Raw genomic sequence first — 61254 nt, forward strand, 5'->3', positions numbered from 1 at the left:
AATATTTGTATACCCATGTTCATGGCAGCATGATTCACGAGAGCTAAATCATGGAAGTAGCCTAAGAGTCCAACAATGGATGAATGAATAAACAAATGCGGCAATACACACAGTGGAATATCATTCAGCCTTTAAAAGGAAATCCTGACACCTGCTACACCATGGATGAACCTGGAGGACAAAATGCTAAGTGAAACAAGCCAGTTGCAAACAAATCCTGTACAATTCCACTTATGTGCGGTTCTTAGAGGACTCACAATCATAGAGACAGTAGATGGTGAGTGCTGGGGGCTGTGGGAGGAGAATGGGGAGTCAGTGTTTAATGAGGACCGAGTCTTAGTTTGGGATGATAAAAAAGTTCTGGAGATGGATACTGGGGATGGCTCACAACAATATGAATGTATTTAATATCACTGAACTGTACATTTTAAAATAGTCAAGATGGTAGATTTTTTATGTATTCTATCACAATAAAAAAATTAGGGGGAGGGAGGAACTAAGATGGCAGATTACTAAGGACCCTAGGCTTGCCTTGTCCCCCAAACACAGCTAAGTGTTTGATATTTGATAAATACCAAATCATTGTGAATACCCAAATCAATCAGAACTGACAAACAGGCTGCACTAGAGGGAGAGAAGAGGCCACATTATGGAAGGTGGGAGTTGTGGAGACGTGATCTGGGGGAGGAAAGGGGCACAGGTGCTGTGGATGGGAGGGAGTACTAGCCACGGAGAGAGAGGGGAGGGAGAAAGAGAAAGAGAGAGGGAGGGAGGGTTGCACAGGGAATCACATAAGGAAAACACTTCCCTAAAACCACTGACTGGGAAAATGAGAGGGGCTGATTTTTATGAGTTTTTACAGCCAGTGGGGCTCAAGGACCAGAGTTTTAGAGGTCTTTGGAATGGCTGGTGTGGAGCCCTGAGGGCACTGAAGTGCACCTGTTGAGGAGGGCACAATCTGAGGACCCCCTAGGATGCACAGGGAGAGCTGGTTCCCCCTTCCTGGAGTGCATCTAGGAGAGGTGGCATTGCCTCTCTGGGGACAAAAGAGCCAGCAGGTGCCACTACCCTCCCCTGCCCCTCAGCATAGATGCGGAAACCTGGACACTGGCTCTTTGCTGCACTTTACTCCAAAATCCATGCCCCTATGCTTTGGTGCAACTGCCCTCCTGGGACAAACCTGCATCAGTCCCAGCACAGCATGACCCTCCCCCAGATGACCAGTATGGGTCCCCAACATGCCCTATCCCTAAAGTTTGGAGTTTAAAATTCAGCTGGCCTCCCTGAGATACATCACAGATATACTGCACTGCCAGGTGGACAGACAGCCCAGACACAGATAGGGCAAAGGCAGGGATCTGAGAGATACTTAGGACACACGAGGGGAGACTGTTTGCTCTTCTGAGAGGGCTTCCCGGATAGCGGCAGGCATGAACTCCCCTCTACAGGAGAAGGGAGGGGGCTGGCACCATTTCTCTCCCCTACACCTCAGCATAAACTAACTTCAGTAAGCAGCACAGCACAATAGTAGAGGCCTAAACCGCTTGCACCAAGCCCCACCTCCCCGTGTTCTACTGGTGCTGCTTTTCTGGGCAAGTGTGCCTGAGAACCAGAGTAGTGGGCCCCTCCCCCAGAAAACCAGCACAACCACCACCACGACCACTACCACCACCACCCCACACCCCACACACCATGTGTACAGATCATAGAGTTCTGCAAAGCTTCAGCTCTAGTAGAAATAGCATTATGTCTCTTTTAACAAGCAGACCAGAGCACACCTAGTTAAAACTCACCACGTGCTAGCCAAGGTCTAAACACCCCCTATTGCAGACAAGGAAAAACTGCAAAAGACTCACCTGAGGGGACAAGCAGCCAAAACACAGCATCAGAGTGCACACAGCTTACACCAGACACACTTCCTGAAGTACCAGGCCCTGAACAGTATATGACCTCTTCTTTATCAAGCCATTACTCTCAGGAGCAGGAAACATAACAGGCCTTCCTAACACAGAGAAGAAGACAGAGACCTAGACAAACTGCCAAGATGGAGGAATTCATCCCAAAAGAAGGAACAAGAAAAGGTCACAGCCAGGATTCTAACAAAAAAAAGATATAAGTAATACGCCTGATCCAGAATTTAAAACAATAATCATAAGGATAATAGCTGTGCTTGAGAAAAGCATAGAAGACACCAAGGAGTCCCTTACTGCAAAGAAAAAGACCTAAAAACTAGTCAGGCTGAAACAAAAAAATGCTATAACCGAGATGAAAAACTGACTGGATGTAATGACCACAAGAATGGAAGAATAGAGGAATGAATAAGTGATACAGAAGATAAAATTACAGAAAATAATACAGCTGAAAAGAAGAGGGAAAGAAAAGTATTGGATCACAAAGGTAGACAGGGAATTCAGCGTTTTTATCATAGGAGTCCCAGAAGAAGAAGAGAGGGAAAAAGGGGCAGAAGGTTTATTTGAGGAAGTAATATCTGAAAACTTCTAATATGGGGAAGGAAACAGACATCTAACTCCAGGAGCCACAGAGATCTCCACTCCAAATCAACAAAAGCAGGCCAACACCAAAACATATTGTAGTTAAATTTGCAAAATATAAAGAAAATATCCTAATAGCAGCAAGACAAAAGAAGTCCTCAACTTAGAAGGGAAGACAAATAAGGTTAGCAGCAGACCTATCCACAAAAACTTGGCAGGCCAGAAGCAAGTGGCAGGATATATTCAATGTGCTGAATGGGAAAAATCTGCAGCTAAGAATACTTTATCCAGCACAGCTGTCTTTCAGAATAGAAGGGGAGATAAAGAGTTTCCTGGACAAAAACTAAAGGAACTTGTGACCACTAAGCCTGCCCTGCATAAAATATTAAAAGGGACTCTTTGAGTAGAAGGGAGAGACCAAAAGCAACAAAGACTAGAAAGAAACAGAGAAAATCTCCAGAAACAACAACAAAACAAGACATAAAATGGCACTATATTCGTATCTATCAATAATCATTCTGAATGTAAATGGACTAAATGTTCCAATCAAAAGCACAGGGTGTCAGAATGGATTAAAAAAAAAAAACAAGATGCATCTATATGTGGCTACAAGAGACTCATTTTAGACCTAAAGACACCTGCAGATTAAAAGTGAAGGGATGGGGGTGCCTCGGTGGCTCAGTTGTTTAAGCGTCTGCCTTCGGTTCGGGTCATGATCCCAGGGTCCTGAGGTTGAGCCCCACATTGAGAAGCCCCTGCTTCTCCCTCTCCCTTTGCCTGCTGCTCTCCCTGTTTGTGCTCTCCCTCTGTCAAATAAATAATATCTTTAAAAATAAAGGTAAAATAAAAAATAAAAGTGAAGAGATGGGGATCTATCATATTAACAAAAATCAAAAGAAAGCCAGAGAAGCAATACTTAGACAAACTAGATTTTATTTTTTTTAAGATTTTTTATTTATTTATTTGACAGAGAGAGAGAGAGACAGCCAGCGAGAGAGGGAACACAAGCAGGGGGAGTGGGAGAGGGAGAAGCAGGCTCCCAGCAGAGGAGCCTGATGCAGGGCCCAATCCCAGAACACCAAGATCACACCCTGAGCTGAAGGCAGACGCTTAACAACTGAGCCACCCAGGAGCCCCCAGACAAACTAGATTTTAAAACAAAGACTGTAACAAGAGATGAAGAAGGGGCATTACATCATAATTAAGGGGTCTAACCAACAAGAAGATCTAACATTGTAAATATTTATGCCAATTTGGGAACACCCAAATACATAATATATAAATCAATTAATAATAAACATAAAGAGGGGCGCCTGGGTGGCTCAGTCGGTTAAGGGTCTGACTGTTGGTTTTGGTTCAGGTCATGATCTCGGGGTCATGGGATCGAGCCCCGTGTCAGGCTCCATGCTTGGCACGGAGTCGGCTTGACCCTCTCCCCCCTCGCTCGCTCTAAAATAAATAAAATATTTTTTAAAAACCATAAAGAATCCCATTGATAATAATACAGTAATAGTAGGGGAGTTTAACACCTCACATACAGCAATGGACAGATCATCTAAGCAGAAAAATCAACAAGAAAACAATGGCTTTGAATGACACACTGGACCAGATTGTCTTAACAAATATATTAATAACATTCCATCCTAAAGCAGCAGAATACACATTCTTTTCAAGTACACATGGGACATTCTCCAGAACAGATCACATATTAGGTCACAAATCAAGCCTTAATAAGTACAAACACATTGAGATCATACCTTGCATATTTTCAAACCACAACATTATGAAACTTGAAGTCAACTACAAGGAAGAATTTGGAAAGACCACAAATACATGGATTAAAGAACATCCTACTAAAGAATGAATGGGTCAACCAGGAAATTAAAGAAGAAATTTTCAAAATACAGGAAACAAATGAAAATGAAAACATGTTGGTCCAAAACTTTTGGGATGCAGCAAAAGCAGTCATAAGGAGGAAGTATATAGCAATAGAGACCTACCTCAAGAAGTAAGAAAAGTCTCAAATACACAATCTAACCTTACACTAAAGGAGTTAGAAAAAGAACAGCAAATAAAGCCTAAAGCCAGCAGAAGAAGGGATATAATAAAGATTAGAACAGAAATAAATGATACAGAATAAACAAAAAAATCCAGAACTGATTAACAAAACTAAGAGATGATTCTTTCAAAGAATTAATAAGATTGATAAGCCCCTAACCAGACTTATGAAAAAAAAAAAAAAAAGAGAAAGAATCCAAATAGATGAAATCATGAGTGAAAGAGGAGAGATCACAAGTAACACCACAGAAATACAATTATAAAGGACTATTATGAAAAATTACATGCCAGCACACTGGTAAATCTGGATGAAATAGATAAATTGCTAGCAACATTTTCATTAAAAAAATGAAACAGGAAGAAATAGAAAGCATAAACAGACTGAAAGCCAGCAAAGATATTAAATCAGTAATCAAAAGTCTCCCAAAAAACAAAACTCCAGGGCCAGCTGGATTCCCAGGGGAATTCCACCTGACATTTAAAAAGTTAATACCTATTCTTCTCAAAGTACTAAAAAAAAAATAGAAATGGAAGGAAAACTTCCAAACTCATTCTACAAGGCCAGCATTACCTTGATTCTAAAACCAAAGACCCCACTAAAAAAGAGAACTATCGGCCAATATCCCTGATGAACATGGATGCAAAAATTCTCAGCAAAATAGTAACAAATCGAATCCAACAGTGCACTAAAAGAATCATTCACCACGATCAAGTGGGATTTGTTACTGAGCTGCAAGTGTAGTTCAACAGTCGCAAATCAATCAACATGATACACCACATGGATAAAAGAATTGTATGACCGTCAATAGATGAGGAAAAGGCATTTGACAAAGTACAGTATTCGTCACGATAAACACCCTCAACAAAGTAGGGATAGAAGGAACATAGCTCAACATCATAAAGGCCATCTACGAAAGACCCACAGCTAATATCATCCTCAATAGGGAAAAACTGAGAGCTTTTCCTCTACAGTCAGGAACAAGACAGGGATGTCCACTGTCACCACTGCTGTTCAACATAGTACTAGAAGTCCTAGCCTCAGCAATCAGACAACAAAAAGAAATAAAAGGCATCCAAATCGGCAAAGAAGTTGTCAAATTTTCACTCTTTGCAGACATAATACTCTATGTAGAAAACCCAAAAGACTCTACCAAAAAGTTGCTAGAACTAAAGCATTAATTCAACAAAGTTGCAGGATATAAAATCAATGTGCAGAAATCTGTTGCATTTCCATACACTAATAATGAAGCAACAGAAAGAGAAATCAAGGAATTGATCCTATTTGCAATTTCACCAAAAACAATAAGATACCTAGGAATAAACCTAACCAAAGAGGTAAAGGATCTGTACTCTGAAAGCTACAAAACACTTATGGAAGAAATTGAACAGCACACAAAGAAATGGAAAACCATTCCATGTTCATGGATTGGAAGAGCAAAAATTGCTAAAATGTCTACGCTACCCAAAGCAATCTACACGGTTAATGCAATCCCTATCAAAATACCACCAGCATTTTTCAGAGCTAGAACAAGCAATCCTAAAATTTGTATGGAACCAGAAAAGCAATTCTCTGAAAAAGAAGAGCAAAGCTGGAGGCATCACAGTTCTGGACCTCAGGCTGTATTACAAGACTGTAAGCATCAAGACAGTAAGGTACTGGCACCAAAACAGACACTGCATCAATGGAACAGAATAGAAAACCCAAAAATGGACCCACAACGATATGATCAACTAATCCTCAACAAAGCAGGAAAGAATATCCAATGGAAATCAGACAGTCTCTTCAACAAGTGGCACTGGGAAAACTGGACAGCTACAGGGAGAAGAATGGAACTATCTTACACCATACACAAAAATTAATTCAAAATGGATGAAAGACCTAATGTGAGACAGGAATCCATGAGAATCCTAGAGGAGAACACGGGCAGCAACCTCCTTGATGTTGGCCGTAGCAACTTCTTACTAGACATGTCTCTCAAGGCAAGGGACACAAAGGCAAAAATGAACCATTGGGACTTCATCAAGATAAAAGCTTCTGCACAGCAAAGGAAACAGTTAACAAAACTAAAAGGCAGCCTCCGGGATGGGAGAAGATATTTGCAAATGACATATCTGATAAAGGGTCAGTATTCAAAATCTATAAAGAATTTATCAAACTCAACACCCAAAAAAAACAAATAATCCAGTTAAGAAATGGGAGAAGACATAGACACTTTTCCAAAGAAGACATGTAGATTGCCAACAGACACATGAAAAGATGCTCCATACCAGTCATCATCAGGGAAATACAAATCAAAACCACAATGAGATGTCACCTCACACCTGTCAGACTGGCTAAAATCAACAACACAAGAAAATTGGCGAGGATGTGGAGAAAGGGGAGCCCTCCTACACTGTTGTTGGGAATGCAAACTGGTGCAGCCACCCTGGAAAACAGTATGGAGGTTCCTCAGGAAGTTAAAAATAGAGCTGTGCTACAATCCAGCAACTGCAGTATTAGGTATTTACCTCAAAGGATACAAAAGTGCAGATTCAAAGGGGCACCTGCACCCCAATGCTTATAGCAGCAATGTCCATAATAGCCAAACTGTGGAAAGAGCCCAGTTGTCCACCGACTGATGAATGGATAAAGAAGATGTGGTGTATATACAATGGAATATTACTCAGCCATCAAAAATGAAATCTTGCCATTTGCAATGACGTGGATGGAGCTAGAGGGTATTGTGCTATAGGACATAGGTCAGTCAGAGAAAGACAAATACTATACGATTTCACTTATATGGAAATAAGGAAACAAAACAGATGAACCTAGGGGAAAGGGGAAAAAGAGAGGCAAACCATAAAAAGACTCTTAATGATAGAAACAAGCCAAGGGTTGCTGGAGAGGAGGTGGGTGAGGGGGACGGGCTAAATGGGTGATGGGCATTTAGGAGGCACTTGTGGTGAGCACCGCGTGTTATACGTAAGTGATGGATCACTAAATTCTACTCCTGAAACTAATGTTACACTGTATGTCAACTGGAATTTAAATAAAAACTTGAAATGAAATTTAAAAAACACAAAGGAGTACGAATTCCAGCTGCCAGCACTCTAGAAATACACTTTGGGGATTCTCAACAGCTGTGTCCGTGGAGACTACTTTCTGACCTGCTTAGGGTGCCCATGGACAGCCGTTCCTTTGCACACACCCGTCCTGTTTCCCTATGGCCTCAGAACACTTTAGGACCAAGAACAAATGATTGTGGAGTCTGTTTGAACGGACCCCGACAGCTTTTTTACCCCAATTACGTTAATTCCTTGGCAATGTATCAGGCTGGTCCTCAGTTGCAAGAGACAAAAAAATGATTAGCTGATTGAGCAAGTTTGGAATGTTTCCAGTGGGAAAGGGGAGGGCAGTGAGGTCAGGGGGGCCAGCAAGAACTTGAATAATCGGAGGCGAACTTCAGTTCCCAGAGGAGGCGCACCGAGCGAACACACCGCCCCCTTCCAGCAGACAGAACCTTTGCACCACTTCTCTTCTAAGGCTGTAAAGAGCAAAGAGTTTGGCACCACTCGGCACAGCCTAGCTGGTTCCCAAGTGCACGCCAGCACCTACCTTGGGGGAGCGGCCGCCGCGCTGCAGGAAAGGGGCCGCCGCGCGCCCTCCCTCCGCCACGGAAGGGGAGGGGCTGGTGGTCCAAGGGTGCGGGTGGGGCCGCGCAGGTGCGCTTGCTCCGAACCTGAAAGCCGGCGGTTGCTCGCGTCCTCAGGCACGACGGAGTCCTGACTTTTGCACACTTCTGTAAGCAGCAGACCCTCCTCGGAGGACCTGAGCTGTCCGCAGGACAGAATCCACGCTTCGTGGACAGGGGAACGTTGCTCACGTCGGGACTGCAGCACGACTCTGCGGTCACATTTGCAACAGCTTTCCGCAACTTGTGATTCATCTGACTGCCCGGCTTGGAAAGGGTCTCTTTCTCCTTATCTTTCTGTGACTTTAATTCTCTTCTGTAGTGTTTTCTACCCCCTCCCCACGTTGCAAACACTGTGAGAGAGTATGAAAGCCAAACACAGGTTGACTCACTTGCCTTGTTTTCTTCCTCCCCCGAAATCATATCGATTTAAAGCAGCAGGCTCATTTTACGCCCGCTCCAGGTGCCATCTCAGCCCTCCCTCGCCCCCTCTCCAGCTGGCGGACAGGTGAGCTCCTGCAGCACACTCGGGTGCCTTCAGCTGCCTACCCATTCCTCCTCATTGAGGTCAGTGGTTATCACATAGTTACAACATTGTTTTTTTGAAGACCTGTCTTGGGGCACCTGGGTGGCTCGGTCGGTTAAACGTCAAAACGCTTGATTTCAGCTCAGGTCATGATCTCAGGGTCGGGAGATGGAGCCCCCAGTAGGGCTTGCTGGGCGTGGAGCCTGCTTAAGATTCTCTCTCTCCTGCTCTCTAAATAAGTAAAAGACTGTCTTCATTACGACTAGCTTATGCTAGGAAATAAGTCAATAGCTCCCATTTAGATCTGGCTCTACCATCACTGTCCCGTAGAACCTAAGAAAAGTCACAATGCTCGGGGCCAGTTTGCTCATTTATGAAGAGAAAAGCTTAATGTGCCACTTGCACAGGACTGACAAGAGACTCAGATGGGCACAAACTGCAGGTACTATACAAATGCAAAATATATCCTCTCAGGAACCATATTCTGTGGAAACACCCAAAAATATCACACCTATTTCTCATTGGAATTCTCAAAAACTCACCAATTTATACAGTGCGTGTAGTGTGAATGCTCTCCCTCCCACCCAGAAAGATAAGCTTAGGAAGATGGGTTTCCCACCCAGTCAGCAGGGGGACAGGTGTTCAATTGTAGCTCAGGTTATGATGCAGGTGCACGGGGAGGTGTGTCTACCTGGGCACTCACCTGCTCACTCTGCCATCATTACAGAAGTTGTCAGGAATGAAGGGATGGCCGCAGGGCGAGACTGGGATGGTTGTATGTGCCTGTCTGCAGCCGCACGAGTCACTGCTACGTACCCCCCACGCACAGAGCATGGCACTCTGCGTAGGATAAAGATGCTCTCAACACGTATGCTTTAAAATGAACACGTGTTGGAAAGCACCCCAGCCCGGGCTCCATGGTTCCTGTCAGGTCTTACAAATGGCAGTAACAGAGGAACAAGAAAAAAGAAGTTAACCAAATTGAACCAGTGGCCACCTCTATTAAGCAACTTCTATCAACTTAAACACATAGCATTCCATGTTCAAAGTTTTGCTCTTCAAATTATCAAGCTAATAACCAATGCTATTCTTTTTACAGTCATTACAAGCTTTTTAACAATTCTATGCATAAATTAAATGCACAAATTTAGTCAATCCTAAAGTAATGTTTATTAGAGACCAAAGCTTTAGACAGAAGTCTGGAAGCTCTTCCAAACAGAGGTGATGAGTTGGTGGGTATGTCAGATACAGTGTCTTTGGGTTGTATCTCAAACATTGCTGTGACTTAAGCACTAAGACTAGTCACATATTTAAATAACAAGCTATATGGAATTTAACTAAGCTATCTAAATATTCACATCCCAACTAAATTTGCAAGACAAGATTTTTTAAAAAGCTATTTGATCTATTTACCTTCTTTTCATTTCAGGCTATTAGCACCTGGCAAGGAATCAAATGTCAGAATTTGAATCTCGAGGGGGCTCCAAGGGATGGGTTGAGTCACTAGAACTCTTTTGGTCCAACATTAATGACTGATGTTCACAAATTTTAGAACCCTATAATACGTAATACAGTAATGAAGACTACATTCATCCAAGATTATGTAGTCAGAGTAACTTACTCTGTCTGGCCTCACCCTTTCAGATTTTGCATTCTGCACGTCTTGTAAACGAGTGTACCTCACCCTTACCCAACAGCGAAATGAGGCAGATACAGAAAAAGTGGAGGTGTGTCATATCTTCTGAAAGATTCACTGGGAAATCCATGAGGAACGTGTTCAACAGCTGAAACACTCCCTCATTTTATTGGGTCTCAAGCTGCCATCTTTCTCCTACCAGACACGTCACCTAAGTCAACATAAGCTCTGAGATGCAAACACATGTACACAGCATAGACTCAGGGAAATTTGGTCCAGAGACTTCATTTCTTTAGGAAGAAAGAGATGTGATATTACGCCTATAGTGAAATATTTATAAAATATGGTAATGTTGCTGATAATCTGAAGGGATGGCCAGAGTTTTAATGAGAAAACACCATTGGAAGGATATAACATTACCAAATTAAGGGTAGCAGCTTAATTTTTTTTAATAAATATTAAATTTTATTTTTTAAAACATATTTTATTTATTTATTTGAGAGACAAAGTGGAGGTGGGAGGGAGGAGCAGAGGGAGAGGGACAGACTCTGAGCTGAGCGTGGAGCCCGACTCAGGGCTTGATCTCGTGACCCTGAGTCAGACACGTAACCAACTGAGCTGCCCAGGCACCGCTAAATATTAAATTCTAAAGTAATCATTCTGACCCTCTCTTCCTCCACTGATTAGTGAGGGTGTGCAGGGAGGTGTAAGGAAAGAAATCTCTCGATTCTCACACTAATCCAAGTAGTTTGATTTATGCAATGCAACCCAATAACCTGGATTGAGGTAGACTTTATGTTAGAAAGCAAAAAGACTGTTAGGGGGTCACCTGGCTGATTCAAGGGGAGAGCATGTGACTCTTGATCTTGGGGTCGTGAATTTAAGCCCCATGTTGGGCATGGAGCCTACTTTAAAAACAGACTTATGGTTATGGAGAATATACCATGTTCCAGACTCTTTAAATCTGCCTGTCTAGTCTCATATATAAAAGAAACTGTGTATTTTTCTTAAAGATTTTACTTATTTGGGAGAGCGAGCGAGCACACACAAGCAGGGGGAGGATCGGGGGGGGGAGAATCTCAAGCAGACTGTGCACTGAACACAGAGCCGGATCTGGGGCTCAATCCCACGACACCGAGATCATGATCTGAGCTGAAATCAAGAGTTGGACACGCAATGGACTGAGCCCCCCAGGTGCCCCGTGTCTAGTCTTTTTGTGCAGCCACGGGCAACCCTGTGGAAAAGCAAGTTACAGACACCAACTAATTTATCCTTATGCAGCTCAGTGCAAGGAAGCAGCTTGCTAATTCACTGTTTAGGAAGTGACAAAGACCCATTCTCTATTTCCAGTGCATGGAAAATAAAATGTATCATTAGACTGAGACCATTTCTTATGAAACACAAAAGGAACCTCTGCCCCATCCATTTTGTAAATGGAAAGACCAGCATATGAGACAAGAATTCAGCATCCGTTCTCACATACAGTAAGGTTAAACAGTTCATTTTCAGAACTTCTTAAACATTGAGAAATTAGATAGGGGATATTGCTTAAACTACACTAAGTCCCTCAGACATTATAGTATTTTGATCCTGGAAAGATTATGTTTCATTTGGACAACAGTGTGCAGTTCTAAACGTATATTTAAGGATTTATTTCTAAGTGGGACTCAAAAAGATTAGAATTTATAAACATGGTAATGTCCCAAGATCATTAAACTTTTATTACTGAATAGGTCTCATGCTGAATTTACCAAGTTTTTCATTTTAGTTTTTAAAATACTGAATCAATACATCTAATATTTCAGTAGCAGTGAGTCTATTCTTAGTACCTCCAACTTTATCTCTAGTCATCAAATCCGTCAGCACAGAATGTTGTCCAGACACCAAAAACTGACCATGTCAACAGCCAGACAGCACATGGCTGGGAAACTGCAGGAGCGGGTGTTGACGTGTCTTGTGCTTACTGCTTACCTCCACGTCAGGACCTTATGGGGTGAAAACTGTCCCTACCATCATGTGCAAACAAAAACGAGGTCAACAGTGAACTAGACTGTGACCAGGAAACGGGCCCCTTGAGCCACTGTAGGAGCTGCGTCCAGTTCATACGAAGTTCTTGATTTTCTTTCCTTTTTAAAGATTGTATTTATTTGACAGAGAGAGAGAGTGAGCGCACAAGCAGGGGGAACAGCAGAGGGAGAAGCAGACTCCCCGCTGAGCAGGGAGCCCCACTCGAGGCCAGGATCATGACCGGAGCCAAAGGCAGACGCTTACCCCACTGAGCCGCCCAGGCGCCAAAGTTCCTTCATGATTTTCTAAGTAGCTACAAGAGCACCTTGGAACTGAATGTAGCTGAAAGGCCTTTGCGGATGTAACGTGGAGTCATGTGACCAGAGTGGGGCGACAAGTCCCACGCAGGGGCTGAGCGGGGCTCCTCCATCACAGGGCCCGTCCCGCAGGTCAGAAACTCCTGCATCCATTACTTGCCTCCACGTGCATTGTTACCTTACTGATACACATTTCCACTCCATTTATTTAAAAGCACATATGAAATCTAGACAAAGTTAGTTTTTTTATTTATTTGAGAGAGTGCACACAGAGTGTGTGAGAACACGATGGCGGGGTGCAGAGGGAGAAGCAGGCTTCCCACTGAGCAGGGAGCTGGACGCGGGACTCGATCCCAGCACCCGGGATCAAGACCTGAGCTGAAGGCCCCCAACCAACTGAGCCACCCAGGTGCCCCTAGTCAAAGTTAGTTTTTAAAAATAACCAAAAATTACCTTCCCTGCAAAGTATGTAATTCCCTTTAAGTGATCTCTTCTGAATTTCCCACTGTTTTCAGAAGTCCTCTTCCACAAAACAGCCAACTGTAGATGTCTCCTGTCCTTCTTAGGACCAAAGACACTTTCCTTGTAACAAGAAGACCTTAAACTAAATCTGTATGGAAGCTCTCTCCCACATTCATGGGATACGGTCTTTGTGACCACGTTAACACGCATGTGTGGTGCTGGGAGTGTGGGCTTTTCTGCTTATTTTCCGCTGTTTTCCTCTGTATCATTATTGCATAGACAGTGTAGGATTTTCCATGTCTTCAACCTTCCAATTTTGAAAGCTGCTTTGTAGGGGGTTGGGGAAGCAAAATGAGGCAGCTTATCTGTAAACTCTGGCAAAACTCTTTTATGGATTTTATAGTTCAACTAACAATATTATCTTTCGGGACAGATCTACTTATCTATACAGAAAAGTGGTCTTAAGAAAAACTGAACCATTAAAACCTTATTATTCATTACTATTAGTTATTCAATTTTCTCTAGCTTACTTGTAGGTAAATGGTAAGTTATTTAACATTATATTCAACTTTCCAGATCATGGATTATAACTTGTAAGAAACCAATTTCTTGAAATGAAAATGAAATGAAATTAAAGGAGATGAAAAAATATATTCATTCATGACAACTAATTCTGAATTTATATTTGAATGAAGACCACACAATCTTTTGTTTGTAGTAAATATGCCTATATGGTTGCTGAAGGTTGGTTTATAACTTAAATTTTAATAAAATTTTAAATTTTTATTGGAAAAGCTTCCCTTCTGAAAAGGACTTCGTGTATTTTTTTATTTAAAAATAAACAGAAAGCTCATGATTTTGAAGGGGCGAAGAAAAGTGTCAGGGGAGCACCTTCTTTACAGGCTATGAAAAGCTCCCCTAAGCTACCATCTCAAAACGTGTCTGTCCGTAGATCATCTGAATGAAGGACCGCTATCAGTGTTGGTTTCCAGTATGACAACATGGTGGACAGCAGAACCCATTTTCAGTCTGATTTCAGTCAATTTTATAAGGTCTTTCTACTTCATCAGGGTGCCCTTCTATCTCGATACATAAAAAGCCAGGTCTGGCTGGAGATAGCAGGTGTAGTATTAGAGGCAGTACTGCGTCATTGTTAAGGGACAGGTCACCTTGGGGAGTAAACTGGCCTTGAGTGGGGTGACCAACGTGGCCCTACTTGCCTGGACGGGAAGTCCAGAGCAACCTGGGACAGCCGGTCACTCCACCTCTGACCCCATTTCTCCATCTGTGAAATGCAGATAAAATAAGAGCAACATACCTTACCCATCGAGAGCATAAGGCTCTCCTCCCAAGGACTACGGCTGCCCTTCCACCTCCCTAGCTCCCTCCCTTGGGCAACGCGTACCCCCTCCCCCGGGCCGTAGGCATCCCCTTCCCTGTGTGTAAGATGCAGAGGTGCTGTGAAGACCAACCGCTGGGTGCAGAGCGCCTTGGAGCGGAGCACAACAGTGATGCTATCATGAGTACTACTGCATTAGTGTTCAGCCCATTTCTTAGCAAGAGTAAACGGCTGACAAACGTCTAGAAACACTGCTTAAACACTAAAGTAAAAACAAGCTTGGAGTTTGGGGCCAGTTTTTCTTCTTTTTCTTAAGAGTTATGTGTTGCTTTGTTTCGTGAACTACCAAGAAATCTGGACCCACACAGTAATCGCCACATGAAAGGGGCTGTCAGATGCGGGTGTAAGAGCAGGTGGGTGGCTGCCCTCCCGGCCGCCAGCGCCTGAGAATTTGCTGGCTGCCTCGGCGAGCACTCACCCACTGGCAGCCCCGCTCTCGGCTGCTGCCTCTGAAAGTAAGAGAAGATCGGTGAAGTACCAACTACAGCATTTCCAGAGTCTTCCCTCAAAACTTTATAAAGAACAAGAACCACACGGACTTTTTGCAAGGGAAATTAAACTAGCCTGAATTTGAGGAAAGGATAACGTATACCCAACACCGAGGAGGCCAGACAGCAAAAGGTTTTTTTTTATCAGTAACAGCCTTTTCCTGATAACCACGTGGACCATTCTAGAAGACCTCTGGGAAACCATCAATGCCCAGAAATCAGAGTCCCGCGTGGTGATACAGCAGCTATGCAGGGTCTCTGTTTTTGTGGTTATCTGGTGGTATGTGGACAAGGGTCTTCTGGCTCCCCATTGGCTTTTGGGGACCAACCTGGCTTCTTCACGGATTGCTTCTGTTTGGTCTCAGGGATGGAGGGAAGGAAGTGTCGGCAGGCAGGAGGGCTGACTCAAAGCGCTCCCTGACACCATCTGCACTATGCCGGTGCCCATGCTACGGGGCCAGCTCATCTTCAACTACTGCATCCACCACTGTCCTTGAACGCAGCCATCTCTGCTTCTGTCTGCCTGGCCTGTCTGCCCCCGCCCTGCAGGCTTCCGTCACGGGGCCGCGTGCCGTCCAGATGTTCGCCCTGTGGCCCATGTGACAGAAGAAGCTAAAGGTACCTCCTCCCCACAACTCTGTGGCCGTCACCCTGCCTTTTGCACTGGGAGCCTTGGGAGGCCTGCTGTTCCCTAGTGCTGTGGCAGCCATCCTCCGGCCTTCTGCGAGGCTCCAGCTCATGCCTCTCTGCCCTTTCTAGGTCATCCACCTGCGGCTTTTCTAAGAAAACGTCCATGAGCCGTCAAGTGAGGCTGAGACCTAAGAGGACGCGTCCAGATCCCTCAGCTGCACGAGAAACTGCCATTCCGTGATTAAGGCAAGCGGACGGGCCTCCCAACCAGGGTCTGACTGGAAGGCAGAGTCCCACTCCAGAAGCGGCATGCGGATGTGGGGGAAACCAGTGATCAAAGGAAAGTGTTAGGCAGCGACACGGAGACTCGGCATCAACGACTGAGTGACAGCAACAACACAACTAGAAATCAGAATTCCTCCGTCACAGTGGTTCTCCTCAGGGCGGATTCTGCCCCCCAGAACAGTGCACATTCCTGGTTGTTACGATAGGGGGGCGGGGGGAGCAGCAGTGCCACTGACTTGGAACAGGCCGATGCCAGGGGTGCTGCTTCAGCAAGGCAGGGGACAGGTCCCCCCAAATGCCAACAGAAACCCTGACTTACGTGACTGAAGACAGGCGGCTTAACCGCCCCTCCAGCACCCCCCCCACAGCGAACTGCCCACCAACCTCCGAACCTGGACTCCACCACACTGACGCGGCCCGACGCAGCAGCGACACAGGCAAGTTCACGGCTACCCAACATTCGCTTCGACCATCTGGAGGCCAACATTACAGATACGTCAAGAACCTCTAGCCACGTCTCTTGCAGGGACAGCGGGAACTCATTAGCCCTTTTGGGTGATGCTAACTTTCACAGTGACAAGTGATGTTTTTTAGCAAATAAATGTGGTATCTATGTCCACATTTAGATTAGTCTTGAGTCACAGTGACGTACCTGTTAAAAGAATTAAACGGTTCTGTTTGCAGTGGTATAACAAATTTTAATTCAAAATAGACACTCTGAAACAATAGGTTAAAAAAAAAAATAAACTTCAACAAGCTCTTTTTGGATTTACAACAGAGCACACCAACAATCACAGACCAGTTTCACAACTGCCTCAAAAATGCACATTATAGCAATTACATGCAAGTATTCTATGTTTTAAAATCCATATGGTAACATCATCTTATTTCCCAGAGACTGTCACGTCCTCTGAGTACGCTGGACAGGTGCCTCTGCCGTGTCACCAGGAGCATGACTTAAGGTCTAAACTGGCTGGTCTCCACCATTGGTTCTGGTGCTTTGAGTCATTCTGTGGGGGGGGAGGGGGACCCCGGAGGTTCAACTGTGCGAAGGGCAGTAATACAGTGGGGTTCTTTAGAAACACCGCATCCCATTAGCGCAAACAAGTGCGCTACAGGAATGCCCATTTCTTCAGAACAAATATGTTTACCTCTAGGGAATTGTCAAAGATTTAATATACCAACATGGAGACAGCTCTCGCTTGACTCATTTCACTTAGTCCCCTGAAAACCTATGTCTACGTTTCAGTTAGTATCCACACTCAGGGGTAAAAACTTAATTCCTGAGTAACATGGTCCTTCCCTCTCACTGGTTTATCAACAGTTAGGTTAGGAGGCGTTTGTGTGTGTGTGTGTGTGTTCAGCATTTATTCTAAAGGCACTAAAAACTTATTGTCTTACTTTTGAATGGAGAAATGACTTACCACCATATAAAAGAGGGGAGAAGTCTACACTGAAAAGTATTTCTGCACCTACCCAATTGCTTTATTTGTAAAATAACTCTTATGAGCTAAATAGCGGGCTTCAGATTCAGTATAATTTTAACAAAGGAGAACATTTGGTTTTCTAGGATTTATAATAAAACAACAGCTGCTAGGACAAACTTGAAGAAATGTAAACCAAAATCAAAATCTAGTAAGCAAGTACCTTGCGAAGAAGAAACCAGCGTAAGTTAATGTGTGTCCTCAGGGCACCACACACCAGCGGTGTGCACTCACTTCTCTCAGCACTGGCGCTTACCACTTGCTGCTACACGTGAAGCTAACTGAGGGACCTCAATGCAGTTAGTCAAGTACTCTGAAACACGCTGAAAGTTCCTCAAACGAAAACACAAACATATAGATTTCAGTTTTCATCCTACCATACTGACACTACTGGGAAACAAGACGTGCATGAAAGATCCAAGGATTTAATTTACATGACAGGGAAGAACTAAAAATACTTGTTACAAAATCAAACTGCAGGAAACAATAAATCTGAAAGAACTAGTCACTTCTTTTACCTAGAAGTCTTTCTGAGCACCTGAAATAAATCTAAAGAGCAGCATAAAGACCACTGAAATTGATTAGTTCAAAGTACAGTGAAGAAAATAACATTTTTAAAATCTCAATTGAAAAAAAACACTAATTATCTAGTACTTTAGATTTCCTAATTTGTTTTTTTACAAGTTTTGTGGCTCATACTCAAAGTTCAACCTGTGTTTAACATTTTTAAGTTCAGACATATCAAAGCCTAAAAGCACAGAAGGCTTGTGATTTTTTATTGCTTTCATGCAAATGTATCTTCTTTTTCCAAAAAATGAAGCCACATCGATTTTCCACACCCACAAGAGTGAAGAAAGAAGTTCTATTTCCTTTTTACTAGGATACGGTCTCTTGTGGAAATAATCTCTAAGAAATTGCTTTTTTTCTTCATAAGAACGGTCTTCATATTTTTTAGGGTTTAATGCTAAAATCTGAAGAGCGTCGTCACTAACAAGCGGCCCCTCTGTCCTGATCTCATTCCTCTGTCTTTTCAAAGGCACCACACTCGCCACCTTTTCAGGAGCCGGGGCCGCGTCGCTGTTGATGACGGCAGGCCGCTCCTCCACATCCCTCTGGTCTTCTGCCCCAAAGTGGCCGTCGGGCAGCTTTCTCTTGATAGAGAAGCCGGAGTCGTGGATCACCTCGCCGTTCACGAAGAGCACTTCGCTGTTCCCGATACAGTTCGGCTGGGTCTGGAGGTCCGAGCTGCTGTCCTTCGGGGCACTTCTGCAGCGCAGCAAGTGGATGGCAATGGCTGCCAGGGTCATGTTGCCAGTGTAGACCCCACAGCAGTGGATGCACTTGAATGCCGGGGATTTCAGAATTGTATGGACTGTTGGTGTAATATGGTGCCTCTCCTTCAAATGCAACTCATACGCCTCGGTCGTCACAAAGGTGCCAAAGCAAAAGGGGCAGGTCAAGGCTTGTTTGCTGGGGCTCCCGGGGGCACCCTCTGTCTGGGGCCTCACTTTAATATACACGGGCACGAGTGACTTGGAGTGTATCCCAGCCAGTATTGCCAGGTAGACTTCCCGCTCCCCAAGCTCTTCCTTTGGCAATATGGTAATGAAATCAAGATGGGGAAACATCAGGCTGCCGTTAGCATCGATCTCCAACTGAAAACCTTTGTTACTATAATCCACGGGTAATTTCTTCTTCCCTCGGTGCATAGTCCTACTATGCTCTGAAAGACCTTTAATGTCATGGAACGTGCACGGACAGAACAAGCACCCCAGGCCATGCATTAGCAAGTGATGGATAAGCTCTTCCTCGGACACCAAGCATTTACAGGAGAGACACCGAACTGTTTTCTCTCTCATCCACTTTAGAAATGGTGCACACGCTGCCAGTTTTTCGGGCTCCAGTTTTTCAGCAGATTTGGATTCGCTGTGCTTGTGGGCCACTTCCATATGAACCTGGTAGACATTGGAAGGGAAGAGCTCGTTGCAAACTGGACAGGTTTTCCACTGCTTTGCCTGTTTGAGCGCCTGGTTTGCTTCTGCCGCAGACGGTGAGGCCTGAACAAACACGCTCTGAGCAGCATTTACCACCACTGGGGGGGACGGCATGCTGGCCATGGGGCTGGCCATCTGGGCAGTTGTGCCCGACTGCAGGAGCTGGATGGGCATCTGGGGTGGGGGGACGGTGGCAACACCTCCTGGAGGCACAGGCAACGTGACAGACACGGGGGCAAGTGTATACGTGGGAATCCCATTCACCTGTTTCCCTGTAGGAATGAGCTGTCTGAGAATAGAACCTGATGTGAGGAAAGTGGTGTTTTGAGAAGCGCCAGGTCTCACTGGCTGATTTGCAGGCAGAATGCTGGTGCTCACAGACTGGTTAAGTTGCAGGACCCCAGGTCTCACTGGCTGGCCCACAGGGAGCACACCTGACATGACGGGCTGACTAAGCTGAAGAACACCAGAATTGATACCCTGGTTCACAGGCAGAACACCTGACGAGACTGTCTGGTTGGGAGAGAGGAGCCCAGGTGGGACCACCTGGCCTGCAGGCAGCACCCTCAGCGGAACTGTCTGGCCAGGAGGGAGAACCCGTGACGGAACCGTCAGCCCAGTGGGGAGAACCCCTGACGGGGCCGTCTGGCCAATGGGAAGAACCCCTGACTGGACCACCTGGCCAGCAGGAAGAACCCCAGAAGTGGCCGTCTGTCCCGAAGGGATAACCCCAGCAGGGGTCATCTGGCCCGCAGGAAGAACCCCTGACGCGACTGTCCGACTCACGGAAATCACCCCTGGTGAGACGGCCTGAAGAACCCCAGGGGTGACAGACGGACGGACCGGAAGGACACCAGCCCCGGCAGGTCTGTTGACGGAAAGAACTCCAGGCCCAACAGGCTGGCTAAGGGGTAAAGCCCCAGGGCGGATGGTCTGGTTTATGGGGAGGACGCCAGTTCCAACAGACTTATTTATAGGTCCGACTGGCTGACTCAAGGGCAACACGGGAGGATTAGCTGACTGCGTTAGTGGGACTCCATGAGAGAGAAAGACAGGCTGGGGAGCGGAGGGAGGCAGAGGACTGGAGACTAGAGTCACGTGGGACTGCGCCACGGCAGGTGGAGAATGGGTGAGGCTTCCAGAAGTGCCTGAGGCCACAGTCACTGGCTGGACTGGGCCCTGCACTGGCTGGACCACGGCCTGGCTCTGGCTGTTCTGTGGCAAGGCAAGACGAAAACAAGGGGATGTGGCCGCGAGGCCCGGAGCGCTGCTGTTTGGGGTTACAGCCAAAGGTGCCGCTGGTTTTGGAGCAATGTGCATTTGCTTCAAAAGTCCAGGCTTCTTAATATGTTCTGAAATCACAGATCTAAGTTTATTCTCCAAATCCCTGTGTATGTCCGATGTCAAAATGTGATACATTAAAGCATCCTGGCTGCTGGCATTGGCGTTGCATTTTTTACAATAATACTTGTCAGATGGAGGCATTTTCTCAGCAGAAAGGCTATCCTCGGTTTTCGGTTGCTCACCCACTTCCTCAGTTCGCAGGCCAAAATAGGAGTTAATTAAGTAGTGAAAATGGGCTACCAGCACATGCTTCTTCATGCTGTAGTACAAAGTGTTTGAAAAGTTACATTTTAAACATGTAAAACTTATCACATCACTCCTTGAAGATTTAGTTTCACCTAAAATATTCACTGTGTAGTTCTGGACTTTCCGAACAGGTGCATGGAACATTCTGAAGTGCCTTCCCACAATTTTGGGTTGAGAAGAAAATACACAGTTTGGGCAAGGGATCACCAGCTCCTGATCAATTTCATCTTCATGGTAACGATGTAAATGATTTTTGAATGAAGTAAGCACTTTTGTAGAGTACTTACAGAGGCTACAACAGTATGGCTTTGTTCGATATCTCTGTTAAGAGAAAAGAAAAGTCAAGCATACTTTAATAAAAGATCAGACGCTACACCCTCTGTAGTTCACACGTATATGATTCTTCTTCATTTGATGTGCTAGATAATGAACAACCGTGTTCTTTCTAAAGTAGGACAGGTTTTTTTCTTAAAGGGCCAGAGAGTAAATATTGCCTCTAGGCCAACTACTTGGTGGGGCCATCGTAACACAAAAGTACCCACAGATAACATGCAAATCTGTGAGCATGGCTTTGTGCCAATACAACTACAGACACTAATTCAAATTTCACAGAATTTTCATGTCACAAAACAGTATTCATTTCTTTCTTTTCAAATATCTAAAAATGTAGCAGCTATTTCGGCTGACCGTACACACAGGACCCGGCCCACAGTGCCTCGCTCACTGGCCCCTTTCAAGCCATCTTCTAAGCCACAATTTTGTTACTCCAGTATAAGAAACTCACTCAATTCTCTGAGAAAGTTTTTTTCTCCCCTTCTCATCCCATTTCCCTTGGTTCCAATGTTATTTTTTTTTAAAAGATTTTACTTATTTATTTGACAGAGATAGAGACAGCCAGCGAGAGAGGGAACACAAGCAGGGGGAGTGGGAGAGGAAGAAGCAGGCTCATAGCAGAGGAGCCTGATGTGGGGCTCGATCCCACAACGCCGGGATCACGCCTGAGCCAAAGGCAGACGCTTAACCGCTGTGCCACCCAGGCGCCCCCCAATGTTATTTTTAATCCAAATTCTAAAACCTCTAGACTTTATCTGCAAATAACTTAACATGCAAGTTGTTAAACCCATCATTACTTTTATTTCCCTCATTCCTAGAGAAGGCAAGAGCCAAATGGACAGTGCTCAACACATGCAAGTGTCCAGTAAACTATGTGACAAACGGGAAGAAAAGAGCTACGACAATCCTGAGGGAGTTTCAGGCCAGAACACAGACCAACAATGTAGAATTCCTCTCTAGGGCAAACATGGGGGAATTCAACAAGCTTGGGGCATGAGGACAGACACCTGTACAAGAGCTGGGCAACTGAGAAATGCGATGTCAAACATCCAAAAAGTTGCTGGTTTGTGAAGGTTTGAGAGTCACGAAGTCTTTGGACTCATGAGTCTCCAGACCCTAGAGCTGGTGAACCACAGAACACCTGGCCCCGGTTTCATGGAGGAGGAAGGGAAGATGTGGGCCGACTAAACCCTTCAAGGTCCCGCCACTGGCGGTGGGAGAGACCTCTCTGCGACGCGTCCTTCTTAAGCCTGTGCTCTCAAACCCCCCCCCCCACGCATGTATTCAGTAGTTTCTGTCACCCTCTCTCTCCTATTCATACAGGTTTTCCTCTTGCCACAAGTCAGAGATATCCACCAAACATGTACAACAACATGGAACTATCTTCGCAGAAATTAGCAAAATCCCAGGTTCTGGCATTTCTGATAGGATCTAGAATAAACCTAAGGCAACGGTCGACCCTAGACCACAAACTAAAAAAACAATAACCCATATTTCACTGATTCTAAAAGACCTTTTTTTCCACCCATATTTTACTATCTCAGAAATCTGGATGCACCTTACAACTAATACTTCAATGGTACAACACAGTTTAAATGAAGTATTGCTTTAGTTTTATTAGAGGTCATTAAAAAAATGGTGTGTCTTGGAACACAGTCAATACTTTTGTAGTAACATATGGTAACAGATGTGACTGCACTTATCGTGGTGAGCACTGAGAGATGTAAAGAGTTACCGAATCACAGTTGTGCATCTGAAACTAATATAACACTGGATGTCAACTATACTGAATTATACATTTTTAAAGAATTATTTATTTATTTATTATTTAAGTACTCTCTACATCCAACGTGAGACTCGAATTTACAACCCCAAAATGAAGAGCAGCGTGCTCCACCGACTGAGCCAGCCAGGCAGGTACATTTTTCTAAATGATGTGCTTTTTACTCAATGAAATACTATAGTAAAAAACCAGTTAGTCAATGAAAATTACACTCAAGGAAAGAGCCAACAGAAATTACTAACAGTTGCATGTTATTGTTCGTGTTGAACAGACCTTTGGGTTAGGGAAAGATTTCTTAAATATGAAAACATAAACATGATCCATAAAAGAAAAAATTGATAAACCGGACCTCATCAAAGTAAGAAAGCTTCTGCTCTGGAAGACATTGTTTAAAAAATAAAAAGACAAGCCACTGCCTAGGAAATAATATTTGCAAATGTCATACCGAATAAAGGACTTGTATCCAGAATACATGTTATATGCATGTTCAAGTATCACTAAGAAGAAATAACCCGATTTTTCACAAATGGGCAAAAGATTGGAACACTTTACCAAAGAGGGCCTCCAGATGCCAAATAAACATACGAAAAGATGCTCAACATTATTAGTCACCAGGGAAATGCAAATTAAAACCAGAGACGGGGCCCCTACACACCTATTAAAATGGAAATAAGTGGATAAACCCATAACCACCATAACCCAGCAGAATCAAGTGTGGCTTCGATGCAGAGTAACTGGACCTCCCACATCACTGGGGGAAAAGCAAAATGGTAAAGCCACTTTGGAAAACACTCTGGCAGTTTGTTACAAAGATAAATATGTACTTATTTACCACACACAATCCAGCAATTTAAAGCCTAGGCACTTACTCATGAGAAATGAAAGCCTATATTCCCATAAAAGCCCCCTGTGAAAGCTCCAGGATGAGTGATCACTCCAGAGCGAGGTAAGAGACCTGGGCCCTACTGGCAACAGAGGAAGGAAAATGACAAGGCCAGCTGCGGAAGAGCAGAGCGAGGAGGACTGGGTGCTGGCAGAGCCCTTGCCCTGGACAGTGCACCATCCGCCTGCCGGTCCGTCTGAGGCTGCTTCCTCAGGTCCTGCACTAACTGAGCTCCGTCATCTAGTAAAACCTCAGCAGGCCTCTGTTCCCAAATCCTAAACGTCTAACGAATCTTTCCTCTGAGCCCTTGAAAGTCTCACTGTAGCATCAGCCACATATTCCAGCCTGCGTGCACATTTCCGCTACCTCAGGAACAAAGAGGAGTAAGGCATTCAACTAGCAGACAGCACAGTCTCTACCACACCAGGCAGTGGTGTTTTTTCTGAACACAGTATCTACTCAACAAATTCAATCTCTATTTCATATGGTTATTTAACACATTATACCTAGGCCCTATTCACCCCAACAAAAACAAACTCCTTAAGGAAAAATACCTAACTTGTGCCTATTTGAATCAGGCACTCAAAAAGTGTTTCTTGATAAAAAGCTTATAATTATATATTATAATGCATGTTACTTTATAGGCTCTTCTGAGAACTCAGAAAAATCGGTGAGACCTAAGAAAAGATTCATGAAGTCAAGGTCTTCAAAGCAAGTCATACTTGAACAGCCATGTGCTATTTCAAGCAGGAGGATAACCAAATCAAAGTGGTCTCAAGACATCTTGCATCTGATGGTAGAAAGGGGAGTGTGGGTCAAGGAGGGCAGGAGACCAACAGGTGGGGCAAAGCACAAAGGCAGAAAAGCAGAACTCAGGAGGACGCTGGCAACAGAAACGTTTTTTAAAGAAAACTGTGAGAGAACAATGACTGACTAGAAATAGGAAAAAATGTTAAAGCCAAAAGTCCCAAGGCCAATATAGATGAACAAATGGAGGGGAGAGGAGAGAGTGGTGGAGGCTGGGACAGTTAAATCGAATCTGGGACATGCTGAGCTTGCTACTGAGAAAGGTGCTAGTGTTATGGATGGCTGGGTGGCAGGAAAGGTTTTCCATAAGAAAACACTTTAAGAAGGAGAATTTAGCTTCAATCTGCTTAGGTTTGAGGTCTCAAATTATTATAAATTGTGTTCCTCATCTCAAAGTCCTTTTTTTTTTTTTTTTTAAGATTTTATTCATTTGAGAGAAGGAAAGGGAGAGAAAAAGACAGATAGCGAGCACAGGGGCACACGAGCAGGGGGAGGGGCAGAGGGAGAAGCAGGCCCCCCGCTGAGCAGGGAGCCTGACATGGGGCTTGATCCCAGGACCCTGAGATCAGGAACTGAGCCAAAGGCAGATGCTTCACCGACTGAGCCACCCAGGCGCCCTATCAAAGATCCCTATTTTTAATGAAGCTTCTGAAACCGAGATGACCCCTCATCATAATGACATGGCAATTCTTTTTACTCCAAAGAGTTATAAATCCAAGGCCCTTCTTACAGGAGTAGCAACTTATGATCAAGGACAAATGGTAGTTTCACTGCATCACATTATCGACTTCATATACAGAAAACTCTCAAAGTAACAATGATTCTATACTGTAAAGCATTTAACTGTGTTTTTCTTTCTCCTTCCCTGAATGTTTACATTACACGCCTCCCCTTATTCATCAGCGATCCCAACACATGTGCTGCTCCCCAGAACTGAAGTGACACTTACCCCCAACTTCTGAGGAAATATAAAAATCAAATACAAAAATACATACCACTTTCTTTCCAGAAGGTTCCCAGAGAGAAATATCTCCCCATGATGTGTTAAAAAAGTACTTCTCTCCTGGATCAAAGCCTTTAAGGTCCTTTTAAAAAGGGAGAAAAAGAGAGATCATTAAGCAATTTCATAAGATAAAAAAATATCTAATAACCTGAAGGGATTATTTAGCACCTAAGAAATCTGCATGGGAAAGTGAAATGAAAACACAGGCCATGAGCAGACTGTGGCAAAGCACCCGTAAAGCATGAGAAAGGAGGAATCAGCTGAAATAATCCAGGTAAAAATTAAAGTTTTAAATTATATTTACAAATTATTATAGTTTTATAAGAAATAAACAGATGAGATTTCCCACGAATAATTTGTAAAAGAGCAAAGCTGCATGAGTGAACACCATCTTCCATCAGTGGTGAGCACTGGGGAAGATTTGCCAGGGAGAGCATGAAGCAGGAGCTCCCAGTGTGTGCCTGACCAAGGACACCCAGAGTCAGCCCTGCGGAGGGCAGTGTGGACAAGGGCATGGCTAACACAACAGAAAGAGGGTGAGAAGAGGGGCGGGGGCGCTGGACACTGAGAACCCAACAACCAGATGCAATGGGGTTCACACTGAATCCTGGGTTAAACAAACCAAGCGTAAAACATATTCGGGGGAAAACTGAGAGATGTGAATATGGACTGGGTGTTAGACAAGAAAGACAAATATTCAATGACAGAGAAAGATGAAAGTAACGGGAAAGTAGTAAAAGAGCATGATCAGTACGCGCTCACTGGTGAAGACCGTTCACACACGCGCACAGATAAAGGGGAGGCTGAGTACCAAGACGCTAATGCCGGTGCCATCTCTGAACGGCAGGAACATGGCATCTTACATTTTATTTTCTGAAGAAGTCACTACCTGTATTTTCTAACTTTCACAGTTTATACTGCTATTTTTATAATAAAGATTTGTAATATAAAAAAGAATTAGTCAAGCCAGATAATAATATAACAACTGCCTTCACATATACCTATGCTAATACACTGCTTGTCAAGTCAACTCAGAACTAGAGAAAAGTACAAATTATTATAAGGATTTAAATTGGAAATAACATATTCTGAGGTTTATAACATAAATAGAAGTAAAATGTATGGTACAATAACACAAAGGCTGGAATGGGAAGCCAAAGCCTAGTATTGTAAGGTTCTTTTATTTTTTTTAATTTTAATTTTTTTTTTAAGTAATCTCTACACCCCACATTGGGCCCAAACTCATAAACCTGAGAGCAAGAGTTGCCTGCTCCACCAACTGAGCCAGCCAGGCGACCCTTGTAAGGTTCTTATATGTGATGCAGTATATTAGAAAGGTGAACAAAAACATATAGTTAATAAGGCAATAATGGAGATAAAATGGAATAAAAAAATATTCAATCCAAAAGAAAGCAGAGAAAGAATAAAAAAGAAAAACAGAAAAGACAAGTAAAAACAAACAGCAAGACAGAAGATCTAAACCCAACCACATCAATAACCATTAATTAATATTAAATAACAGAGGCTGGAAACCTTTCCTGAAGTAAAAGGGCAGATAAATACTCAGGGCTCTGCCAGCCGTTCGGGCTCCCACTCAACAACTCGGTGCCACCATCACGCACAAGAGCAGCCGCAAACACCAACAAGCACCGCTACGTTCCAAGAAGGGTTATTTACAAAACAGACAGCAAGCCAGGTCTGGCCCACACACCATAGTTTACCCACCCCTGGTCTAAATACTTAAATTAAGAGGCACAGGTTATGAGACTGAGCAAACAAAAACAAGATCCAATTATATGCTATCTACAAAAATCTCACTTTAACTATCAAGACACAGGCTAAGGGTAAAAAGAAAGATGTGTCATGCTATCACTGATCAAAAGAAAGCTGGAGGAATTATATTACCACCACACAAAGTAGATTTCAGGGGGAAAAAAGAGTATTAACATGGATAGGAAGTCATTCATAATGGCAACAAGGTCAATTCATTAGCAGAACAAAGCAATCCAAACGTGTATGCATTTTAGAAAGAGAAAGGTACATGAGGCAAAAACTGACTGAACTGAAAAGAGAAATAATCAATTCCAAATTTATAGTTGGAGGTATCAAACACACCCTCTTCTCTCGGTGAGTGGTAGAACACGCACACAAAAATCAGGAAGGACAGAAAGGACCCAACACAACCAACCAACCTTACCTAACACTGACAGACCTCTCCACCCAAAAACAGCAAATCCACATAAAACATTTACCAAGAGAGAGTTTATGCAGAGCCATAAAATAAGTCACAATAAATTTAAAAGGACTAAAATAATTATAAAGTACAGTCTCTGACTAAAGCAAAATTAAATAGAAATCTGTAATAAAAGGTATCTAGAAAATCCCCAAATTCTAGAAATTAAACAACATACTTTTTTTTTTTTTTAAGATTTTATTGATTTATTTGACAGAGAGAGAGACAGCCAGCGAGAGAGGGAACACAAGCAGGGGGAGTGGGAGAGGAAGAAGCAGGCTCCCAGCGGAGGAGCCTGATGTGGGGCTCAATCCCAGAACGCCAGGATCACGCCCTGAGCCGAAGGCAGACGCTTAATCGCTGTGCCACCCAGGCGCCCCAACATACTTCTAATCCATGGATCAAAGAAGAAATCAGGAGCGAAATTAGACAATATTTCAAAACTGAATGAAAATGGAAACACAGTAAATCCAATCTGTGGGATGCTTGTAAAGCAATGCATAAAGGGAAATTTACGGCATTGAGTACTGAGAGAACAAAGACCTAAAAAACAACATCACTACAGCTCCTAGAGATAAGGTAATAATATGAACTTTATGCCAGTAAATATTACAACTTAAGCTGAAATGGATAAATTCCTCAAAAGAAGACAAACTACCAAAGCTCACTCAAAAAAAAAAAAAATATATCAGATAACATGATAGCCTGGTATCTAGTCAAGAAACTGAATTCATTGCTAAAATAGTCCCACAAAGTGGGACACCTGGGTGGCTCAGTCAGTTAAGTATCCGACTCTTTATTTTGCCTCAGGTCATGATCTCAGGGTCAGGAGACCCAGCACCGAATGGGCTCCATGCTCAGCAGGAAGTCTGCCTCAGAGTCTCTCTCTCCCTCTCTCTGCCTCTCCCCCACTCCCCCTCCTCCAGTCATGCTCATGCTCTCTATGTATAAAAAATAAAACAAAATAAAAGCAAAAACAAAACCTTCCCACAAAGAAAACTCCAACTCCAGATGGCTTTATTAGGGATTTTACTGAACATTTACAGAAGAAACATTATCAACTCACAAACTTCCAGAAAATAAAGAGGAAGAAACAATTCCCAGTTCATTCCATGAGGCCAGAATTACCCTGACACCAAAACTAGACAAAGATATTACAAAAAATTAAAACTACAGACCATGTCAGTCATGAATATAGATGCAAAAATCCTTAACAAAAATTCTGCTAATCAAGCCAACAGATAAAAAAAACCAAGCAGAATTTCTCCCAGAGATACAGACTGGTTTAAGAGTTTACTTTTTAAAAAAGAAAATCAAACCACATTGTTCACTATATTAGACGTTAAGAAGACAATTATCTTGATCATTTTAACAAAATTCATACATCTGGTCATAATTTTTGCTCTCACCAAGGTAGGAATAAGGAACTTTCTCAACCTGAAAAAGGGATCTACAGAGAACGAGCAGCTGACAATCACGCTGTGTGGTAACATAATGAACATTCTTACTGCTACTGTAATACACCTTTATTTCAAAAACATTTTTTTAAAGATTTTATTGATTTATTTGACAGAGAGAGAGAGAGAGAAAACACAGCACAAGTGGGCAGAGTGGTAGGGAAAGGGAGAGAAACAAGCTCCCCACTGAGCAGAGAGCCCACCATGGGTCTCGATCCCAGGACCCTGAGATCATGACCTAAGGCGAAGGCAGATGTTTAACCGACTTAGGCGCCCCTTTATTTCAAAATTTTTTAAAAAACCAATACCACAAATGGTGAAGGTACGACTGAAAGCCTCCCACAGTACTGACAGGAGTGTAGAACATACAACAACCATTTCCTATAAAACTAAACAGAGGTTCCCAAAAATACTTTTATAAGGAGAAACTTATTCATAATAACCAAAAACCGGGAGCAGCCTAGGTGTCCACCATCAGGAGAGAGGACCAATACTAAGCCATCCATGTAAGGGAATACTGCAACCACACAGAAAAGTCTTTCACAGGAGCATATACAATTTCATTTACATAAAACTGTACAACAGGCAAGTCGATAGTACAAAATTTCAGAACAGTGGTAGCCGGTGGGGTGGGGACAAGGACTGAGCAAAACAGAGCGTGAGGAAAACTTTCCAGAGAGATGGAACTATCTTATATCTTGATGGGAGGCTTGTATTACAGAGGGTATGCACATCAAAAATCATCGTTGGGAGAAACTTAAGTGCATTTCACAGCATATGAATGTGCATATGCCCAAAAACTAACGAACACTAGATTCTAGTGACATGTACACTGAAAGAATGCAAGGGTAAAATGTACTGTTGCTGCAATTTTCTTTGAAATGCATCAAAAAATAAGCTAGAATGATGGGCTAAATACAAATACATAATTGTTTAATATATATAATTATTTATATATACATATAATATATGTAATTGTTTTATAGGTGACAATATATATATGCACACACATATACATAAATGATAATTTCATAGAATTTAGGTGGTAGGCAGATGGGTCTGCACTGTACAGCCCTTTCAACATTTCTCTAAGTTTAAATTTTTTATAAGAAAATACTGTAAAAGGAAGAAACAAACAGCAATGTTCTGTCACAGGAGATAAGGGAAGAGGGTTTAGAGGAGGCAGTATTCTCCAAAGCCAGATGCAGGGGGGGGAAAAAAAGCTAGTAAGAAAGAAAAAAAACAATTAGGAAGTAAATAGAAGATACTAAACATATTTCAATATGTTTTTATAGCTAAAATGTAGAACCAGGTTAATAAATTTTTGAACATCTCTTTATATATATATACAGGTCTCTGAAGAGTGCTTGCTATAGGGGTTGGGTTCAGGACATGACAATTTGTAAGCACTGGTTTAAATGTCTCAATCTAACCTATGGCTTGACGCACAGTTCAGTATAGGGTCACCTGCAGAAATGGCCACTCTGAACAGGACAGCAAAGAAATAACCTTGATACAGTGAAGAACCAAGAATAAGTACCTAAATAAACAGAAAGACATGCTGTGCTCATTGGTAACGGTACTGTTAAGACATCAATACTACCCAAAGTGACCTACAACACAATCCCTATCGAAATTCCAAGTCTCTTTTGCAGAAGTGGAAAAACCAATCCTCAAATTCATATGGAATTGCAAGGGGTCCCAAATAGCCAAATCAATATTGAAAGAAGAAGAAGAAAAAAAAAAAAGAACAAATTTGGAAGGCTCACACCGCCTGATCTGAAAACTTACTACAAAGCTACAGTAATGACCAGTGTAGGGGCACCTGGCTGGCTCATTCAGTGGAGCATGCGACTCTTGATCTTGGGGCTGTAGGTTCAAGCCCCAGGTTGTGTACAGAGATGACTTAAAAATCAAATCTTAAAAAAAAAAAAAAAAAGTAGTACCGGCATAAGGACATACAGACCAATCGAAGAGAATTGAGAAATAAACCCAAACACCCACAGCCAACTGATTTTTGACAAGGATGCCAAGTCCATTCAATGAGGGAAAAACAGTCTTTTCAAGAAATGGTGCTGGGACAATGAATTTCCAATCAAAATTCAGAATGGATCGATGAGGGGCGCCTGGGTGGCTCAATAAGTTCAATGTCTGCCTTCAGCTCAGGTCGTGATTTCGGGATCCCAAGATGGAGCCCCATTTTGGACTCTCCGCTCAGCAGGGAGTCTGCTTCTCCCTCTCCCTCTGCCCCTCCCCCTGCTCCTTTTCTCTCTCTCTCTCTCTCTCACTTGCTCACTCTCTCTCTCAAATAAATAAAATCTTAAAAAAAAAAAAAAGAATGGATCAATGACTTAAACAAAAAGAAATACAACCATAAACCTCTTAGAAGAAAACATAACAAAAGAATCTTCATGCCTGGGTTTGGCAATGGATTCGCAGATATGACAATAACAAAAATAGGTAAACTGGACTTTATCAAAATGTAAAACTTTCGTGCATTGAAAGATACTATCAAGAAAGTCAAAAGAAACCTACAGAATGGGAGAAAATATCTGCAAATCATATCTGATAAGAGTTTAACATCCAGAATAAAGAACTGCAATTCAACAACAGAAAGACAATCCAGTTAAAAACTGAGTAAAGGATTTAAACAGAAATCTCTGACGAAGGTATACAAACACCCCCCAAAAAACACATGAAAGATGCTCAACATCATTAGCCACTAGGATGGCAAGGGAGCAGGGGAGAAAAAGAGGAAGGAAAAAAAAAGAAAAAAGCAAGTGTTGGCAAGGATGTGGACAAAGTGGGCCCCTTACATACTGCTGGCAGGAGTGGAGAAGGGTGAAGCCACTGTGGAAACCACGGTAGTTTGGTAGTTCCTCAAAAAGCTAAACATAAAATTATCACATGACCTAGCAATTCTAGTCCTAGGTATATCCCCCAAAACATTGAAAACAGGGGCTCATGATAGATACTTGTAAGCCAAAGCTCACTGCAGCGCCCTTCAGCCTAAACATGGACTAGCCCTGATGTCTGCTGAGAGATGAACTGCTCAACAAAATGTGGAATATTCATACAATGGATATGATTCAGCCATAAAAAGGAATTACATTTTGATACATGCTACAACATGGACAAAGTTTGAAAAAATTAACATAAATGAAATAAGCCAGACACAAAAAAATTCCACTTACACGAAACACCTAGAGTCGGCAAACCTATGGAGCTAGGGTAGATTACAGGTTACCAGGGGCTGGGGTAGAGAGGATGGAAAGTAATTGTTTCATGCTTAGAGGTGATGAAAATTTTGGACACACGGTGGACCCTTAAACAACACAGGTTTGAACTGCACAGGTTCACTTATGCACAGATTTTTTTTCTCAATATACATTTAGTACTGTAAATGCATTTTCTCTTACAATTTCTTAACATTTTCTTTTCTCCAATTTACTTTATTGTAAGAACACAGTATGTAATACATATAACATACATTTGTTGACAGTAAGGATTCTGGACAACAGCGGACTATTAGTAGCTAAGTTTGGGGGGAGTCAAAAGTTATACCTGGATTTGACTGTGCAGAGGAAGGGGGTCGGTGCCCCTAGCCCACATGATGTGCAGGGATCAACTGTAGATAGTGCAGATAGTTGCAAAACAGTGTGAATATTATTAATGCCAATGAATTGTGTACTTAAAAATGGGAAAGATGACAAATTCTTTATTATATATATTTTATCATAAAATATCTTTAAATATGCTTGGAAGATTTAAGAGGAAAAGAGGACAAAATATTTCATTACTTACTTTATAGTGATTGCATACTGAAATACTTTTAATATATGAGATTAAATAAACTAAATTATTAAATATTTTTAAAAATCTGGGGGTACCTGGGTGGCTCAGTTGGTTAAGCATCTGCCTTTGGCTGTCTTTGGCTCAGGTCATGATCCCAGGGTTGTGGGTTCGGGCCCCCAGCCAGGCTTCCCTGCTCAGCAGGCAATCTGCTTATCCCTCTCCCTTTGCCCCTCCCCAACTCACTGGTGCTCTATCTCTAACTGGCTCTCTCCCACACGCACATCTGCACATTCTCTCTCTCAAATAAATAAATAAAATCTTAAAAAAAAAAATCTGTCTGAGAAGGTCTTAGAAATACCAGTGAGGGCTGACTCCAGGGGCACAGGACTAGTGAAGCTACATAGGGCCCTGTGCTCCGAAAGGCCAGTGCTCGGATTTAACGCTCTGTTGTCAACATCTTGAAATTGGTAATTTTAATTTTGAATTTGTGTTTCATAAAAGGAAAGTCTGAAAGGACAATGGGGCAAATGTCAGAAGCTTGGAACTTCAGCTCACACATGGTCCTACCTCCAGTTGTCCTGGGGAAGATTTTGTCCCTGCTCTCCATCTCCCACTCACCCCAACCTCCCTTTCTTTGGCCTCATCCTGCAACCACTCCCTCTCTCCTCTACCACTTGGGGCAGTAACCAAGCTGTCAGGAAGTTCACATTCCATCATCACCTCCAGTGGAAACCCAGCACAGACTCAGGGAGAGAAGGGATCAAGGTGGGGATCCTGATCCAGGTACCATGAGCACCCCAGCACAGAGGCTGCCATCCCTTGGGAGTCACCCACATGCTGTGGGTTGGGACAACAGGCCTGTGGATCAGCCCAGGTCCACATTTTCACTGTGCGCAGTGCCCTATAAATTGCAAAGCCAGCCCCTACTTTAAATGATCAAATGTTAACTTACAAAAAAATCGAGAGACTCTAATGAGTAGCAGGGTTTAGATCTACTTTTAGAAAAGATAAGGGTCTTGGAAGAGTCTGTCTTCCCTAAAGTTCATTTTTCTCAGGCTTTCAACGAGAACTATATAGCCTAAAATTTGAGGTCTTAACTCTTGGGATGAAAAGAGTCCCAGACACACTGGAGATCAGAGAAGGCAGAGTGACGCCCCACTAAAATTTGAAATGCTGGGTAAGGAAGTGGAAAGAATCACGGACAGGTGTTCCCTCAGCTCCTTCAGTCTCCAGTGCAGACTCTGGAGGCCTCAGTCTTCCAGTAAATTCTCTTTGCTTAAGTTGGTCTAGTGTTGGTTTCTGTTGCTTGAAACCAAGAAATTCTAAGTACTATGGCGGATGAAGAATAAATGCATCTAAAACGGAAAAGAATTCTTAATATGAGATTCAGTGAAAAGACAAAACAAAGCTAATACAGTATCTTAGGTAGTTTGATCTCCCACTTAAAAAAAAATCTAGAAAGACATCCAACAATGTTAACGGTGGATATTTTGGGTAATGGCTTACAAACGAGTCTTCTTTATCTATGTTTCTGCGTATATTTTCTAATTTTTCTAAACTGAACTTCACAATGCTTGAATTTTAAACAATTTTATAAAATACAGAACTACAGATTTAAAAAAACAAAACTTTTCCCCCAAAAGAATTAGTAACATTTAACCCAATAGTTAATCTAACTTAATAGTCATAAGCCATTCAAATCTCTCAATTTTCCCTTGAGAAGTATGTACGTATCTGTGTCAGCAGTCAAGATAGTAAACAATTCTTGAACAAATTCAGATGAGTAAACACATTCTTAGGCTGACTAAGAAAACAGAAGTTAGTGAGGAATATTGTTCTATACAATGTCAAAAACAAAGGATTCAAGGATGAAAATTTTTAGTTATTACGGATGTTTTATCTAAGAATAAAACAAAACCAATTTTGGAGCAGAATTCCATGTAAAAAGTGAATTCACACTCAAAAGAGACGAAAAAAAGAGACATGACAACTGAAGGCCATGCCTGATCCTAGACTGGGTCCGTCACAGACAGGGAGGAGTGCTATAAATGATCAGACAAGATAAAAATACCAGCTTACTTCAGCTGATAACCATCCTGTGGTAATGTAAGAGACTATCCTTATTCTTAGAAAACACACACTTGAAGACTTGATTACACACACACACACACACACACACACACACACAAAGGAGCAAATGTTAAAGCAGACAGGATAAAATGCGAATGACTGGTTAATCTGGTTAAAGGGTAATGTGTTCCTGATCTCACTCAGCCTGGTTTGATGGGGGTTAATCAACTGGGTTGTGGTGTTAAATTCCATGTTCCTGGAATACCCCTTCTAATTCTTTCACCTGGATAATGCTACCCGTTCTTTAAAAACAAACAAAAAACAGTTCAAATCTCATCTCCATAAAGGCTACTCTAGCCTCCCCTGCTAGAAGCGATCTTTCTGCCTGTTTCTCACTATTACTGTTGTTTGTCTCTCTGCTCCTGCTAAACTGTCATCTCTCCAACAGAGGAGAGTATCCTAGTATCCTAATTCTCTACACTCTTTCACTGTAGTAAAGACACAGGCCCAAAGATGAACAGATTTGCCCAAGGGCACATAATTAGCTGAGTCAAGATTAAAATAAAAGGCAACTCTTTACCCCCCAATGATCCAAGAGCATTCTCAGCCTGTCTACTGAAGGGTAGTACTATTCCTTCAGGGTCCATTTCTTGAGCATCTACCACATGCCAGGCCCCACTGTAGGGGGTTCCCATATAGTATCATTTGAAGTACCCTGTATCTGTACACATACACTTGTATCCTTGGCTTATTTATATATTCTCTACAAATACTACTTAAATACATGTACTTATTGAGATAAAATGATTTACAAGAAAGTTGTAAGAAATTATTTATAAGGTCATTCAGATGACCAAATATGTATTTCTCAGATAAATTTGGTCTTCATTCACAGTTCCTGAAAATGCTTCAAAACCATAAAGGTACAATGTCTTGTTATTAATGAGGGTGACTTGTTGACCCTACTCAAGGGCGCAGCTGGTTCCCCAGAGGACCAATCTTGTGAACAGAGGGTTGGAACCTTCAGGCCTCCCCAACTACTGGGCTGGAGGTTGAATCAGTCAATGACTTAATCAATCCTGACTATGTAATGAAGCCTCCATAACAATTTCATTCCCCGCTTCAGAGAACTCCCACACGTGGGAAACCAGAACACCTGGTGTTGTACTGGAACTGTGTCCAGGAACTTCACATGACTTATCTACTAACAATGGACTATGTCTACTATCTACCTGCTCCATCTTATCTCCAAATAATTACCTTGCTTTCGTCCTCATGCATCAAATAGGACTTACAGAAATGCAAAGAACTCTGAGGTTCTTTTACTTTAAGACTATTCCTGAGCAGGAATATCTACCCAAGAACTTCCACTCTGGTACCTCCGCCATCCTTTTATTTGCAAATGGACTTTTGGTCACAGTGTATTATTAAAAGTATCGCTCTACTTGGGGTTTTACTTTTGTTCATTCGTTCAAAACTTATTTGTTAAAAAGATATATAGATAGACAGATTAAACATCTATGTGCCAGACCACAATTCTGATCACAGGTAATAGTGGACTAACAAAATGAAGAGGTCCTTGTCTTCTTACATTCGGGGGTGGGGAGGGCGGGGGGAGACAGACAATAAAGAATATCAGGTACTATGAGACCTTTGAAGCAAATAGAGCAGGTAAGACAACAGAGAACAGAGAAGGAAGCATTTCAGAGGGAAGAGCTCTCTGAGATGGCAATGTTTGAACAGAGAATTACCTGGGGTCCTTCAGAAATTAGTATTTGTCTACTTGAGGGCAAAAATCAATCCTGGCCATTAATGAGGATCCGGGTAATTATTAGTCTTTCAGTATTGGATCACCTTTTTATAAATAAAATCAATCTGGATGAAAGTCTGAGATTTGAAAAATAAGAAACTGAACCCTTCCCAGACCAATACTGTGAAGTGAACTGTTCACAAGTTTTAAAAAAACTCTAAGTAGACATGGCCCTTATTTTTACAGTTATGAATAAACATGCACAGAATTACCAATGGCTTTAAAACACACCAAGCCTTACTTAACAATTTCTATTTCTTTACTATAGATGCCAGCCATATATTCTGAAGGTATAAGAAAGGAAAAAGTTATGAGAACACAACTTATCAGAGTATGTGACCGTGACCTTAGTTTTGAAACTTTTGTTAAAACTGCATATATTAAATTCACAAATGAGAAAAGCCCTATCACATCATATATGAATCCCCATTTGGTAATTACTCCAACAATCCAGGGGATTAAGTTAGGGTCTTCTTTTGCTAAAATAACAAGTAATTCAACACATTCCCTTCAAAGATCAAAAATATATTTGATAACTAATAACTATAAAAAGCCCCACCTAAAAGTAACTTTAAAAACTTGAACAGCTTAAAGTAGCTCACTTTAAGTCAGAAAGACATAAATAAGAACTAATTATGCTCTCGTGCAGTCATCTGAAATATTAGCAATTTCCACCTTGAGGAACCTTACCCATTCTGAACACTCCCGATTCAGATCTCACCTCCATAAAGCCAACCCTGCATCTCTAATGTTACTGTCTTCTCCTAACCTCACTTATGTACTCTTACCTTCAGCAACTCCTTGCAGCTGTCAAGCCCAATATCCACAAGAATGCCTTTCACCTTTTTTCGTACCTTCCTGATGTTGTCAAGATTTTCCACAGGAATTTGAAACATTTTTGAATTTTTTTCCTTAAAAAAAGGAAAAAGAAAACAAAACTGAGTACCTATATTGACATCTATGTATTTAACTGAGTTGGTAAAACACTAAGAATGGAGTAATTTTCAGGGCGCCTGGGTGGCACAGTTAGTTGGGCAGCCTACTTGGTTTCAGCTCAGGTCATGATCTTGGGGTCATGAGATCAAGTCCATCGGGCTCCACTCTCACCATGGAGTCTGCCTGAGACTCTCCCTTTCCCTCTCCCTCTGCCCCTCGCCCCCGTGCACTCTCTCTCTCTCAAATAAATAAATATTAAAAAAAAAAAAAGAACAAAGTAATTTTCAACAAATTATGCTAGGACAGCTACATATGCACATGCCAAAGAATGAAGCTGGACTCTTCTCTTCCATCACACACAAAAATTACCTCAAGATGGATCATACACCTCCATGTAAGAGCTTAAACGTTAACTCTCTTTAAAGAAAACAGGCATAAATCTTCATGAACCTGGATTTGGCAATGGACCCTTAGATAAGACACCAAAAACCACTAACAACTGAAGAAAAAGAGAAGTTGGACTTCATCAAAATAAAACTTTTGAAGACTTTTGTTTTATTTATTTATTTGAGTGAGAGAGTGGAGAGAGAGAGCGCGCACAGCAGGAGCAGGGGGAGCGGCAGAGGGAGAGGGAGAAGCAGGCTCCCCGCTGAGCAGGAGCTCAATCCCAGAACCCCAGGATCATGACCTGCCCTGAAGGAGACACTTCACAGTCTGAGCCACCCAAGCGCTCCCAAAATAAAACACTTTTACACTTCAAAGGAAACCATATCAAAAAACCAAAAAGAGAATCCACAAAATGGGAGAGAACATTTGCAAATCCTATTTCTGGTAAGGAACTTATATCCAGAATATATAAAGAAAAGAACTCTTGTAACTCAATAATTAAAAGACAAATAACCCAACTTAAAAATGGGTAAAGAGAGGTGCCTGGGTGCTGCAGCCTGTTAAGTGTCCAACTGGTGGTTTCAGCTCAGGTCGTGATCTCAGAGTCATGGGATCCAGCCCCACGTGGGGCTCTGTGCTCAGTGCAGAGTGCTTGAGCTTCTCTCTCCCTCCCCTCTGCCCCTCTTGCTCTCTCTCTAAAAAATAATAAATCTTAAAAAAGAAAGAAAGAAAGAAAGAAAGAAAGAAAGAAAGAAAGAAAGAAAGAAAGAAAGAAAAAAGAAGAGAAAAGAAAAGAAAAGAAAAGAAAAGAAAAGAAAAGAAAAAGAAAATGGGCAAAAGATCTGAATTTCTCCAAAGATAATATGCAAGTGGCCATTAAGTACATGAAAAGATGCTAAATAACATTAGCTGTGAGGAAATGAAACTCAAAACCACAATGAAATATGTAACTTTATACCTACTAAGATGACTGTAATTTAAAAAGAGAGAAAAAACACAAGTGTTGGAAAGGATGTGAAGCAACTGGATCTCTCATACACTGGGGTAATAATGTACAATGGGGCAGTCACTTTGGAAAACAGTCTGGCAGTTTCTTAAAAGATGAAACATATAGATACCATATGAATCATCAATTTCACCCAAGAGAAATTAAAAATATGCATCCAAACAAAGACGTTCACAAATGTTTATAGCAGCATTATTCATAATAGCCAAAAATAGAAACAACCCACATGTCCATGAACTGACGAATGGATAAATAAAATGTGGTATATCCATACAATAAAATGTTTGGCCAAAAAAAGAAATGAAGAGAAGAAATGAAGTAGTGACAGGTGCTACGATGTGGATTACCCCTGAGGAATATTATGCTAAGTAAAAGAAGCCAGACTCGTAGGACCACATATTGTATGATTCCATTCATAACATGTGTCCAGAACAGACAAATTTACAGAGACAGAAAGTAGAATAGTAGTTGCCTATGGTTGTGGAGGAATGGAAGGTGATGGCTAAGGGGAACAGGATTTCTTTTTAGAACAATGACAATGTTCTAAAAATCAACTGTGGTGATGTATGCAAAACTGTGTGAATATACTAAATACCAGTGAACTAAACTGTATAGTATGTAAATTACACCTCCATAAAGCTGTCTTTAAAATATCTAAAAAGGCATAAAATTAAACTAAACCCTGTGGCACTTGACCAGAATAGGAAGTATAGGTGTGACCTTATTATTTTTAATACATACACAAATAAATAATAAATACAGTTGTAAATGTGTGTGTGTATATTTCATAGTTTTGTCCACTAAGAGAGTCTGGAAGCAGTTACACACTCCAGTAGCAGTGAGCACTCCTAAGGCCCAAATCTATCTATCTTTCTTTTTCTTTCTTTCTTTCTTTCTTTCTTTCTTTCTTTCTTTCTTTCTTCTTTCTTTCTTTCTTTCTTTCTTTCTCTTTCTCTCTTTCTCTCTTTCTTTCTTTTTAATTTACTTATTTATTTGAGAGACAAAATGAATGCAAGTGGGCTGGGGGGAGGGACACACAGAGAGTCTCAAGCAGACTCTGAACTAAGCACAGAGCCTGACACAGGGCTCAATCTCATGACCCTGAGATCACGACATGAGCCAAAACCAAGAGTTGGATGCTTAAATGACGCGCCACCCAGGTGCCCCCCCTCAAATATTACTGTCTAAATACTGCCTGCCTTTACAAAGAACCAGGGCTCCTTAGAAAAATGGCTGATTCTAGGGCTAGAGCATGGAAAAGACAAGACTAGCTAAGACTATTCTGTACCAGAAAATAAGAAAGTAGCTCAAGGAATGGTGAGACATGTCAAAAGGACTCAAAAGCAACCAACTTAAATAAATTCCCACAACCCAAATATGGGACAATTTGAGCATCAAATAAATGACAGTAATAGATTACAACCTGTGGCACTGAATTTTCCAAACACAATGCAACAGTACTTCCCATCCCACATGCTCTTTTACAATATGATCTTGGGGCACCTGGGTGGCTCAGTCAGTTAAGCATCTGACTCTTGATTTTGGCTCAGTCATGATCTCAGGGTCGCGAGATCAAGCCCCATGTCAGATGCTGCACTGGACATGGAGTCTCCTTAACATTCTCTCTCTTCCTCTCCCTCCACGCATGCTCTAATAAATAAATAAATCTTAATATACATACATATATATATATATATATATATATATATATGATCTTGACAGTCCTCGCCCAAGTGGGGCACTTATGCCCCACCCCTTCAACCTGGGCAGAACTTTGTGGCTGCCTCCACCAATAAAGTATGGCAGAAGTAATGCCATGTGACTTCCAAGACTAGAGCATAAAAATGCTACTTGCTTCTGCCTGCTCTCTGGGTACCATCACGCTTAGAATCCAGACACCATGTCACGAGGAAGCTCAACTAGCCCACATGGAGATGTTCCAACATCAATCACCAGACATGTGAGGGAAGACACTTCTAGACACCTGACTGTCAAGTCACCCCAGCCTTTGAGTCTTCCCAGATGAGGAACAGAAACAAGCCATCTCCCCTGCTCTGGTCTGAACTCAACGTTCAAAGAATTACGAGTTTTAATCAAATGTTTTATTCTATGAGGTTCTGGGGTGATTTGGTATACATCAACAGTAACTAAAATATAACCCAGCAGAATATAAACTTAAGTCTATGGTGATATAAATAATTACACTGAAAATCTGATGAGGAACAGTATATGTACATGATTTCCAAGCACCACCCTAAAAATTACTTAATAATAACCAATGGAAAGGGGCGCCTGGGTGGCTCAGTCGGTTTGGCGTCCAACTCTTGATATGGGCTCAGGTTATGATCTCAGGGCCGTGAGATCGAGCCCAGTGTCAGGCTCCATCCACATTGGGCATGGAGTCTCTGCTTAAGAGTCTCTTTCCCTCTCCCTCAGCCCCTCCCCTCCCTTCTAAATACATACATACATACATACATACATACCAAAGGAAAAAGTAATTCACAGAAGTCTGGTAGACTTCTTAGACCAAATTAATAGACACTCTACAAAATAACTAGCCTATAATATTCAAAAGTGTCCAGACCACACAAAGTAGCCCTATTCATAACAGCCAAAACGTGGAAACCATGCAAACCTCCTTCAAATGGTAAATGGATAAACGAAATGTGGTATGCCCATACAAAAGAATGCTACTTGGCAATAAAAACTAGGTACTGATGCATGCCACAACATGAATGAATCTCAAAAACATTATGCTACATGAAAGCCAGATGCAAAAGGTCTCACATTGTCTGACTCCATTTATGTGAAATATTCAGAAGAGACAACTCTACAGAGATAGAAGGTAGGTTAGCAGTTGGCTGGGACTGGAAACAGGTTTTTTGGAGTATGCCAGAAATGTTCTATCATTAGACTGTGGTGATGGCTATACAACTCTATATGAATTACACCCTTTTAAAAAAAGATCATGGAGGGAAAACTAAGGAACTGTTTCCCAATGGAAGAGACTAAAAATACAATGTGCAATTCTAAGTAGCTTCTTTTACCAGAAATGTTATTGGAGCACTGGCAAAATTTCAATGGGATCTGAAGATTCAATGATAATAACGTACTGATTTCCTGATTCTGATGACTGTATTCTGCATATGCAGAAGTATGCTCTTATTGTAGGAAACAGACAATATTTGGGTAATGTGGCATCTTGTTTGGCAACTTACTTTCAGATGTTTCAGGGGAAACAGTTCTTTGCATTATATTTGCAATTTTCTATGAATCTGCAACTATTTCAAGTTGTTTTTTTTTTTAATGTGTAAGCTATCGAAGCTAAAAAACGAGTCAAATCAAATTAAAGAACACCAGGTTAAAATAATGAATGCCAATCTTTAATTACCAGAACAGTAACTTTTAAAGATTGATAGTATTCACTGGCAGTGAAACTAAGTAGAAAAATCATAATTTCTACAATTTTAGAGGGCAATTTGGCTGTACCAACCAAGATTTTAAATGACAATGTCTACGAGTCAGCAATTTCACTTTTACAGCCCTCTTGTAATCCTTCCTCCCCCAGCGCATACTTGGTGCCCCTCTGAGTTTACATTTCTTGCATGGCACCAGTTTCCAATGATCTATTTACATATCTATTTCTCTTATTAGACTAAACTTCTTCAGGGTAGGAATCATGTTTTCTTTGCATGTCTGGGGCCTATTAGAGAGTGTAATATACAGCAAATGTTCAAAATGAGGGAACAGAAGAGATAAAACAGAAAAGATCATAAGACATGCAGAGAGTGCCAAAAAGGCTATGGGAAAGTTAGAGTCGGAGCCCAAAATAGTCTTAGGTTAACAGATTGGCATCAAAAAAGATTGAGGTAAAGGAAAAGTCTCAATATATTTGGCCAAAAGTAAAGCCAAAAAAGGTAGATTGGAATCAAATGGATGGGGTTGGGGGGGAGGAAGGGTTAACAAGTAAGAGGGATGAATTCCCAGTGGGTACAAAGGAAACACAAAGTTTCTGAGAAGCTAATTTGGAATGAGTTTTCCAAATTTCACTATCTATGTCTAAAGTAGATCTTAGGTTCAGCAGAAGGAGAGACTGAAGGATCATTTAGCATTTTATAACTGAAGAATACTAAATCCTAGGAAATAAAGTAAAAAAGTAATAAAATTATTAAAAACGAAACACACTGAATTGGATCCTAGCCTTCAAAAGCCTCAGCTAGGGGTGCCTAGGTGGCCCAGTAGGTTGGGCCTCTACCTCTTGATCGCAGCTCAGATCTTGATCACAGGGTCATGAGTTCAAGCCCCAAAGCCTCACCTAACAGGAGCTTGTCAAGAACCTGATGATGATGTTCCTAAAAACTAAACAAAAGGTCACTTTCAAGCCCACACTGGCTTCTTTGGCCAGAGCAAGCCTCAACAAAAACTATTGTTAGATGCTTTCCACCCAACTCTAGCAGACTTCCTTTCATTTCCTCCTTAAAGTTCCATTATCCTCTCTACCCTTCAAGGTTCTCCCTTCCCCAGAACTGGTTGTTAAACAGAACTGTCCAAGGTTAAGACCATCATCCCCATGTATCTGAAACAAGGAAGCTAAACGTGTTGCTTGCAAAAAAGTATGGCTTTACATAATAGGCACTGATCTTATTACAGGGTTTTGAGAAGCATGGCATACAAGGATTGGTGGACTTTCAGAAGCACTGGTTTAGGGATTGGCCGATTATCTGAGGCTGGTTCCTGGAGGCTAACTCTCAGGAGGATACTGAAATGAGGCTGTCAGTGATTGGGCAAGTTTTAATCGCCCTGTAGTTACTTGTTCAAGGGTTGGGAGTAGGACCAAGAAAATGTCAGTCTTCTTTCCTGAATCTGGAGAACAGGAACTTTGTATTCTCGAATGTAAGCACCCCCATTTCCTCACCACTGTTACTGTGGTTCACCCCAAAACAAGCACGTTAAATCTGTACCTTCACCATTAGGAAACATTAGACGAACACGGATGCACTAATTGATCAACCTCAGTTCAGAGCAAATTACCTTTAATGTCAATGTGTGGTACACATGGACCCACCAAAAATTCCACTCATGTGCACAAGAAAATATTATTTCCCAAAGGGGCATTTACAGGGTTTCTTTTGTTGTTTTTTAGTATCATGGTCATTTAAGAACATTGCATTCTGGAAAAAATACACTCCAAAAAATTAGTGGTTCTGGTAATAAATAATACTTTTTAAGCCACAGAACTTTGGAGTTCCTGTGAAATCTAAGTTCTCAAAGGATTTCACATGAGTGCCAACACTACATCATGGTCTCACCAGCAAAGACTCTGGAACTGTCCTTCCTGCGTTCAAATCAGTTCCACAACTTGTAACTGCGTCATCTCTGGTGAGTCACTTACTCCCCGGGCCTCGGGTGCCTACCTGAAAAACAGGAGAGTACAAGCTGCTGCCACAAGCAGTTTGTAAGGATGAAGGAGTTAACACAAGAACAGCGCTGAGACTCCAAAAATCTCATGCAATGTCCCGACCACTGCAATACAGGACTTCTGTTTTCAGCAACTTAAAGAATACACAATACTTGTGGCATCGATGTTCCCAGACCTGCGCCTTCCGCAAGCCATGAGCCTTCGGGTCTGCTAGCGTGTAACACACGGCCCTAACACGTGTGTGACAGCCAGAGTGGAGGACACGCAGAACGCTGGGAACCTGGCCCCTCAAAGGGACCACACCCATACACTCACCAAGAGCCTATGGCAAACCCGAGTTCAGAAGGCGCCCAGGGATCTCTCCAGGTAAATAAATATCTTGCCACAACTCCCCCTTCACCTACCATAACCAATCAACTCGTAACCCTAAATGCACCTCTCAGTCAAAATCCTGTCCATCGTCCAGAGCAGCACCATGTCCCCTTCTACACTCAGATCCGTCACTTCCACGCGGAAAGACCACCAACTCCAACCGAAATATCCAAGTGCAGCCTGCCAGCTGTCCAGTGATGGCTCTGGGTAGTTACACATGTATTCCTTACCTCCGACCCAAGATGTAGCTGCACTTTTCACAAGCCCCGCGAGTTACATGCGGCCCCACTGGGACCCAGACTCCCAACCCTACAGACTGCAGTAAACCCGGGTGTTCCCCGCAGGTCTTCTGCACCTGCCTCCGGGCAGGGGAAGTCCGCTACCCTCCCTCCCACAGGCTGTGATTACCCTTCTATTCAATTATAACGAGTTAACAGCATTCCAGCAAATCCGCTCACGTTCACAGAAAACACCTAAAATATCTATCAGTACGCAAGTGCCCACGATCTGAACCGGCAGGTCTCATCTCTGACGTTCCAAAGCCAAACGTTAGCAGAAATTCTGCAACACAACCTACGTCAACGCAGTCGGCAAAGGCAGATGATGAAAAGTTAGCATTTTAATGTCAACATCTGCATAGCCATCATCCCCGTTCACGCCCGGAGCGCGGGGCTGCCGGGCTGCCCTCCCACTGCCCTCTCCGCCCGGAGTGAAACCGCCCCAGGCCAGAGCTCCCCGCCACCGGACCCGCACGGCCCACCTCGGCGGTCACTCCAGGCTGCCCCCGGGAGAGGCTCCGGGTAGCCGGGCTGCGGGGAGGCGCGCCCCGCGGGGGCGGCTGTCCCCACCACCCTCCCCGCGCCCAGCTGCTCCTCTCCGCGCGGCCCGCCCCCCGCCCCCCACCCCCCTCCCCTGGCGACCACCCCTGACGCCCACGTGACGCAGAGGGATGACGGGCGCCCTCCGAGCCGCGAACCCCGCGCCCGGAGAACGTCGCGGGATTCATGAGGCTGCCGTGGGCCGCGGGCTGTGGGCGGGGCGGGGCGGAGCCGCGGCCGCCGTCGGGACTCCGCGGGCCTGGGCCGGGCAGGGCCGGGGGCGTCGCCGCGGGGCTGGGCCGGGGTCGTACCTACCGCTGGGCGCCCGCAGCGCCGCCGCCGAGTCCCCCGCCGCCTCTCGCCGCGCCGCCGCGGCCCGCCGGGGCCCCGCGCCCGCGCCCGCCTCCGCCCCGCGCGGCGGGACCCCCGCCTCGGCGCGCGCCCACCTCCGCGCGACCCCGTCCCCTCCTCCCAGCACGGCCAGAAAGAGAAAATGGCGCTCGATTTGCCTCCGGAAGTGACGCGCGCCCTCATTTGCATGCCAGTACAGCCAGCCAATGGGGGGAGAGTGTGCATGGGACCCCCTGGGCACTGTCCCACAGGACCCTTGGGGCCCCTGCCTGAAGCTGGACTAAAGGCTCTGGAGTGGGAGTGGGGGTCCCCTGTTGGAGCCCCCGCCCCTAACCCCCTTCCTGCCACAGTGGGCTGACTTGCCAGCCTCTCACTAGCATCTCTGCAAACTCTCGAGAGAGTTTGAGTAGGTGATGACGTCATTGGAGGGGGTGGGGCGAGGATGTCATCACCCACGTGACCCATCACGTGGGCTCACCAGAGCTTTGACTTCATTTGCATGGAATGGGGGTGGAGCTAGTGGCAGTAGCAGGAATGGCTGGCCCCGCCCACATCTCAGAGCCAATAGGAAGCCAGCTGTGAGGGGAATCCTGCGCTGCCATTGGAGAACACAAGTTGGGCTATTAGAAGTTTGACAAGTGTGCCCTTGAAATTGACACATATTGGGGAACTGACTGGATGGGGGGCTCCTGACCTCACGATTCTTCTCTGAGAAAATTGTCATACTTTTTCTTGAGAATTCTGATTTTTTCGTTAGAGCTACTATCTGTTGTGTAGGGAAGAGGTTAATTGCATACATTTGGAAAAACTCTTAAGTGGCCTAAAAGTTCACTTTTGCCCAGATTTTAATTGCGAAGCAATATTCTATTTCTCAAAATGAGTGAATACATGGAGTAGGAACTTTCAGAATAGGTTTGGGTCTTCATCCATTGAGTCAGACTTGTGGGGGAAGATAAGGACCACACCGCCCTCAGGGATCTTGCACTTTAATGAGAAGCCCGGTGTCAGGCAAACACCTCCTTTTTCTTACCCGGTCCCTGTCCTAGTCCTGCTCTTTAATGACCATTCCAGGCCTTTCCCTCCTCAGTGACGCTCTCTGGGCAACGCCCGCCCTTCCTCAACTTCATTTTCGGCAGAAGACCACGCCTCCTTCTGCAACACCAAGACCATCAGACTTGGTCTTCCTCCACCTCCCGCCGCGCCGTGCACACCCCTTTCCTCAACAGCCACCCTGACCTTAGAGCGCGTTTCAGAGGGTGTGTCTGCCCATGTTCCCTCCAGTCGGTCCTTCCTTGGACCTGTTCGCCATGCCTAGCACTTCATGTTCAGTCACCCCCTCCCATAATTTCAGCTTCTCCCTCTTTACTGGGACCTTCTGCTCAGTACAGCCCAGTGACCAAAAATATAACAGGCACTAAATAACTGTCTGAATTAATTTAAAAATGTGTTAAATTCTGGACTTATATTACATGACCGCAGTTTGCGTTTTTGTCCCTACAGGAACACAAGCCACAATTGAAGGAGAGTTTGATCTTTATATTTATTTATGAATTATGATTTAATGTGATAATGAATCACAGTGCTAAATGGGTATGATATCCCTATATATCTTCCTTGAAATCATGGTGTGATTAAAAGTAAAGTTAAAGACTTTTATCCCCCCTTGATCCAGATCAAGGTAATCTAAAGAGAGCATTTGGTCACATTTCTCCCAACCGTGACTGGACTCTGGACTCTACATTCTCATGCTCTCTTGCCACAGCCCTCACCACTCTGCGCAAACTCCTGGGTCACCAGTGACCGCGTAATTGTTAGACCCAAGAACAGACGTGAGTCCTAACCCTTCATTTGTAGTCGCTCTCCCTCTCCTGAAGCCCTTCTCTCCCTGACAACTCCCAGATGTGGCCCTTCATCTCCAGGCTCTCTGACTATTCCTCATCTTCATCAGCTTCCCTCCCTCAGCCCATCGTTGAACGTGGGTCTCCAGGATTATGCCCACTTTCATTCATTTTTCAACACATATTCATCACCCAGATCCTGTGTGCCAGGCACTGTACTAGGTACTGGAAGACCCGTCTCTCTCATTTTATTACTCTGCATACTCTCCCTTCTTAATATCAATTGCACATTCAAATTTCATTATTTCAATTCCAAATCTATATATGTACCTCTTTCCTAGGCTTCACTTTTATTTTTCTGGCTGCCAATCGGGCAGCCCCACTTGGGTCTCCTATAGGCACCTCAGATTTAAAATGTTCCAAATAACCCATCATCCCTCTTTGTAATTACAGTAAGCAGTGTGCTTAACTGTCCTTCATTTTCCCATCTCCAGTTTTCCAATTTTATATCCTAAACATTCCTCAAATCTCTTGTCTCACCAGCAGCCTTGGAATTCAGGTCACCTCCTGAGGAACACCAACACAAGCACCTACGTTATCTCCAGCTTTGGCTCCTCAGGGACATTCTCTAGTCAGCCACCATAGAGATGTAGCTAAGACAAACTGGACCCCGCCATTCCCTTTCCTATCTTCAGCCATTCCACATCCTTCTCAAGTCCAGTAGTCGGCATGGCACACAGGCTCTCCAAGCTTGACCAGTCCCAGCCCATCTCCTGCTACCAGAAACACCCCTGTGTCCATGTAATTCTTGTCCTCCCCACCACCTGAACTAATTTTCATTCCATTGCCATTTGAGGCTGAGCTCTGCTGCCCCCTCTTCTAGGAAGATCTCCCTGACCACTACCACTCCATGCAGAAACATCACAAAACATGGCAGATACTTCTCCTTGGTATTCCAGAACATTCTGTGTGTCTGTCACTGCACTCAATGGGTTGTTTCATCACCATCTGCTGATGTGTTTGTCTCTCAGGAAGTGCTGTGCCAACAGGAACTATGTCTTTTCTTCACCATTGTATCCCTGGTGCCTAGGTTACTTTAAGAAATATAAAATAAATATTTTAATAAATATAAGACAACTTTCATAAATGTTGAATAAAAGTTTTCTCTCATCTTATTATGAAAACATTGTAAAAATATTGAAAAGTTTAAATAGTTATATAGTGGGCACCATCACGAAGATCTCACCGTTAACATCCTGCTCCCTTTGCTGTATCACCCAGCTGTCCAACTATGCATCTCTTGATCCATCCTCTTTTTTTTTTTTTGATGCATTCAAAGAAAATTGCTGACATCAGTCCACTACATCCCTAAATACCTCAGCATGGATATATAATGAATGCTGTTTCAAAGCACAATCAACAGCTTTGATGCTGTTGAAGGATCGTCCCTCCCCACCACAGAAGGAATGGGCAATATGACCCAGTGGAACTTGTCAAGATTATTTTCAGAGACTCAGGAAAGTGCATAGCAGAGATGTCAGCAAGTCATGTGACAGCACACATGAGTTTGTTCTGCTTTTCCTCAACTGACTTGGTGTCCGTACAAGTACAGATGCTTTGATTTTAGTCGTTCAGTTGGGTTTAAAAGTGAAGATGCTATGCTGAATCCTTCCTACTCTCTCATCTAGTTCACCCCATAATCAGAATCAGCACTTGTAATATAACTGTCCAGCATAAAGAGAGCAATCTGGGTGACCACAGAACACAGAAAAATCTTAAACTAGCCCCAGAGCCTGACAGGTCAGCCCACGGGTACCTTTGTGCAAATTTAAAAGCAGGGAAGCCCTTTGGTCTTGTGCTGCCCAGAGGGCCCTCACGTGGAGAAAGAAGTGCCTTTATATGTGAGGGAAGGGGGGGAGCATCCTATCATCTGAGACACAGACCTGGGTGAATAGAGTGGGCTTGATTTCCGCTCCCACCCCACCCCCACCTCGGCTTGTCTCCATGGGGACTGTGCACAGCACACAACTATATTTGGCAGCCCTGGTTGATCTGTCAACAAAATGTACACATGCTCATCTACAATAAAATAAGTGGCTAAGGTTAATCTAAAACCACTGAAATTTCTATAGAAAAGAGGGACAGTTATTCCTCGAGAACAACTTACATCTAACCATGCCTTTCTTGACTCTATTCTATATATATTTTTGTGTGTCTACTAGGTACCAAGGAGACAGTGATGAACAGAAAACGAAAGATTGGAATCCGGTGGAGGAGAACACCATCAGTGAAATAGCTACACAATGACGGTTTAATTACAAACTGAGGTAAACACCCTGAAGAAGGTATGCTCTCCAAGCATCTGTGATGCAGAAACCTGGTCTACAGTAGCAGTCTTAAGGAAGCGACAACCTGAAGTCAGAGGGACAAGAAAACATTAGTGGATCAAAGCCGTGAGACGTGGTAAGGGGAGGTGACTCCAAACAGCAGGAACAGCCCCTGCAACGGCCCTGTCCCTGGAGGGAGCATGGCCTAGGCAGATTGATGAAAGAAACCAGAACAACTGAAGTGCGGATCATGAGGAGAAAAACTCTACAAGAGTAGGTGAGGGACCAGATCATGAAGCCACTTGGGTCTTCCTAAGACCAGTGAGAAGCCAATTAAGTGTTTTCACCAGGTGGGTTGATAGAATTAGATTTGTATCTGAAAAGTATAGCTGGCTATAGCAGGGAGGAAAGAATAGAGATGGGAGAAGGGTAGATGTAGGAACAAGAGTTAAGAGCTTGTTGGAGTGGAAGGTGGAAGGTGGAAGATGATGGTAGTTTGGAGCTGATATTAGGGTAGGAGCTCTGAAGATGAAGAGAAGCAGACAGCTGTGAGAGATATTTAGGGGGCGAAGTGAACAAGACATGGTAATAGTTTGGACACTGCTGTGAGTGAAGTGTCAGGAAGGAAAGCATTGAACAGCTAAACACTAAATAATCCAATTGAATATGGGCAGAGGCCCTGAACAGACATTTCTCCAAAGAAGACATCCCAATGGCCAACAGATACGAAAAGATGTTCAACTTCACTAATAATCAGGGAAATGCAAATCAAAATCACAATGAGATATTACCTCACAGCCATCAGAATGGCTAGAATCAAAAAGACAAGAAATAACCAGTGTTGGTGAAGACGTGGAGAAAGGGGAACCCTCATGCACTGTTGGTGGGAAAGCAAACTGGTGTAGCCACTGTGGACAGAGCATGGAGGTTCTTCAAAAAATAAAAAATAGAAATACCACATGATCCAGTAATTTTACTACTGGATACTTACCCAAAGAAAACAAAAACACAAATGTAAAAAGATACATGCACCTTTATGTTTATTGCAGCATTATTTACAAGAGCCAAGATATGGAAGCAGCCCAAGTGTCCATCTATGATGAATGGATGGAGAAGATGTGGTGTGTATCTACAGTGCAACATTAGTCAGCTGTAAAAAAGAATGAGATCTTGCCATCTGTGACATGGATGGACCTAGAGGGTATGCTAAGGGAAATAAGTTAGAGAAACACAAATACTATATGATTTCACTTATACATGAATCTAAAAATCAAAACAAATGAACAAACACACCTGTAAATACAGAGAACAAACTGATGGTTGCCAGAGGGGAGGAGGGAAGGGAAATAAGCGAAATGGGTGAAGAGGAGTGGAGGCACAGGATTTCAGTTACGGAATGAATAAATCACAGGAATAAAAGGTACAGCACAGGGAATATAATCAGGTATCGTCATAGTGTTGTGTGGTGACAGCTGGTAGCTAGGCTTGCAGTGAGCACAGCACCGCTATAAAGATGTTGAATCATTAATGTACACCTGAAACTAATGTAACAGTGTGTGCCAATTGTACTCAAACAAAATAAATAAGTATTTTTTAATGCAAAACCTCAAAAGAGAGGAAAACAGACACTGGAAACAGGAAAGAGAATGAGGGATCACAGATTTGGTCCTGACCATGTTGGATATGGCTCTTAAGACCTCAAGGTGTCTGGATCTGAATTTTATATTCAGATTATATTATTATTATTATATAAATAATATATATTATAAAATATATAGTATATATAATATTATATATGTTTCATATTTCTACCCAGAAATAAAAATTTAAAGTTACCATAATGTAGATGATAATTAAGCTGTGAACATGGATGACAGAGAGGAAAGAACTGAACACAAAGGTTCTAGTACAAAAAAGGCACTAGATAAAGGTTGCTTCCTGGAGTCCCTTCAACCCCATGATTCTATATTTCAATACAATAATAAAGTTAAAATACGAACCACTTTGTAGACAACCACCTTCTAGGTTTATTATGACGATATAATAATAGGATAAACTTGTAAAGTGTCTATATAGTTGGTGTTGGTGGGTTTTATTTTTGGTGAAAAAATTATATGTATATTTAGCCAGCTGGACTCAGTTTAGATGATTCCAATTTTGTTGGCAACATCCAAAGCATCAAAGTCAGGAGCCAGTCGGACATACGGCTTCTTCTCTCCATCAGGCCTGATTAGGGTGTTGATGTCGGCCACATCAATGTCCTAGAGCTTCTTCACAGCCTGTTCGATCGCGTGCCAGTTGGCCTTGACATCCACAATGAACACAAGTGTGTGGTTGTCTTCTGCTTTCTTCTGGCTGACTCAGTATAGCATAGTGATCAACCTTGTTTCTCCTGGGGGCACTCTTTCGAGGATATCTGGGCTGCCATCACAGACTCAGTGTCTTGGGTCATCAGAATGCAGGTAACGTGCAGACCTTCTTTCTGTTTTGTGGATGCCTTTCAGCACCAATTTCTTGGCCTTCAAAGCTCCTTTGTTTTGGCTTTGGCTTTGGCTTTGGGAGGGGCAAGGGATTCCTTCTGCACCTTCCACGCCATCTTTGTGAAAGATCCCGTGCCAATAGAAAGTAATCCTATCATAATTAATTCTACAAATCATTTCTTCAGAAGAAAATTTTCAGATATGTTAATTTAGATTATCTACATGAACAATAGTGACACTACAGGGAGGGTTGACAGAGTCAGTCTTGGTGTGGTGCATGACCAGTGTAATTCAGCTTACACTGGTATGGCAAACACAACCAAGGAATCAATGGGAAAATAACCAGTGGAATAACGGTGTAGTCCAGGAACCACAGGAGGAGCAACTTACCCAGGCAGGCATTGGGAAGAGCTGGCTGGGGAAGCGATGTCTGTACTGAAGATGTAATCAGGTGAAGAGAGAAACAGAAGAGTATTCCAGGTAGAAAGTGGCCTGTCCCAAAGCCCAAAAGGAAAAGAGACCAAGACACGTTACAGAGAATAAAAGAAGGTCAATTTGGTTACCAGTGCAAGAGAGAGGAGGCTGGAAAACCAATCAGGGATAGATTATGTCCAATTACGAAGAGTGGATTTATTTCCAAGGGCAATGGGGAGCCATGAAAGGTTTTAAGGCAAGAGGGTGATCTAAATAAGTGTATGGTTTGGAAAGGTCACTCCAGTTTCAGTTTTTAGCACCTGTTTGTTTCAGACAGTCTCATAATCTACATAAATCCAGTTTGTCATGTGAAAAAATGAAGACCGGGGCACCTGGGTGGCTCAGTCGTTAAGCGTCTGCCTTCGGCTCAGGTGGTGATCCCAGGGTCCTGGGATGAGTCCCACATCGGGCTCCCAGCTCAGTGGGAAGCCTGCTTCTCCCTCTCCCACCCCCCTGCTTGTGTTCCCTCTCTCGCTGTCTCTCTCTGTCAAATAAATTTTAAAAATCTTCAAAAAAAAAAAAGAAGAAAGAAAGAAAGAAGGAAGGAAGGAAGGAAGGAAGGAAGGAAAGAAAGAGAGAGAGAGAGAGACCACCCAAGTGAGAACACAGTTGCCATTTATTCAGATCCTGCCCTAACAAGTGAGTCATCCACCATTGCTTGCATTTGGTAGAAACTCAGGAGTGGGTGGGAGAGGATGCTCTGGTTGGAGGCTATTGGCACAGGGAAGTTGGAAGTGGCTAAGCAGACTTGTGACAGCTTATGTCTGGGAGGCATACAGGTGTGGGGAGTGCACTTCCTCTGGCTGGCCCCAATTTGGAAGAGGAGAGAACAGGAGAAGCTGGCAGTCATTGACCAAGTGCTGCCCATCCTGGGCTGGTGGCTGCAGAGACTGTTGTAAATGTCCATTTGTACATTTAGTCTCCCAGTTCCCCTCCCCTCTGGGTCTTTCTGACACCTGTGAGAGGCTGACCAGTTCATGGGAGGCTGGGGACCTTCACCCCTTGGGGACTGTCTCATTGCCTCCACAGTCAGTCATATCATGAGATGTGTTCTTTCGGTTGCTGTGTCATCATGGCAATCATCTGACCTGAGAGAGAAGCATTCAAGATCAGACAGAATGGGACAGATCAGCGTCATGACTACTGTGACAACGACAAGAACAATTCATAGTCATGTCTTTTTTTTTAGAGGCAGGGGAGGGGCAGAAGGAGAGGGACAGAGAGAATCTCAAGTAGTCTCCACACCCAGCACAGAGCCTGACACGGGGCTCAATCCCACAACCCCGAGATCATGACCTGAGCTTAAATCAAGAGTCAGACACGTAACTGGCTGAGCCACCCAGGTGCTCCCAATTCTTAGTCTTGTAGGGTGCTATGGAACTAAGGACCCCATTTGTCCAACCCAGACAAGAGGAAAAAATCCCATAGGCCATGAGGATTAACGTTGAAGAGACAAATAGCTTTTCCTTATGGCAAGGCATGGTCTGTTCTGCTTTGCCTGCTTCATCGATCCCAGTAGAGCAAGAAGCATCAGCAGTGGTACAGATACTGCCCTGACCAGCCAACAAGGACTCTAGACCAAGTCCCACCACCTGTCACCACTTATGCCAGCTCTTCAGGGCAACAGTGGTCACAGCTCCTCTAGGGGAAACAGTAGCTCTCCTTCTCTTTGTAGAGTTCCCACCTTTGGGAACATTGCTCTGGTTGTTGGCCTCACAGTGAATCAGAAAGCCATCCAGGAAAAGTGCCTGAATAATCAAGGTAGCCTCATTTTAGAGCTCATGACTGAGTTAGGGTTTCCAGCCTGTTGGTCTCTAAAATTAGGACCTCTGTGTATAGACAAGCCTCAGAGTACTTTTCCTAAAGTGAATGAGATGTTAGTCTGAGGCAAGCAGCACCAACTCTCCTGGCCCCTAAAAGAGTAGTATCCAGCCAGGGCACATGGAGATCCAGGAACAGAGGACTTGCCTATGACATAGTGGCTGTGTATTTGGAACTCTGTTGTTCTCTTTCAGGTGATGGGTATTTTGCCCATTGCTCTATGAAGGTTATTGAATTAAAATTTAGAATTACCTGGAGTCTGATCAATAGATTTTAATAATTGATTCTTTATCTGGGAGAGAGGGACATGGACGAAGTCACAGGCTAGGAAGATTTATGATGAGGAACTAACTGATTCACACAATTAAGGAAGCTGAGAAGTCCCACAATCTGTTGTGTGAGCTGAAGACCCAGAAAACCTATGGTGCAATGCCAGTCCACATCCTGTTGGTATGAATCCTGGTCCAAGGCAGAAGACTGCGTCCAGCTCACACAGGCAGGCAGGAAGAAAAAGGAGCTAATTCCTCCTTCCTATTCAGGCCCTCAGTGGCTTGAATGATGCCCACCCATATTGGGGAGGGCAATCTGCTTTACAGAGTTCACCAATTCAATCTTATCTAGAAATACACTCACAGACACACACAGAAATAATGCTTGGTCTGGGTACCCCATAATCTTCATACATAAAATTAACCATCACAATGGGATACCGCCTGGAACCAAAGTTTCAAGGGCCTTTTAAATATCTTCAACAGATGACTGGATTAAGAAGTTGTGGTCCATATATACAATGGAATATTACTCAGCTATCAGAAAGAACGAGTTCTCAACATTTGCTGCAACATGGACAGCACTGGAGGAGATAATGCTAAGTGAAATAAGTCAAGCAGAGAAAGACAACTATCATATGGTTTCTCTCATCTATAGAACAGAAGAACTAGGAAGATCGGTAGGGGAAGAAAGGGATAAAGAAAGGGGGGTAATCAGAAGGGGAATGAAACATGAGAGACTATGGACTATGAGAAACAAACTGAGGGCCTCAGAGGGGAGGGGGGTGGGGGAATGGGATAGACCGGTGATGAGTATTAAGGAGGGCACGTATTGCATGGTGCACTGGGTGTCATACGCAACTAATGAATCATGGAACTTTACATCAGAAACCAGGGATGTACTGTATGGTGACTAACATAATATAATAAAAAAAACATTAAAATTAAAAAATAATAAATAAATAAATATCTTCAATGGGTTTTATCTGGCTTCCACTCTCCATGGGATTTGAATATGTTTTAGTTACTATATGCATATTTTCAGGATGGGTTGAAGTATTTTCTTGCCAAAAAGCTGTAGCCCTTTACAGTTGCTGAAAACTTTGATTTTGTTTCCAACCAGGGCATCCCAACTTTTATATCAACTGATCCAGTCGCACACTGTAGGAACCATTAGGAAAGAGCTCTGTAAAGAGTTACTACTTGCTCAAAAACTATACCACCTCTGCCATCCACAATATTCTGGAAAGGCTGAAAGAGCCAAAGGCATCCTTAAATTAAAACTAGCAAAATTTTCAGAAACCCTGAGTTCCTTTGGCCAAAAGCACGCCACTAGTCCTTATAGCCACATGGTTTACTCCCTCAAGGACACATCAGTTACCCTATGACCTGGTAATGCCGATAGCCTATGCATTTAGGGACTTCACCTCTGCTACTAAATCCTGCCCTGCTACACACAGACATGGGAAAATATTGCAAGGAACTCATGTACCGCCCCCTCCATCACTAGCAGGTGAAGGATGCCTTCCCACCACATCATTCTAAACAGCTTCTTCATGACTTTCAATCCCAAGGTTTTGTATATTGGAAGACACATCTGAGAAAACTGCTCTTGAACTTCATTGGAGGGTCTCTCACCATCTATCACTAACAACAAATCCAGCAGTAAAACTCAAGAGAGTCAGATTTCACAATTTGGTTCATGATTCACAGCTAAAGAAGCAATCCAGAATTCCATCCAGCTGGAAGACTATTTCAACAAGGGACTTTGAACTTCACAGATTCCCTAGAAGCAGCCTATTTTCAGAAGCAGGCAGTAGACCAGAAACCATTAGAGCAAGCTGATGACATCACAGAGTGGAGCACTTCCACCCCAGGCTGTAGTAAGTGACGGGCTTTCCTGGAAGTTGAGTTAAAATTCCCATGGCTTGTCTGGATTGTTCTTCCAGAAATAGATGATGGGGAGTTTCATAGTTAGGGATGACAAGGAAGGAGGCTGGTGAAGAGCCTTCCTCAGGTTCCAGAATGCCTGATTGTTTTTAAGCTCTAGGAGGAAAGGTCCCTCAGTCCCTCCCTGAAAACTTAGTCAATTCATAAAGGAGGTGTCACAATCTCAGGAAAAAATGGCCTGCATTGTCTGTAATATCCAGTTACACCTGGAAATCCTCCCAAATGTCACTTTGTGAGGGGCCTGGGTTAAGCATGATAGTCTTTAGTCTATCAGAAGAGTGTTCTTTCCCCCCTGACATAGGTCATACCCTAAATAATGGGCTGTGTTTCTGCAAAATTATAATTTATCTTTTGAAAGTTGATGTCCCTTCTCTACAAAGGCTGAAAGTAAATGGAATCCTTCTCATAGGCTTTGTTCTCTGAGCAAATGTAGACGGCCATCTACTATAGTGTCAGCACTGAATCATGAGAGTGATTCAGATCCTTTATGTCTTGATTAAGGACCTGGGCACAATAGGAGGAAGGGTCAGTGAGCCCCTGGGGCATAACCATTCAGGTATACTGTTGTGCTCCCCAGGTAAAGGTGAAAGGCACTGTGTGTCTTCATCAAGGGGCACACTGAAAAGGACAAAGACCCACCACACTGAGCAAGTGGCTTTAGGAGGAACTGACAACAGGATGGTATGTGGGTTAGTGGGAAGGGGAAATGACAACTTTATTGATGCCCAAATCCTTGATCAAGTTGATATCCTCACCTATTTTGTCCGTTCACTGAAAGAATAGGAGTTTACAGGGGCGAGTATGGGGCATCAGAAGTCCATGGATGAGAGACCTTCAGCTAGAGGCTGGATCTTTCCTTTGCTTCTGGTTTCAAGGAATATGAGGGAAGTTCAGATAGTGGTTCTAGTCGAGGTAGGATCTAGTTGAACTTTTATAGGTTCTGATCCAATTATTTTTCCTATGTCCATGTCCATGGAATATTTATACTTGTCAGGTACAGCATCAAAATCTTTATCTAGGGTCTGCATCAAATATCATGGACAAGGCAGACACAGCTTGGTGATGAAGACAAGAGTTGTCTGGGATTCAAGAATAGTCCCCATGGTGTACATTTATGGTCCAATCGATTTTTACAGGAAATGTTTCAAGTATGGCTTTTAGAAGATGTCAACCTACTTTTCTGACTATCTTTGGACTGCTTTATCATGAAAACGGGGATCCTCTAGGTCTCTTTCCAGGTCAGTCCCATTGACTTTTGCCATCCAGGATTTAGAATATGAAATTCTGTTGATATAGGTCAGATAACCCTGGGTCATATGGATCAAAAAGAATTCTAAATCCTATGAATAGTTGCTGGTCTTATCTGGGTTCAGAGAAATCCTTAACTATAGTTTTTAATTAGTCTTGGGTCCAAGGATTAATTCCATAGTTACCTACATATCTGGCTTATGGAAGGAAAAATCTCTAGAGGCAACTGGTAATTTGGGGTTTTAAGAGAATTGTTGGGAAAGTGTAGGGTGTCTGGATGATGGGAAGAAGAGGACAGAGTCAATGGAGATGCAGATAGAGAGCAACCAGGGACAAGAGGGGACCTGGGCATAGGAGGCACTCCCCAGGGGGATGAGTCTAGCTGGTTGTTGCTGAAGTGTGTCAAGTTGTTCATTAGCTTTGGTTAGATAATCTTCTAGTGAAATAATTTTCTATTCAAAATATAATTTGGAGGGTGCCGCATACTAATTAAGCAATGCTGCCCGTCTGGGCCTAAGAAATCTTATTTCCTTTCTTTTCTAAATACCTCTCAAATGAACATTTTTTCAAGCCATATGTTCCTCACACTGGCCTGAATCATCCTTGGTGAAGTTATGTCATTGAGAAAGACAGGCACAAGTGTTCAGATTATAAACAAGAGTACCTATAAGAAGTAGGGGTTTCCTGGAGGAGAGGCTCTAGACTTGGCACATGGGAGCTGGTGAAGGCTGGTAGCAATGTGATGGTCATGCACCTTGTGTCTCAGGTCCCCACCTAACAGTTGGCCCAGCAGGTGGGAAACCAGAGGAAATGGTCTCTCTGAATCAAAGCCAGGCTCTCAGAACACAAGGCTGGGACAGAAGGATAACCTCATCTGGTTTCATTGCTAACCCACAGCAGTCTATCCAAGAAGACACCAGTCCATGGGAACTACAAACCAGTGGTCTGTGAGGCTGGCTCAAACCACAGGCTCACGGGCCTATGCTGGAGTTCTACTCTGCAATTTTTATCATTATGACCAAAACACTTTAGACAAAACAACACAAAGCCAGAATGCAGGGACACCTGGCTGCCTCAGATAGTAGAGCACATGACTTTTGATCTCAGTGGTATGAGTTTGAGCCCCACTTTGGGTGTAGAGCTTACTTAAAAATAAAATCTTAGGGGCGCCTGGGTGGCGCAGTCATTAAGCGTCTGCCTTCGGCTCAGGGCATGATCCCGGCGTTATGGGATCGAGCCCCACATCAGGCTCCTCCGCTATGAGCCTGCTTCTTCCTCTCCCACTCCCCCTGCTTGTGTTTCCTCTCTCGCTGGCTGTCTGTCAAATAAATAAAATCTTTAAAAAAATAAAATAAAAAAATAAAATCTTAAAAAAAAATAAAAAGCAAGAATGCAAAGACAGCAAAAGGGAAGGAAAGGAATGGTCTGATCCCACCAAGGATGCCACACAAACAGGAACCCATAACAAGATCTGGGAAAAAACATGAGAATAGCTTAGAAATTCCAATCAAAGATTGCAGAGTTCAGTTCCCCTGCCAGCTTACCACAGGGGCCTCTGTGGGGACCACACTTGGTCAGAGGTGGGGCTGCTGTGACAGACAGAGAGCAGACTGGACCTTGGCAGAGCCTGCCTAACTGTGGAAATAAATGGAGGCCACACGAATGGGAAGAAGCAGAGGTTATTTATTCAAAGCTTGCTATGGACAAGGGGTCAGCCACAACACTTGGTTTGTCAGACCCTCAGTGCGGAACAAAGGACACCTCGGGTGTGTCCTGATGGAGCCTGTGGACCTGGGGATGCTGTAAGTGGGTCCTGGAAGTGGGGCATCCAATCTCATGGGCTTAGGGAGGAAATCTGGCTTTCTCTGTGCCAGAAGCAGGGGTGGAAAATGGGGCAGCTGTAGTCACTGACCAAGTCCCATTGTCATACATACTCTGGCCATCACCATTTGTATGTATATTCTCTCAGTCAGGATCTACAGCCATTGTTTTTGTTGATGTTGTTCTTGTTGTTTTTAAAGATTTATTTGAGAGAGAGAGAGAGAGAGAGCATGAGCAAGGGGGAGGGGTAGAAGGAGAGGGAGAAGCAGACTCCCCACTGAGCAGGGAGCCAATGTGAGACTCGATCCTCGGACCCTGGGATCATGACCTAAGCCAAAGGCTGACCCTTAACCGCGTGAGCCACCCAGGTGCCCTACAGCCATTGTTAAAAGGACAAAATAAGCAATTTCTCAGAAGCATGTAGGATCTCAGCAGCATGTGTGGGGAGGATCTAGAATGATGTGAAACAAATGAAGATGTTGGAGCACATGCCCATCCTTTCCTCTCTCAAAGGCCCTCAACAC

The 61254-nt window shown here is 43.2% G+C and overlaps 1 protein-coding gene across 5 annotated transcripts; it reads right to left on the minus strand.

Moving 5' to 3' along the window:
* Nucleotides 1-16648: 16648 nt before the first annotated feature.
* On the minus strand, nucleotides 16649-46541 carry ADNP2 (ADNP homeobox 2). Of its 5 annotated transcripts, none has more exons than XM_057313291.1 (5): nucleotides 46463-46541; nucleotides 44852-44952; nucleotides 38002-38124; nucleotides 25841-25930; nucleotides 16649-21360 (listed from the first exon to the last, which is right to left on the minus strand). In XM_057313291.1, exons 3-5 carry the CDS (start codon nucleotides 38107-38109, stop codon nucleotides 18133-18135), a joined length of 3426 nt encoding a protein of 1141 aa, XP_057169274.1. In that variant the 5' UTR covers nucleotides 38110-38124; nucleotides 44852-44952; nucleotides 46463-46541; the 3' UTR covers nucleotides 16649-18132. The 5 variants fall into 5 exon arrangements, with proteins under 5 accessions (XP_057169274.1, XP_057169275.1, XP_026352335.1 ...); XM_057313292.1 differs by lacking the exon at nucleotides 46463-46541 and adding an exon at nucleotides 45398-46201 and having other exon boundaries at nucleotides 44852-44956; XM_026496550.4 differs by lacking the exon at nucleotides 44852-44952 and having other exon boundaries at nucleotides 46467-46538.
* Between the last annotated feature and the right edge of the window lie 14713 nt (nucleotides 46542-61254).

This window comes from Ursus arctos, unplaced genomic scaffold, assembly GCF_023065955.2.
Source record: "Ursus arctos isolate Adak ecotype North America unplaced genomic scaffold, UrsArc2.0 scaffold_17, whole genome shotgun sequence".
Lineage (NCBI taxonomy): Eukaryota > Metazoa > Chordata > Mammalia > Carnivora > Ursidae > Ursus > Ursus arctos.

What these genes read in the sequence shown, in the direction of transcription:
- ADNP2 (XM_057313291.1), bottom strand. Translation starts at nt 38,109, where the DNA reads ATGTTTCAAATTCCTGTGGAAAATCTTGACAACATCAGGAAGGTACGA. An exon ending in GCTGCAAGGAGTTGCTGAAG is followed by an intron (nt 25,931 to 38,001) that starts GTAAGAGTACAT and finishes CCTTTTTAAAAG; the next exon opens with GACCTTAAAGGCTTTGATCC. An exon ending in AACCTTCTGGAAAGAAAGTG is followed by an intron (nt 21,361 to 25,840) that starts GTATGTATTTTT and finishes TTCTCTTAACAG; the next exon opens with AGATATCGAACAAAGCCATA.